Source organism: Gossypium hirsutum, chromosome D01, assembly GCF_007990345.1.
Source record: "Gossypium hirsutum isolate 1008001.06 chromosome D01, Gossypium_hirsutum_v2.1, whole genome shotgun sequence".
Taxonomy (NCBI): Eukaryota; Viridiplantae; Streptophyta; class Magnoliopsida; order Malvales; family Malvaceae; genus Gossypium; species Gossypium hirsutum.
Window position 1 is genome coordinate 18,863,196 of NC_053437.1, and position 72,089 is coordinate 18,935,284.

The 72,089-nt window shown below is 32.5% G+C and overlaps 1 protein-coding gene, 1 long non-coding RNA gene and 1 other non-coding gene across 3 annotated transcripts; all 3 read right to left on the bottom strand.

The window, feature by feature from the left end:
- Positions 1–3,026: 3,026 nt before the first annotated feature.
- LOC107934247 (uncharacterized) lies at positions 3,027–4,081 on the bottom strand. Its single transcript, XR_001693846.2, has 2 exons — positions 3,400–4,081; positions 3,027–3,267 (listed from the first exon to the last, which is right to left on the bottom strand). It is a non-coding gene; the product is annotated as an uncharacterized lncRNA (long non-coding RNA).
- A 21,427-nt stretch (positions 4,082–25,508) lies between these two features.
- LOC107934255 (bZIP transcription factor 44) lies at positions 25,509–26,641 on the bottom strand. Its single transcript, XM_016866630.2, has one exon. The coding sequence runs from the start codon at positions 26,138–26,140 to the stop codon at positions 25,670–25,672; it is 471 nt and encodes a 156-aa protein (XP_016722119.2). The 5' UTR covers positions 26,141–26,641; the 3' UTR covers positions 25,509–25,669.
- Positions 26,642–31,996: 5,355 nt separating this feature from the next.
- LOC121214198 (small nucleolar RNA R71) lies at positions 31,997–32,103 on the bottom strand. Its single transcript, XR_005909784.1, has one exon. It is a non-coding gene; the product is annotated as a small nucleolar RNA R71 (small nucleolar RNA).
- Between the last annotated feature and the right edge of the window lie 39,986 nt (positions 32,104–72,089).

A 72,089-nucleotide genomic window follows, 5' to 3' on the forward strand; every position in this document is an offset into this window, starting at 1 on the left:
ACTGTTGTGGTGATTGACGTTACCTCTTCGACCGAATTTTCTTACTATTTGCCTCCGGTGGTAGTAGATACGACTTGCCAGTAGTTCTGAACCGTGTCAAGTAATCATCAGCTGTCTCCGTGTCCCCCAAGAAAAATTGTTCATAGGAAGTTATGGATTCCATCTTATGATTTCAAGCTTGGATGTATTCCTGGTGCTTCTCAGCCCGATCCTCGTTGTTCTTCCCCTGCATGTCCACCTTGTGCAGTTCATTCATGTCTCGCGATGGCGGTAGAATTTGTTACCTATACTCAAACTACCGTAGAACCCGGTCTGATTCATGCATTTCCACCACCGCATACACTATCAATGAAACCTTCACATCCCACATATCCCGATTGTCCAACACTTTCAGCGGGGTGAAAGATCTGCTCTCGAGGTCGGCATACGGCATCTATTCAAACTGAAAAACATAAATTGTAAATATCATTATGTACTGATATTTTGAACAAATCATTGCGTAATTAATATAAGTTCAAGAAAGATAGAAAATTAACCTCGATTTTTGACCGTTGATCGAACAATAGCCTAACGTTTTCCAACTCATTGAGTAGTCCCACATAACTCAGACCATGGTTCCACCTGTACAAACGATATATTAGGCAAAACATATAATAAATAAAAACGTTTACTACACAAATTATGTATTTATTGATAAATAATGTTTTCCTGACACCAACGGGAACGTATATGTGTCGATGGCTCTAGGACATAGAAACGGTATTCGCCATTAGGCCCATGACTATAGCAACAGCAAGCAACCAATGATCAACATCTTATCCGGTTGCATTACCTGAAAAAGCTCTCGGTATAACGTCGACAACACAACAAATCCCAAACTTAGTTTTGTGCATTCACTGAAATCCATTAAATGTAGAAGCCACCTTACGTGCACTAAATTTCTAGCTTTATCGAGCATTAAAATGCCCCCAATTAACCTCATGATGAATGCTCAGGGGTACTATTGTATAACCTCATCCGTTGCGTCGTTGGGAAGCTTATCGAAATTTTTCTTCAACCAATTGATCAATATCTAACCACCTTCAAGTTCGGGACCTTCCCCAACATTGCCAAGCAGAGGTCCACTTTCCCCCAAACCATCGTTGATCCCATGATGATTGGCCCATCCATCACCAAATTGAGCTGTACCACTACGTCCTCGAGTGTGATTGTACACTCGCTGCATGAAAGGTGGAAATCGTGTATTTCAAGCGTCCATCTTTCCACCAACGCGCTAATTAATGTGGGATCGAGTTTGCAGCCCCTTTGTATGCGAGACGCATGCAAGAATCCAACCTCTTGTAGGTACCTACGAATTTCAGGGATCGGAGGCTCCCTGTATTATGTACGAACGCCTCCAGCACACGATCGTTCGCCTATTAATAACATAAAAAATTATTTAGATTTATAAAAAAAATTTAGCGTAATTAATTAAAAATAAAGAAATTTAAAAATAACGAATTACCATTGCTAATTGGGCAACAGAAATATGGTTGCTTTCAAAGAGGATTAGAGAGGCGTCCATTCTCGAGAAATTGATCTGAATGAATAAAATACGATATAATTAAAAAAATAAATAAATTTTGAATAAAAAGCTTGAGACAATTGAGAGAAGGATGTGAATGAAAAAAATGAAAATTGGGGGGGGTATTTATAGGTTAAAGAAATTACTGTTGGGTTTTAATTTTTTTTACCGTTTGGCGCGGCAACGGTCAAAAAGCCGTTACAATTATCGTTGAGGAAAAGTGTGTCCAGTTGGGTGCACTTTACTGCCATATGTGCAGAAAGTGCACCCCATTGGATGCGCTTTCCGTTTCTCTCTCCTAAAATCGACCTATTTCCCTAATGAAAGTTAAAATTGACCTAAAGGCCTAATTAAAAATTAAAATCGGGCTATACCCCTTATTTAGCTACTAATTTTGTTTTTTTATGCATTATCCCAATGAGTTGTTTAAGGATCTATATAGAAACTGGGTGCAGTTAGATAAATCTTGCTTCACTGTCAAGACTATATCTGGTGGCTTGATGAATCTTCGTGACCACTTTGCTTTTTGTTGTTTATTTGAAATATGTGTGTGTTCGTATTTTCTATAATCTTTTTTTATTTTTTGAGTTTTTAATAATTTTATAATTTTAAAAAGTTCCTTTTATAATTTTGTATACTTTTTAATAAAAATTTTAAAGAAGATAATTTTTTTAAAAAAATACATAAATGCCACAAGACAAAAAGGCCAAAATAAAAATAATCAACCGTTAAAATTAATGGTCAAAGAGACTACTTTAGTGCATTTTTGCAGATCAAATGTTCAATCGGGTGTAAAAAAAAGGGTTTAATTATATTTTTTAAAAAAGTTAGGGTTTTCTAAACCTTTAATCTTTCATAAAATAATCATTTTTATTAATTTAATATTATATCAATTAACTTATTACAGTAAAATTCAAAAAGAAGAAATATATTTTTACTAAATTATCTTTAAATTGTTTTAAATTAAAATTTAAAAAAAATATTCAATTAAACAAAGGTTAAATAATAAAAAAATCAATATCAAGTTAAAGTCTAGTTATAAATTGCTTTTAACTCATAAGTGCAATTAAAAATATTAATCAAAATGACAAAATTCAATTATCACATAAAGTATATCAACTAATTTCTTAAAGATATATTCTTTTATTCTATTTATCTAATTTTTTTAGGATGGTAAGTGTAATCACTGAATTTTGTCTGGTTCGAATCTCATGTTTTAATTTTTATTTCCAAGTTACGGGTATGGATAATTTGAGCTCGAAGTTTTTTTTGATCAATGGATTTAGGGTTTGGGTCTGTCTTATATGGGCCCAATGATTGAACCTGTTGTGATTGGATAATTGGGCTTATAGCAATCTAATTTTGGACTTGTTTGGGCTTTAGCCCATTAGTGTTTTTAGTTTTTTTATAATATTTTAATTTTAAAAAATAATAATAAAAAAATAATAATAAAAAAGGAAAATCAGAAAAATACAAAAATATACTATTTACATTTTGGCCCCTACTTTTTAATATTTACATTTTGGCCTTCAAATTTTTCTAAAATTACATTTTGGCCCTGAGATTTTTGCGTCTTCTACAATCTAGTCCTTCTAGCACATCACGTTAGATTGTCCCCTAGCAGCCGCCAGGCACATTTTGCGCACCTACCCTCAGCTACTTCCGGCGATCGGCCTAAGTTTATGATGGCCCTCAACTGCTACCTGAAAACAGAGAAGAAAGAAGAAAAATCAGCAACAATAAGAAACAAAAAAAGAAGAAATGGGGTTTTTTTCCATCAGCGAAAAAAGAAGGAAAGAATAAAAAAAGAAAAAGCTTCAAAAATAGAAACCAACATCACCACCAATCGGAGGCCTTCAAACCCGAATCCACCCTCACCGACTCGTTGTCTTCCATTGCTGCACAATCGAAACCAACCTCCATTCAGCCACTCCCTCAATCCCTCTTACCCCTCAAACCCGAGACCACCAGCCGGGCCCCTCATCACTCCCATGGCCCTTCCACCTTCCTCATCACTACCGAGACCCAAAAAAAACCAAAATCAAGCACAACAATCACAAAGGTAGTAGCTAAACCGAAACCCAAACAACAATAGTAACCAAAAAAATAAAATGGATAGAAAGAAGACTTATCTTCAAGAGAGAACGCCGGCGACAGCCAAATCGCTGGGCAGAAGAATCGACGGCAGCAAGGGGTAGAAGAAAAGGCTAAGGCTAGAGAGAAAAAAAAAAGAAAGAAAAAAGAAAGAAAAAGAAAAAATAAAAATAAACTAGAACAGCTGGGTCCGACCCGACCCGTTCCACTGAACCCGTACTACCGACCCAATACCAGCAGACCTAGTAGGCCCAATACCATCAGCAACAGACCCAACACCAAAGGCAGCCCAAAGCGAAAAAAGAAAAGAGGCCCATTTCGCCTTGGATCAAACCCATAACTTTGGGGCTTTTGGTAAATTTTTAATCCACTTTTAATGTAGTCCATGTATTTTGATGACATCTCTTTTTTAATTGAACTGACATTTTTAAATAGTTTTTTTTAGAAATATCATTATGTTCACTTTATTTGCAATTTTAAATTTAAAATCATTTAAGTACATAAGGCAACGAATCGGTTTAACATTAAACCATTTATTTCACTGCTACTTGGGTGGATATCATAGATTTTTGTTAAAGACGAGACGCCTTTCTAAAAATTAAAAAATTCTCGCATTTTCAAATCAAATCTCTATTTTTGTAATTATTCATAAATTATCAAATCATTTTAAATATATATAATATAATAATATGTAATTTATCAAATTTTTTAATCGGATCACAATTAAATATTGAATTGAACTTGTATTTTTCAAAAATTAAGACAATACGCGCTGAACGAGATACCAATTTTGGGCGTCACGAGGGTGCTAATACTTTCTTCGTGCGTAACCGATACCCAAACTCTAATTTTCTCTAGATTTTGACGTAGACCTAAAATTGACTCTTTGTAAAAGAATTTTAAAAATGAATTTTCTTTTCAAAAGAGAATTTAATGGGTGTCCGATCACACCTAGAAAAAGGATCGGTGGTGGCTTCTCTTTTTTAAGTAAAATTGAGACTTTTATCAAAATTTTCAATAACCGTCAAGATAAAATTTCCTTTCGTAATGACCTCGACTAGCGCTCGCAAAAATTTAGGTCATTACAGTTGGCGACTCCATTGGGGACCAAGTAGAGAGTCGAGTCTGATATTAAACGCGTGTTGTCAAAATTTTTAAATTCCTTGTTCAAATTAACATTTAATTGTGGTCCCTAAGTTTCGTTTTTGAAAAATCATGCATATGCGTCATGTTGTAAGTATTTTCTAACTTATTTTACCCTTTTTGCTTTTCAGCTCTAAATCTTACGATTTTAGTTTTTTAGTAAAAAAATAAAAAGAAAAAAAGGTTTGTGAGTTTCTCCCTACACACCGTGCACTTGCATTCTTGCATAACATGAGCTCTCCACCCGAGCTCCGTCCGTTTAAGTGGAAGTAAACGCTACGCCTTCGTGAGTTAACTTGTCCCTCCGCATAGGCATAAGTAAATCCCTCGAATTGAGCTCGCGAACCTGTGATGGGTGATGATCGAGGCTCCGTACTAGCCTTAGTATGTGACAGTATGGACAGTTCGAGTACCTTTCTAGAACCAAAACTACATATAGTGAACCGTACGAGCCACCCAATTAGAGCCATACCGAACCTCCGTCCGTTAAATAGTCACCAAATAAGTACATGAGAGAAATGTCTTCTACCTTTTATTTCTTTCATATTTACACTTTTTACAAGGGAATCAGGTCCGTTTAATAAATTTGGATCGGATAGATTATCTGATGAGTATGTGGGGTAAGTTTATTTCGTAAAGCATGATGGGGCGAAAACGTGGGTCAGTTTCTCCAAAATGCATGATTAAATAGTTTAATTTGTTAGATTTACCATAGTTTTTCCCCCGTTTATATTTGTCGTGATTACTAACTAAGTTTATTTGTCTTCATTTTATTTCCCATCGCACATCATAGGTATCTTATTAGGAAAGTGTTGATTAGAGATTGGTTACCAAAAAAGGATTTCTAATAGAGGAGTCAATTATGCAAGTAACCGAGAAGAATGTTGTAGTTCGAGACTGGTCTTTGAGGACCTAGAAAGCAAAATGTGATAGTTTAAATAAAGGATATATCTCCAATCTTCTCGAGCATGTGATTTCGAATGCTCGTCAGAATGACCTCGAAAACTTGACTAGGATCTGAAATCTGTGGGACTCAGACACTAGAGGCATCTTCACTAAAAAGTATGAGGATATAGCTCACTTGATAACAATCAATATGGACGAGCAGTTGATTCAAGCCATGGTTCGATTTTAGGACCCAGCCTACCAGTGTTTCATTTTCAATCAGGAAGACGTGACTCCAACCATAGAGAAGTATGCCGCCCTACTTTGCATTGATAATGTTCAACTCAACAAGATATATGTGAAAGAGTCTAAACCGATGACCTTCAAGAAAAAAACTAATAAAGTTGACAGGGATGACTGATACATGGGCTGAAAAACAGATAAGGAAGAAGAATGAATTCAGTTGTGTTTCGTGGTTTTCTCTTCGAGATTTAGTTCAAAATCATCCAGATATTTTGAAGAGAGTGGATCTGTTTGCTTTGGCCATTTATGGACTAATCGTCTTCCCAAAGGTTCTTGGGCACAAAGAAGTTGTGGTAGTGGTTTTCTTCGAAAAGTTGAGGCAAGAAATCAACCATGTCCCGACCATCTTGGCCGAGACTTTTAGATCTCTAAATAGTTGTAGGAAGAAAGGGGGAGGACGTTTTATCGGATGCGCTCAGTTACTTAATGATTGGATTTTTAGCCACTTTTGGAAAGTGAAGAACATACCTTTCCATATGTTTTCAATGACATTCGATCTATTAGCAGCATACCTTGAAAAATATTGGTCAAAGGATGTCACTGAACAGCACTGAATTTTAATTTTTCAGAACCTTTGTGCCAAGGATATAACTTGGATAGCACCTTGGATTCATCTTTCTGTCCTGTTATACAAGTGTGGAAACCAAGATTGGGTGTCTTTACTAGGATTATGGGGAGGAGTTAGATATGCTCCGTTGATGGTTCAAAGATAGTTCGCTTCGTGACAATTCATACCAGCTACCGGTGGATTGGCACAACCTGAGTTTGCCTTTTCGGGTGAGGGTTACATGAAAAAGGTCCAAGATACTGTAAATTCTTGGAGGGAAATCTACCTAATGGATTTAGCTCTTTATGCTGATACTTTCACTCTAGCTTATGACATATAGAGACAACGACAAGTGGAGAATAAACTAACCTCGTCGATTGATTATGCTTTCAAGAATCTGTTCTCAAAAGAAGCACCGTCCGAGCTGGAGATGGCAATACATGAACTTGAACGTGAAAAAGCCAAGCTATTACGAGATATTAGTTCTTTTCAGGAGGAAAACTACAAGCTGAAGATTGATGTTCAAATTGAAAAATCCAGAACCGAGAAAGTCCAAAAAGAAGCTGGGATCACGAAAAAAGATTTAAGGGATCTTCATTTGGAAAATAAGAAATTACGATGCACTATAAGAAATAGTGGACCATCTGCAGAATAGAAGGAAGAAATAAGCAACATCAAAGGTGGGATGGAGTTCTAGAGAGGGAAAGCAAAGAAGGAAGAAGAAAAAGCTACACGTGTTATGATAGAGACAAGGAAGAAGAATGTTGAATACGAAACCATGTCTGTAGAATTAATGACTAGCCAGCCTGGGCGTCATGAGCTAAAAGGAAAGATACGAGATTTAGAAAATACGCTGTAAGCTCATCAGCAACATTTGGATGACCTCCTAAAAGAAGAGAAGAATGGTCAGCATAATAGAAACATTTATGCCTACAAAATAGCCTTCCAAGAAAATGATATGCATATTGGTAGTTTGGTCAATGAAATTCGCAAAGTGGCTGTGCAAATAATGTAATTATTGGATGAAGCAGAAGTTCTCAGTTGCCAATTCCCTCCAAGTCAAATATCGAGCATGTCGAAGATCCTAGAACGTGTAAGGAAACAAGGCGATATGGATAGGAAATTTGTGTAACTGTTAAATCAGAGATGGAAAAATATTTTGTAATGGACTCTTTTGATTAATGAAACACCCAATTATGGGGCTATCTTGAAATCAACACCTATTTTTTACATATTTACGCATGACTAACATTCATTAGTCATTTATTCATTCATTCATTGTATGTACATATCACCCTAATCATTCACTAAGGCTAAAATCGTATACTCCACAATTACGACATTACAAGTCTGGAATCACGTCATTCTTATCGGACGCGTCTAAAAGCTAGAGCTATGGATGCTGAACTCAACGAAAGAATTGAAAGGATGGAAATGACCCAAAGAGAATTGCAAGAGCGTCTGGCTAAGTCATAACAAGAGGCGAGAGACCTGATGGTAAGATCTCGAGAGGAATCACTCGAGCAAAAAGATCAAATGGCCAAAATGATGGAGATGATGACAGCCTTGGTCAAAAGAAAGGGACCTATGTAGAACTCTGATATCATAGAGCCCTAGTCAAGAGCTAATAATAATTAGGATCCACTCTATCCCCCAGGATTCACTCCACCTCACACCCATAGAACACAAAGAGGATACCCCAAGGGGAACCTACAGTCTTGGAGCAACATCCTACACCACCTACTCATCTAGGGCAAGGGATATTCGTATCGAATCCCGGGGCTAATCTTTCAGATCCAATTGTTCCATATCTGAATGATCCTATAGAAATAGCAAGGTTGAAAATTGATGATCATAACGCTCAAGATAAGTATAGGATCCTGGAAGAGAGGCTCAAGGTAATAGGTGCTCAAGTCTTCTCTGCGTTGAGTGCCAAAGAGCTCAGTTTGGTGCCCGATCTGGTTCTACCCCCGAAATTCAAGGAGCCAGATTTTGAAAAATATGATGAGACGAGATGTCCAAAGGTGCATCTTATCATGTTTTACCGGAAGATGACTAGCTACGTGAATGAGGATAAATTGTTGATACACTACTTCCAAGATAGCTTGGTCAGATCGGCTCTTTGATGTTATAATCAACTTAGTAGAGAAAGGCTCCGATCATAGAAGGATTTAGCATCAGCATTTTGTGAGCAATACAAGCATGTATCAGATATAGTACCTGATCAACTAACTTTGCAAATGATGGAAAAGAAGCTGATGGAGACTTTTAAACAATATGCGCAAAGATGGAGGGATATCTCGGCTCAAGGAAAACCCCCATTAACTAAAACTGAGATAATAGTCCTCTTCATCAACACTCTAAAAGCACCGTTTTATGATAAGTTGGTAGAAAGTGCCACTAAGGACTTCGCAAATATTGTAATATTGGGGAGCTTATAGAAAACATCATCAAGAGTGGGAGAATGGAAGGCCCAGTGATTTTAAAAAGGGCAGTACTCGTAAGGAAAAGGAGGCAAAAACCCATATGGTTAGAACCGAGAGCCATTATAACTCCAATACGTACCCAGCCTAATCACGACCTAATTATCGCCCACCTTCAAACTTCTACTTTTCTCTCCAAGGTCCTTACTGTCAAGTACCTCCTCCTTACCCCGTCTACACCATGAATAACTAATGATCGTTCACCATGTTCCCATGGAACACCATGCCTATACGAAGCCAACCCAAAAATGAACAAAGACCAGCAAAACCCAGTTCTGAAAAACCTCAGTTCACTCTAATTCCCGTATCATACGGAGAATTATACCCGAAACTATTGGAGAAGCAATTAATATCCCCACATTATATGACACCCCTGAAGCCCCCATACCAAAACAGTATGATCCTAACGCTAGTTGCATGTATCACACTGGAAATAAAGGGCATTTTACAGAAAATTGTCTTGCCGTTAAAAGGAGGGTTCAAGGTCTCATCGATGCTGGCATTATGCGATTTGATGGTGTTAGTAATATGGCTGGAAACCTTCTTCTTAACCATACCGATGGGAATGTGAATGTGCTGACAAATGAAGACAAATGGCGAGCCAAAAGCTGTGTTGCCAAAGTAAGGACGCCTTTGCGAAAGGTATGGGAGATGATGGTTGAAAAGAGTTTGTTCTGTCCATCCAACAGAATTTTCAAAGAAGAAAATAAAAAAGGTCAAAGTTTTTGTGACTTCGATGGTGTCGAAGGGCACGACATCCAATCTTGTGAGAAATTCAAAAAACTACTTCAGGACATAATGGATAATAAGGAGGTCAAGATCTTTGACAGAATGGAGGAGTCCGAGGAAGGGGAAATATGTGTCTCTTGTAATCAACCATTAGTTATCCCTTATAGTGTCGATCGGCCTTTGGTGATTTATTACGAGGCAAATAAGGAGGAAGTTAAACCAAAGGTGATAATCGGAGTGCCATCTCCTTTCCCTTGCAAGGACAATAAGGCGGTACCATGGAAATATGATGTCAATATTGTTGCACTTGAAGGTGAAAAGTAAAAGGCTACAAATGAAGGCGTTAGCGGAGTAGGACACTTTACCCGCAGCGGGAGGTGTTATTCCCTCGAGATGGTTGAACGAAGGAAGAAAGTCGCTGACTCGAACCAGAAAGGAAAAGCACCGATGCATGAGGTTGAGGTCGATGTTGAAATGCCATCTAAGTAGGAAGTTAAAAGACCTGTGAATGAGGAAGAAGCACATGAATTCTTGAAGGTTATTAAGTACAGTGAATATAACGTTGTTGAGTAATTAAACAAGCAGTCGGCGAGAATCTCGGTATTATCTCTATTGCTGAACTTAGAGCCACATCGAAACGTATTGCTAAAAGTGTTAAATCAAGCTTATGTGGCAAGCAATGTATCTGTAGAAAAGCTCGATAGGTAGGTAAATAACCTGAATGCGGATAATTTTATCTGTTTTAGTGATGAGGAAATACCGCCGAATGGTAGGGGCTCTATAAAAACATTACACATCACAACCAGTTGCAAGGGTTACATAGTACCGAATGTGCTAGTACAGTGAATATAGCATTGTGGAGTAATTAAACAAGTAGTGGCGCGAATCTCGATATTATCTCTATTGTTGAACTTAGAGCCACATCGAAACGTATTGCTAAAAGTGTTAAATCAAGCTTATGTGGCGAGCAATGTATCTGTAGAAAAGCTCGATAGGTGGGTAAATAACCTGAATGCGGATAATTTCATATGTTTTAGTGATGAGGAAATATCGCCGAATGGTAGGGGCTCTATAAAAACATTACACATCACAACCAGTTACAAGGGTTACATAGTACCGAATGTGCTAGCACAGTGAATATAGCGTTGTGGAGTAATTAAACAAGTAGTTGGCGCGAATCTCGATATTATCTCTATTGTTGAACTTAGAGCCACATCGAAACGTATTGCTAAAAGTGTTAAATCAAGCTTATGTGACGAGTAATGTATCTGTACAAAAGCTCGATAAGTGGGTAAATAACCTGAATGTGGATAATTTCATCTTTTTTAGTGATGACGAAATACCGCCGAATGGTAGGGGCTCTGTAAAAACATTACACATCACAACCAGTTACAAGGGTTACATAGTACCGAATGTGCTCATCGATAACGGGTCTGCACTCAATGTCACGCCTTTGGCCACACTTTCTAGGATGCCAATTGATATGTCTTATCTAAGGCCTTGTCACTCCACAGTAAGGGCATTTGATTGGACACGACGAGAGGTTATGGGAAAGATCTAAATTCCTCTAGAGGTGGGCCCATGTGTATCTGACATCGAGTTTCAAGTTATGGACATCACGCCTTTATACAATTGCCTTTTAGGGAGGCCTTGGATTCATTCTGCTAGGGCAGTTCCTTCATCTCTCCATCAAAAAGTGAAGTTTATCATGGATAGTGATTTGATTACTGTTACTGGTGAGGAAGACATTGTCGCATCTATCTCTGTTGATGCACCCTACATCGAAGTAAGCAAGGATACTGTGGAATGTTCTTTTCGTTCCTTTAAATTTATCAATTTCACATTTATTTTCGAAGGGAACAAGATCCCCACACCCAAGTTGTTAAGGAACACCAAAATAGGAATTAAGTTAACTGTGGGAAAAAAAGCTCGAGCGAAGAAAATTTTGGGAAGATATCAACAAAGGATAGCTAGAGCTTTGAAACCAGTACACCACAAGGTTTGATGCGATTTAGGGTTCGAGCCGGACGTATGTTAGAAGAGAAAACAATTGCAGAAAAATCAAAAAAGAAGAATTGCAAGAACCTCAGGTCGAGAATTGGAATAGGAGCCAATGACGTATCCTCCTTTGTCAGAAACCTTCACATCTGTGGGAATGATGTACCCGGGACAATACAATCTACAAAGTGCATTGTTATTGATTGAAAAGGGTCTTCAGAGTATCAATATAGAAGTTGTTGACAATGAGGGTGGTACAATTGAGGATGTTTCAATGATACACCTGTATCCCCAAGGATATGTTTTGAACAATTGGACTGCTGTGGATCTCCTTGTAGTATTTAAGTCCTCTCCAGAGTAATGCTCAATGTTAATTCTCTATTTTGTGTATGTCCCTAAGTAGTAGGGTTCCTTTTGTAAGAGCTTATGTTTGCTCTTTATCAATTCAATGAACATTAATGAAGATGCATATTGTCATGATCTTTGCATTTCCATTAGCTTCGTAATTATCCCCTCTTTTCATAGCCTTTCCCTACATGTACCTCATATCTTTTCATAACATTGTGTTTGTTGATTCCAATACTTTGATGCTTCTCTATAGTTCTCTTGTTCCATTCACCTTTCAGGTGCTTGGATATCAATGGCATGAAAAATCCCGTTACAGATCCTGAAATCGATTTTGAGAAGGCTATTTGTTTAGGAGAATTTGAAGTCGAGGAAAATATTGAAGATTGTGTCTCGTATCTTAACTTACTAAGAATGGTAGAATAGAAACAGATCGTACCCCATCAAGAATCTATTGAGATAGTAAACTTGGGAAATAAAGAAAAGAAACAATAAGTGAAGATTGAGACTTCCATTTTAGATAACACCAAACGAAATTTGATTACCTCACTTCATGAGTACAAGGATGTATTTGCCTGGTCTTATCAAGACATGCCAAGGTTGAACGCAGATATTGTGGTCCATAGGCTCCCATTGAAACCAGAATGCAAAACCGTTCAATAGAAGCTAAGAAGGATGAGACTTGAAATGCTGTTAAAGATAAAAAACAAGTCAAGAAACAATTTGATGTTGGCTTCCTACAAGTCTCTAAATATCTAGAATGAGTAGCTAACATAGTCCTAGTACCGAAGAAAGACAGCAAGGTGCGAATGTGCGTGGATTATCATGATCTGAATCGAGCAAGCCTTAAGGATAATTTTCCTTTGCCACACATCGATACATTGATGGATAATACGATAAAAACATTCATTTTTTCTTTCATGGATGGTTTCTCGGGTTATAATCAGATAAAAATGGCTCTCGAGGATATGGAGAAAACCACATTCGTAACGTGTAAGGAATGTTTTGCTATAAGGTGATGCCATTCCGATTAAAGAATGCTGGGGCAACATATTAGAGAGCCATGGTGATGTTGTTCCATGACATGATGCACAAAGAAATAGAAGTTTATGTCGATAATATAATTGCCAAACCCTAGGAAGAAAAAGAACATGTTGGGAATCTCAAGAAGCTGTTCGAAAGATTAAGAAAGTTCCAGTTGAAGCTTAACCCAGCCAAGTGTACGTTTGGGGCTACCTCGAGAAAACTGTTAGGTTTCATTGTCAGTGAGAGAGGTATTGAGGTTGATCTATATAAGATAAAAGTCATACAAGAACTGCCACCTCCGCATACACAAAAAGAAGTCAGAGGATTTTTAGGAAGGTTGAATTACATTGCTCGATTTATTGCTCAACTTACCAACAAGTGTGACCCAATTTTTCGACTCCTTTGAAAACATAATCCGGGAGAATGGAATGAGGAGTGCCAAATGGCATTCGACAAGATAAAATAGTATTTGTCTAGTCCCTCAGTGCTAGTACCGCCGACCTCCGAAAAATCTTTAATATTGTATCTGACCGTGTTTGAAAACTCAATGGGTTGCATAATGGAGCAACATGATGAGTCAGGGAAAAGAGAAAAGACGATTGACTACATCAGCAAAAAATTCACAGAGTATGAGGCAAAGTACGCATCAATTGAAAAATTCTGTTGTGGATTAGTTTGGGTAGTTCGGAGGTTCAGACAATACATGTTGTATCATACAACATGGCTAATTTCAAAACTGGATCCAATAAAGTACATGATGGAATCACTTACACTCTTAGGGAGAATGGCACGATGGTAGATCCTATTATCTGAATATGACATCGCGTATGTGAGCCAAAAGTCGATAAAGGGAAGCGCAATAGCTGGCTTCTTGGCAAGTCGAGCAATGAGAGAATACGAGCCTTTGAGATTCGATTTTCTAGATGAAGACTTGATGTGCATTTCCAAAAAAGGAGGGTGAGCCATCAAAAGAGAAATCATGGAAGATGAGATTTGATGGTGCATCGAATGCATTGGGGCAACAGTATTAGTGTCACCGGAATGGAACCATTATCCGCTCAGTGCCAGATTAAATTTTTTCTGTACCAATAACTTAGCGGAATATGAAGCTTGCATCATGGGACTTTGTACAGCTATCGAACAAAAAATTGAAATTTTAGAGGTGTACGGGGACTCAGCATTAGTGATTTATCAAATCCGTGGAGATTGGGAAGCGAGGGATTCGAAATTAGTCAAATATCGTGATCTCGTTACGGAACTGGTCAAAAAAATTCAAAGGAGTGACTTTTAACTACCCACAAGAAGAAAACCAATTGGCTGACACCCTTGCCACCTTGGCTTCAATGTTCAAAGCGAACAGAGAAACTGAAATAATGCCTCTTCGAATGAGAAAATATGAGGTCTCCGTACATTGTTTGAGCATTGAGAAAGAGTTAGATAGACGACCATGGTTCCATGATATCTTGGAGTATATCAAGAATTAAAGGTATCCCGAGCAAGCAAACGAGAATGACAAAAGAACAATTAGGAGAATGGCGATTGAATTTGTTTTTGATAGGGATGTTCTATACAAAAGAGGAAAAGATCAAATGCTCCTGAGATGCATGGACGCTGTTGAAGCCATAAGAATACTTGAAGATGTCCATGAAGGAATTTATGGAACGAATGCCAATGGTTTCATTATGGCTAGGTAGATTATGAGACTTGGTTATTATTGGCTGACGTTGGAAATGGACTACATTAATTACGCATGAAAGTGTCACAAGTGTCAAATTTACGGCGATAAAATTCATGTAGCTCATTCTCCCCTTCATGTCATGACTTCTTCGTGGCATTTTTCTGTGTGGGGCATGGATGTTATAGGGCCAATTTCCCCGAAAGCTTCTAATGGGCATCGATTTATCTTTATTGTTATAGATTATTTCACAAAATTGGTAGAAGCCACTTTGTTTGCTAATATGACGAAGACCGCAGTCTGCAAGTTCCTAAAAAAGAGATCATATGCCGATATGGTTTGCCTGAGAGAATCATTTTAGATAATGTTTTTTATTTGAACAAAAAGATGATTAAAGAAGTGTGTGAGCAATTTTAGATAAAGCATCATAATTCCTCACCATATCGCTTAAAAATGAATGGAGCAGTGGAAGCAGCTAACAAAAACATTAAGAGAATTATCTGGAAGATAACTGAGATATATAAAGATTGGTGCGCCCCAAGGGGAGAAACTCAGTCGCGCGAAACCCTTATTTGTCAATTCTTGCAACTGAGCTTTCAATTCCTTTAATTCTGTAGGTGCCATTCTATATGGAGCTATGGATATCGGAGTCGTCCCTGGTACTAACACAATCCCAAAATCTACCTCTCTAATTGGCGGGAACCCTGACAACTCTTCTGGAAACACATCCGGATATTCACACACAACTGGTACTGATTCAGTCTTCTTGTCAGTCACTTTACTATCAATCATATACAACGCAAGCTTGGAAACCCTTTCTCACATAGTTCTGAGCTAACATCGAAGATATCACTGCTAATAAACCATTCAAATCATTTAATTCAACCCAAATAATCTTATTATTCTGACATCTCAAATCAATAGTCTTCCTTTTACAATTTACCACAGCATTATGTAAAGTTAACCAGTCCATTCCCAAAATAATATCAAACTCGTTGAATGGCAACAACATCAAATCATCCGAAAAACATGAATCTCGAATCATCAACGGACAATTCTTACACACTTTGTCAACCAAAACACACCGACCTAGGGGGTTTGATACTCTAATGACAAACTCAGTAGACTCAACAGGCAGAGTCTTATTGGATACTAAAGTCTCACACACATATGAATGAGTTGAACTAGGATCAATCAATGCAATAACATTAGTATCATAAAGAGTGAAAGTACCAGTAATAACATCAGGGGAAGAAGCCTCCTCTCAAGCACAAATGGCATATGCTCTAGAAGGTGTACGAGCCTCAGATTGAACTGTCGTGTCCTTTGTCCCTCTCTGACTACCACTTACATTACCTGTATGCCTGGGTGGTCTACCTAGTACTGACACATTACTCGATCTGGTATTCTGTACTGTTTTTTTCTCGGCCACCATCGGACACTCTCGAATAAAATGATCATTTGATCCACACTTAAAGCGAGAATGATCATGCAATCTCCAATCTCCTAGATGCCATTTACCACAATGCTTGCACTCAGATCTATTTTGTTGGACATTACCAACAATAGCAACTGAAGTAGCTCGTAAACTCATAGGAGGTCGATCTCGATCTCGTCTAGAAAATCCTGTAGTAGCTTTAGATCGGCTGTGATCTTCTCTCAATTTCTTTGAAGTGGACTGAAATAATTTACTGAATGTTCTTTTACGAAAATCTCTAGCTTCAAAGTCAGCCTTTGTCTTCTCTCTCCCGAGTTCTTCGGCTTTGCAAGCTCGTTCAAAAAGTACCACAAACTCTTTTATTTCAAGTACACCAACTAACAGTTTAATATATTCATTCAGCCCATCTTCAAATCTCTTACACATAACAGCTTCAGTCGCCACACACTCTCAGACATATCTACTAAGTCGCACAAATTCTCGCTCATATTCAGTAACAGTCATACAACCCTGTTTAAGTTCAAGAAATTCTTTACGTTTCTAACCAATGAATCTCTGACTGATATATTTCTTGCGAAACTCGGTCTGAATGAATTCCCAAGTGACCCGCTCTTTCAGTACAACAGACACTAGAGTATTCCACCAATGGTAGGCAGAGTCATGTAACAAGGATATGTCACATTTCAAACACTCGTCGGACGTACATGACAATTATTCGAATACACGGATAGTGTTATCGAGCCAAAATTTAGCCCGCTCAGCATCATCATTAATTGTGGCCCTGAATTTTTCGGCCCCGTATTTTCTAATATTATCAACAGGGAGCATACTTAACCTCATCGGATCAATCATCAGAGGTATCACAAGTATCGGAGACGGATTATTCTGAGGTGGGGGTTGTTGCACAACTGGATTAGTTCGAATATATTGTGTAAACCAATCATTCGTCATCTGGTAGAAGGCTTGCTTTGCCTCTCCCTCTTGGCTACGAGAGGTAGGCCAGGAGTTAACTAGTACTACCTCATGGGTAGGAGCAGGTGCTATACTTTCAACGTCATTAGCTACAGCTCGATTGGGATCCATTACTATACGAAAACATATTTTTAGATGTCAGAAGTCATCACACTATCGGAATATAAAATATGACATGTACAACTAGACTTACACACGCTATGTTAGTCCTAGAACCGACTAAATCGTAGCTCTGATACCAATAAAATATAACACCCCTAACCCGTATCCGTCGCCGAATTAGGGTTAAAAGGCATTACTAATCAAAATACAACTCAAAACAGACATTCATTAAAGTTCAATAATTATAGTAGTTACATCAGATAAGCTAGGTTTAATATTAAACATGCGAAATTTTAAGCTTTTCTTTTAGTCATTTAAAACAAAACGAAAACATTACAATCCAACTAGACTTTAAGGAAATAAGCCATTTTTGCTGGCTATGAAACTCATTTACAAAACATTAAAGTACGCTCTTATAACATTATCTAGCCTGTACATGCCCTAAGTTAAAATTCAAACATTTTAATACCGAGACAGTAGATAGAGTGATGATCTTTGCTGACAATCCCCGAGCTTGAAGCTTGATCTTTAAATCTATAAAATAGAGAGACGTAAAAGAACAAGGTAAGCTTATTTAGCTCAGTAAGTCTATGGCATAACTAAAATAACACATAAATATCTTATAATTTCCTGATTACATTCATAGATGTCACAAATACCACATATTTTACTAATTGAATATTTAAAATACATAGTCATCTTATTTATATAAAATATATATAATCGTAGAATGCTTACCAATGAGTATATATATACTCTATATACATACAACCAATTGTATGTTTAAATACTCATCAGGAACTTACAACCAAATACATGAACTTATCACTTACTTAAAATCAATTACATACATTACTATTAATACTTAGAGTCGAATACACCTACACTTCAAATGCATATAATCGAACGCGTATTTATACATATTTACTCAACAATTATTATAACCGAATATACATATGTATATTTGTACATCAAACTAATATAATAGAGCACATTTATACTTACCCAAAATGCATATCACCAATCATATAGATGCTTAATAAAAGCATATACATAATGCAAATATAAATTTATCACATGCATATATGTGAATGTGCATATATCTATCAAGTGCTTAAAATTGTATATACATATATACATACTCATCAGATACGTATAAACGAATGTTTGTATGTTCATCAAATATGAAGACCGAATATGTATCATATTCTTGAATTTCATACCACCAAATCCATATACACATTCAGTACATGTATATACATAATATAAACAATATCACCGGCAGTTAGCCTGCTAGACATAAAGTCTGATATGTTTCACCGGCATCAAGCCTGCTAGACATAAAGTCTGGTATGTTTCACCAGCATCAAGCCTGCTAGACGTAATGTCTAGTATGTTTCAACAACATCAAGCCTGCTAGACATAATGTCTAGTATGTTTCACCGGCATCAAGCCTGCTAGACATAATGTCTGGTTTACTTCACTCTCAATAAACCTGTTAGGCTCGGAGCCTAAAATTTCAATTTCACATATACAAATAATTCCTCATATCATTCATAATAACAATCACATGTTCATTATATACCATATTCAAATCGTAACAGAGTTTACCAATCATACCTTCAATTCAACTCAAGTGCTTATAAATTCATAAACTTATATATATACACGTATATATATAAAGTCGAACCTCAATCATAAAAAGATAAATTTTATACCTTTAATTCTATCCAAGAACCAATACATAAATATACATATATATATTCGAATCCCATGAATATATTTAACATTTATACCATTAACTAAAATCAACAACCCATACATGTATATACATTTATATTCGAACATAAATGTATTTATTTACACAATTTTTACCTTTAACTAGGTCCAAAACTTATTCATATATATATATAATTAAATCTATCACATACGTATATATAATTGCATACATAAGTTCAATATAAAAACATATACATATATATAATCTCATACATATTTAAAACTTACATATGAATATATATTCGAAACTACTTAAACAATTATAAAATGCATACCTTTAATCAACCCAAAAGCTTATACATGTATATTCTTATATATATATTCGAATCTTATATATATATAATATACATATCTTTGATTAAACCTAGAATATATAAATATATATACTCATATTTGTTCGAACCTTGTGCACACATATAACTCTCATACATTCAATTAAATTCATCACAAATATATATAGATTCATATATAAATATTCGAACATTGTATATATATACCTATATACCCTTTCTTACTTTAACTAAATTCAAAGATCTATATAAGTATATACCTATATATTCGAATATTTTATATACACATATATACCATTTATACTTCAAATTTATTCAATCGAATTACTTTTAATTATAGCTCAACAAAAAATAAAATAGATATACATACATATATACTGATATAATAACATTAAATAACTAATAGACTTATCTCGGACAGTGAAAAATGAAACCGGATGATTAGTCGACGACTTTAGCTTTTCCCCGATCCAACTCCGATTTCTTTGGTTCTTACTCTAAATATATTAAAAATGAACTAGTATAAATATTATTTCATTCAATTTAGTCCAAAAATACATAAATGAAAAATTACCATTTTGCCCCTAACATTTACACTTTTTGCAATTTAGTCCCTATTGCATAAAACGCAAAATACACAAAAATTGCCCACACTATAGAAGGGCTGAGTATCCCTAGTGCTCATACAAGTTCACATATTTCATTTATTTCACATTTTAGTCCCTCAAAAATTTAATTTCACAATTTAGCCCTAATTACTCAATTTCACCAAAAATTCAAATACAAAACATGTTAATCTTTCACATATCTTTCATATTTCATCATTAACTAACAAAAATCTCAAGCATTCATCAATGGCATATCACAAAATTAACAACAAATTCTAAAATTAAGGTATGGGTCTTGTAGTACCCAAAGCAACGATCTCAAAAACATAAAAATTTTCAAAAACCGAACAAAAAAGAACCTTTAATTATGCAAAGACATGGCCGAACCTTCTTCAAGCTTTAATGGCTTTTCTTTCATCTAAATTTCGGCTAGGAAGATGATATATGCTATAAAATTATGTTTTTAACTATTATGTATTATAATAATTAATAATTTACTAATTTAACCTTATTAAAATAATTATAACATATATATATTAAGGTTAGTTTTGACCTTAGCCACCCACTATCTAAATAGTGGTCAAATTGTAGCTTTAAACCTCCTAATTTAAAAGACAACAACAATTAGATGCTTTTAAATTAAATCCCTAAGTTTTCATTTTATGCGATTAAGCCCTTTTTATCAAATTGAGCACACAAATGATCAAATTTTTATACGAAATTTTCACACATATTAATTCACATACTGCAAATACCAAAAATAATTTTAAAATATTTTTTGACTCAAATTTGTGGTCCCGAAACAACTTTATCCAATTAGGGTCAAAATTAGGCTGTTACAATGACATACTATAAACAAAAGGAATGTTGAGCATTACTCGGATGAGAATTTAATAAGTACAGGGGCCTCGAAGTAAGGACAAAGTTCAATGGGGGGCAAGACGGCGATATACAAAGAAATGTGGGTTAATCACAAGAACTTGAGGAAGGGTACAAAATCTAAAAGAAAAGTCAAGGGTTGAGGAAATAATAGAGAAGAATGTGAGCCCTCACGAAAACCATGACCAAAAAAAATAAGAACAAAAAAAAAGAGAAAAAAAATTGGGGCATATGACAAACAGCCCAAGTGCACGACATGATCATGTAGGCATAAAATCAGTTAGGACAAACACGTGCATATCATAATAACATCATACATGACATATATAGGTATTCCAATAGAGCAAGAGATTTTGGTGGCAGCTGCACTGAATCAATGAAAAAGAAGGCTTTCGAGTTTCACCTAATAATCTTTTTCGAAATTCTGATTCTCTCAAGAATCATTTCTTTTTCTATTTTTTAAAAAATCAACTCATAATCCGATAGGTGAGTGGAGCATCGGGTCGCACGCCGAGGTATTTTCAATTTCTGTTTTTCAAATATCACCTCATAATCCGAGAGGTGAGTTGAGCCTCGAGTCGCACGCTGAGGTGTTTTTCAATTTCTATTTTTCAAAGATCAAATCATAATTTGAGAGGTGAGTGGAGCCTCGGGTCGCACGCCGAGGTATTTTTCAATTTCTGTTTTTCAAAGATCAACTCATAATCCGAGAGGTGAGTTGAGCCTCGGGTCGCACACCGAGGTATTTTTCAATTTCTATTTTTCAAATATCAACTCATAATCCGAGAGGCGAGTTAAGCCTTGCGTCGCACGCCGAGGTATTTTTTAATTTCTATTTTTCAAAGATCAACTCATAATCCGAGAGGTGAGTTGAGCCTCGAGTCGCACGCCGAGGTATTTTTCAATTTCTATTTTTCAAAGATTAACTCATAATCTGAGAGGTGATATGAGCTTTAGGCCGCACACCGAGGTATTTTAAATTTCAGTCATTTATTTGTTTTCAAAATTTTAGCTCTACCCAAATCCATTTCAGTTTTTTTATTGCTCGCTGATGTATTTTAATGTCCAGTTTGTTGTCAAGTGGATGTTTTTTCGAAGTAATCGTTACTTTCAAAAATTGCATCGTGAGTCAAGTTCTTTTTACAAAATAAAAGAGAGAAAAATCAGACAATTGAACAAAATTCAGTGCTTTTAAGTCTTTACTCTATCCTTGTTTCATAACGATGAGCAAAGAATGGTAGCTGTAATCACTGAATTTTGTCCGGTTCGGATCTCGTGTTTTAATTTTTATTTCCAAGTTACAGGTTTGGATAATTTGAGCTTGTTATCTATGGATTTAGGGTTTGGGACTATCTCATATGGGCCCAATGATTAGGCCTGTTGTGATTGGATAATTGGGCTTATACTAATCTAATTTTGGACTTGTTTGAGCTTTAGCCCATTAGTGTTTTTAGTTTTTTATGTTATATTAATTTTAAAAAGGAATAATAATAAAATAACAATAAAAAAGGAAAATCAGAAAAATACAAAAATATACTAATTACATTTTGGCCCCTAATTTTTACTATTTACATTTTAGCCCCTAACTTTTTCTAAAATTACATTTTAGCCCCGAGATTTTTGCGTCTTCTAAAATCCAGTCCTTCTGGCACATCATGTCAGATTGTCCTCTAGCAGCCGCCTGGCGCATTTCACGCACCTACCCTCAGCTATTTCTGGCGGCTGGCCTAGGTTCCTGATGGCCCTCAACTGCTACCTAAAACAGAGAAGAAAGAAGAAAAATCAGCAACAATAAAAAGCAAAAAAAAAAAAAAGAAAGGGGGTTTTTTCCATCAGCGAAAAAATAAGAAAAAAAAACGAAAAAGCTTCAAAAACAGAAGCCAACATCACCACCGATTGGAGGCCCTTAAACCCAAATCCACCCTCACCGACTCGTTGTCTTCCATTGCTGCACAACGTTAACCAACCTCCATTTAGCCTCTCCCTCAATCCCTTGCACCCCTCAAACTCGAGACCACCAGCCGAGCCCCTCATCACTCCCACGGCTTTTCTACCTTCCTCACCCACCATCACCGAGACCAAAAAAAAACCCAAATCAAGCACAACAATCACAAAGGCCGTAGCTAAACCGAAACCCAAACAAAAATAGTAACCAAAAAAATAAAATAGATAGAAAGAAGACTTATCTTCAAGAGAGAACGCACGCAACAGCCAAATCGTCGGGCAAAGGAATCGATGGCTGCAAGGGGTAGAAGAAAAGGCTAGGGCTAGAGAAAAAATAGAAGAAGAAGAAAAAAAAAGAAAGAAAAAGAAAAAATAAAATAAAAAAGAACAGTCGGGTTCGACCCGACCCGTTTCACTGAACCTGTACTACCGACCCAATACCAGCAAACCAACGACCTAGCAGGCTCAGCAGGCCCAATACCAGCAGACCTAGTAGGCCCAGCAGCCCAGATCCAACAATAGCAGGCCCAATACCGCCAATAGCAGACCAAACACCAAAGGCAGTCCAAAGCGAAAAAAGAAAAGAGGCCCATTTTGCCTCGGATCAAGCCCATAAATTTGGGGATTTTGGTAAATTTTTAATCCACTTTTAATTTAGTCCATGTATTTTGATGACATTTTTAAATAGTTGTTTTTAGAAATATCATTATGTTCACTTTATTTGCAATTTTAAAATTAAAATCGTTTTAATATATAAGGCAACGAATCGGTTTAACATTAAACCATTGATTTCATTGTTACGTTGGGTGGATATAATGGATTTTTGTTAAATACGGGATGCCTTCTAAAAATTGAGAAATTAAAAAATTCTCGCATTTTCAAATCAAATCTTTATTTTTGTAATTATTCATTAATTATCAACTCATTTTAAAAAATATATAATATAATAATATGTAATTTATCAAAATTCTTAATCGGATCACAATTAAATATTAAATTGAACTTGTATTTTTCAAAAATTAAGACAACACGCGCTTAACGAGATATCAATTTTGAGCGTCATGAGGGTGCTAATACTTTCCTCGTGCGTAACCGACTCTCGAAATCTAATTTTTCTCTGGATTTTGACGTAGACCTAAAGCCAGCTCTTTGTAAATGAATTTTAAAAATGATTGTTCTTTTAAAAAGAGAATTTAATGGGTGTCTGATCACACCTAGAAAAATTATCAGTGGGGGCTCCTCTTTTTTAAGTAAAATTGAGACTTTTATCCAAATTTTTAATAACCGTCAAGATAAAATTTCCTTTCGTAATGACTTCGACTAACGCTTGCAAAAATTTTAGGTCATTACAGTAAGAGGTTAATATTTTCTTTTTATTAATATTGGTATTTACATAACATTTTTAAATTTAAATTTATTTATATTTTTATAAAAAGATTCAACTATTATTATTTGAATTCAAATTTTTAAAAAATATTTGTAGATATTCAAATACAAATTAAGAAGTCAAGTTCATTTTATAGAATTCTTACTCATATAAATAAATGGATAATGAATTTAAATACAAAAATTTTAATCCATTATTTAAAAAATGAACTAAAATATGTATTTTAAAATTAGTTACTGATTAATTAATTATAAAAATAATGATTAATTGGAGGTATTGAATTTAGCTAAATATATATTTTTTAGTTTTGGATTTGAATAATTTCATTTCAGTTACCTTAATTTTAAAATATAAACGAATATGAGGAGGAATTTTAGGATTTTTATTTATTTATTTTCAAAATAGAATTGTAAAATTATTTGATAAAATGTGTGTTTAGGGTTTAAGTTTTTATGTAAATATCTTTTATTAAAACTCGATATCCTTACATATCAATGTTAAATTTATTTTTTAAAAATTCTTAATTATAAGACATTACTTTCTAAGTTGCAAGATGAAATCTAGTACAAATTAATCAAAAATTGGGTCAAGGCCAAATTTTATTAAAATAATATAAAATTTTAATTACGAAAATGATATTGTTATAGATTATTTATGAAAATATGATGTTTTTTACGTTGTTTTTAGGTGCGATCAATATGTTAAGTGGCACCACTTTAAATTCTATACACTCATTTGCCAATAATTAGGAGATATTTTTTCAAAGTGGTGCCGCCAATGTGTTGGGAAGTACCTTCACACATTGGTGGCAGATGAGTGTAGGGAATTTAGGGTAGTGCCGCTTGACAAGTTTATGACACACAATTACACGGTAAAAAAATCCATTTTTATAATTAATCTATAATTTATATCATTTTCGTAATTATTTTAATAAAAAAACCCTCTGAAAGAGCTTCAATGGGTACGGTGAAATGTGATATGACTAGAAATTCGGATGGTAGATTTTAAGAATTACAGCTTTCATTGTTTGCACACAATATCGGCATAATTACAGCTGGGTTCCCTGGAGATTATGGAGCCTTGTCATGTTATAGGAACTATGGATTTAATACTTTACGTAACAAACTGCTGGCTTCTGATTAAGATAGAAAGAATGTCCCAAGCTTCTTATATTGTCAAAACTATAGAATCTTAATCAATGCAGTTATTTGCCATTTTATTACCCAAAACAGAGGGAAAAGAAAGCACAAGTAATAAGACACCAAAATTATGAAGATTGGAAGGAAGAAGAGAGAAAACAAGTTAAGGAGCTTAATATATGCTAATAAACACTTCACACCATATCATATATCAGACCAGAAGAATACCATTTACAAAAAAAGAGATAATTTTATCTTTAGCAAGCAGTTCATACTTTCTAGTTCCAAATTCCATAGATTTTGACTCTTTTTGGTTTCAGCCCTTCAGTAATGGGTGGATCAGTACTGAAAGATATCTGCAGAGGCCACAATTGGTTGGTTAAGAGTAAAATTGGTGAAACTATCAGCACTTGTTTCAAAGGGTTCAGTTTCATAAACCCAAATCCCATTGTTTAGTGTGGGATCATTAAGATAATTGAGGATATGATTTAGAGAATCCAATCTTTGGCTTAGTTCCATAAACTGGGCCCTCAAAACAGAGTTCTCAGCTTCAATGTTGAAGTAATGATGGGTGATGAAATTGATGCTTGTTAAGATTTGATTATTATCTTTCCTTAGGAGTGTGAGTTGAGCCATTAAATCATCCAGATACTTCTGTTTTCTCATCCTGGATCTTCTTGCTGATTCCCTGTTTGATTCCATCCTCTTTCTTTTCCTTTCTTCCATCAACTGATGCAGATCCTCTTCGGAGCCTGAAATCTGAAGCAGAGTCGAACCTGAAGAATTGGAATTCCCACTGGACGATGCCATGTTGATGTATGTACACTAAAATCACTGATAGAAAGACGACGACAGGACCCAGATACTAACTACGTGTAGCTAATGCAACGTTTTCTTATATATTGGGTTTATTATGTAAAGGAAATGAAAGTCAAGCAATTACAGAGAATTTATTTATGAAAAACATAGAACCAGTGGAGGAAGACAACTGAGAAAGATTGAACAAGATGGGTCCTGCGTCTGAGTGAGGAATTTATCATAAACCCCGATCGGAGGATTTCACTCACAACTGGAGACATGAATCTCAAAACGATTTGAAAAACATATCAAAACGATTTGAAAGAAACACAGCTGAAAAAATTAGTGAACCGAAACCAGCAGAACGTTAGCTCTACAAGGGAAAATGAAAAACAGGAAGAGAGCAGAAATTGACTAAACTCTATAAGGGGGGAAGAGAGTAAAACTGGAAGAGGTTTTTGAGAGATTTGGCAAGGCAATTTATAGCCCAAAAGCATGCCAATCTATTGTAGCAACCTAGTCTAATATTACACCTTCTAGTTATTTAAACTCATAATTGCTATAAAAAGACACATAATTGAACAAGATTAAAAAAAATGATAAAAAGATAATTTTTTTGAATAATCTCATTATAAGTTCTGCTTATATATATGCTCTTTTTAAGATAATGTCTAAAACTTCTCATAATCTCTCTCCAACCCATAAATAGGAGGATAACGTGCTTCAGTGCACTCAACCCTATATCTTACTGCATTAACAACAATACACATGCCAGTCGAGATAAGACTCAATCGACTTTTTTAATAATTTTATATTAGCTAAATAGAGATGTTGTTGGATCTATGGAGCTGTGATCAAATTTTGTGTGAGACAAGTTCAAATCCTGTAACTCCTCAACTTTTAATATTATATAAAAATGTTATTCTATTTATAGATAATTTTTATTTTTTATGTTATGAAAATAAATATTTTATATTAAAAATAGAGAAAATAAATTAAAATTACTCTATAATTAATTATTTTTTAAGAAATTATATAAAAATTATCGATTATTTTTATTTATTTGAAAAATTAGTTATGAAAAATTTCATAAAAAATATTGAAAAAGATCATTTTATCAAAATAAAAATTAAAACTTCATAACCCAAAATTCATATGCAAAACCAAAAATTGCACTGAATTATCACCGACGACTTAAAAAAATCAAAAAATGTAACCGGACCTTCAGCCCTAAAACATGTAACTATTGTTATGAGAAGAGAGTAAAAACAAGTCAATTTGGTCCCCCCTAATCTTTGCTGTAGTATATGAATTGATAAAAACATAAAATTTTCCATGTAAATGCTATCACATATAGTTAAAATATTTTAATTCATGTTGTTTAAATATATAGTTCAAAAATCTAAATTTTGTTTAATTATTTTCTATTTAATAAGAATGAATAGTGCGTCATAAAAATATAAAATTTTATACTCAAATTTCAGTCGTGCAACTTGTTATACCCTTAACTCGATTTAAACACGTGGCAACATGAGAAGCGGTCAGAAAGACACATACTGATGCCCCCACCTTATATCATTCGGATGATTATTGAGTGATCAACCACCCATTATCCGTATGGTTGGACCCTTCATTATGTCTTCCACTAATAGCGAGTGTGTTCTCCTCAAAAGGGAACCATTGAATAATGTAATTGAATAGGAACCCTCTATAAATACCTCAAAGAACAACATAGAAAGGGGTCTCTTCTTTCTTCTCAACAAACCCTAACAACCCAAGCTCTCATCCCCTTCCTCTTTAGTCTCCTATTTTTTTTTGACTCTCAATCCAACAAGAGTGAACCACTTTTCTTGTGCCACCTCCTTCTCTTTCTTTATTGATATTTGTATCAACACAACTATTTTTCTTATCTTAAATTATGGGTTAGCAAAAGAAATAAAAATGATGGTTAAACAAGAATAGGTTAGGAATATTCCATCTCATAAATAAAACTACTTTGGGGTCTAATTGATCAACCATGTTTTCCCTTTGTGCTAGTAAAGTTGAGGGAGTCTATGTCATTGAAAATGACACCAACCAGTCACATATGCTTTGCTTTATAGCTCCATAAAAGAATTCAACAAATCAAAGTTAATTTATCTGTTCCAAATGTTTACCCTAATAAAGTCATGAAATGGGAAGGAAGCATGAAAGTTGTCCATATGCTTACCTTGTTTTCAACCCATGATAATGCCAACCCCACTAACCCAACCCAAATCCACACAATCTCCCTCCTCTCCCCTCTCTCTCTATAAAACTTGGGTGAATTTAGATTTTTTTTAAAAAAAATTTAGGTTGATTTTATTTTTCATGTTCGACGATTTTTATGTCTTTCTCAATAATGTTATTTTCAAAATTTGAATTTGTATTTTTTTGGAGTGCAATACATCTTATCACTATACCCAACATTTATATTAGAACGTTGAAATAAAAATAAAAATTCTAATCAAAACATACATGCATTACAAACTTTAATAAAATTATAGTTTTTTTTCTTTAAAAAGATTAAAAGAGTAATTTAACCATATGAACTAAAAAGATAAAATCCTTACAAATTATAAATAGAATTAAAAAATATCATTATGACTACATGTTTGTATATTAGATAAAAAATTATTATAAAAACCAATTATGAAAAACGTCCGAAACTAATTTATAAATCATGATTATTTCCAAAGAGATTTTGGATATAAAGATATGTTTTTTTATTGTTAGTTAAAAGTAACGATAATAAAGAAGCAAAAATGATGAAACTTTGTGTGAAAGAGTGAAAGGTTTTGTGGAGTTTTGTCTGACCTAATACCTTGTTTGGAGGAGGATGAGTGAGACATGACCTTTTCATACTACCATCCATTTACCGACAACTCTCTGAATTTTGACGAAACATGTGCTTCTACACCCTATTTGCTGATCAAATATTGTTTGTTATACAAGTTGTGAACGTCATATCATTTTAAAATTATAATATTTATTTTCACTCTATTTTATTTAAAGGAAATTTTGTAGAGTAATAGTGTTTTTATTTTAATCCCACAATTATTTTATAATGGTTATAAAATAAAGAGAGATAGAGAGAATAAAGAACAAAAAAAATATGAAAGTAATAGAGAATGTACTTTATTGATCAAAGGGATGATTACAATGCTTCATTAGAGTCTCTATTTATAGGCATAAGAAGTATAAAAGAAATAGAGATCTAATTATCAAAACTTTATCTTGATCATGATGAATATCCACTTAATAATATATTTATAACACTCCCTTCGGATGTCCATTAGTAGATAATGTGCCTCGTTAAAACCTTATTAGGAAAAACCCTGTGGGATAAAAACCTAATGAATGAAAAAGAGTACACAATCTTCTATTACAAGCTACATCGTTAAAAACCTTTACCAGGAAAACCCAATGGGACAAAACCTTGGTTAAAGGAAAAGAGTACAAATTATTTTTAGACTCCCCCTGATGGCAACATTACATTACATCTTTGAGTCGACACATTCCAATCTTGTGTAGTAGTCTTTCAAATGTTGAAGTTGGCAATGCCTTAGTAAAAAGATCTGCTAAATTCTCATTAGAACGAATTTGTTGAACATTAATGTAACCTATTTTCTCAAGATCATGGGTGAAGAATAATTTTGGTGAAATATGTTTCGTTCTGTCACCTTTGATATAACCAACCCTTCAATTAAGCTATACATGTTGCATTATCTTCGTATAAGATAGTTGGCATCTTTTCCTGTAAAGGTAAATTACTTATCTTTTGGATATGCTGGGTCAATAACCTTAGTCAAACACATTCTCAACTTGCCTCATGCATTCTAATTATTTCTGCATGATTTGAAGAAGTGATAAGCTGTAAAAATAACATATTTTAATCACATTATTAATGCATTTTTGGATGATTAATGATGTAAATTCGTGAATTTGATGCTCCTAATCCTTTAAATTCATGTTCCTATACTTAGGTGAGCATAGGTGAGCGAAAGGAGCGAAAAATAAGCCAAAATCGGGTAAAAAGAGTTGTTTTCAGCATCCACATGACCTGAGTATTTCCACATGGGCTAGCCACACACCCGTGTGCCAGCTCGTGTCGATTTCATACCCTAATTCCCAAAAACGAGAAAAAAACTCAATTTTTAGGCTTTTTGAGCATTCTAAAGTCTATAAATATCAATTAAAAGAAGATCTAAGGGGGCACGCAGAGAAGATTGAAGAAATTACTCGAAGAACACCATCAGAGCCAACTCAGAAGCGGATCTCCTTCAAGATTGAAGATCTCCTTTTAACTTCATTCGAAGTTTATTTGAATTTCTTTATGTCTTGTAGTTTTTCTGACTTTGAGATGTTTTCTTTTCAGATTATGAACTAAATCCCCTATATACCTAGAGAAGATGAAACATATGATGAATCTTATTATTTGATTTCTGAATTACATGATAATACTTGATTCTTGTTCTCAATTATGTATATTTATTTCGTGCTTTAATATTTTAGGGATATTAATTCATGTTTAATGTTCTTATTTCAGTGGAGCAAAAGTCCTTGTTTAAGAGTAGATCTAGCATAATTGGGTGGAGTTGCATGCAATCCTAGAAATATGATGATATAAATCTACCGGATTAGAGTCAAATCTAATAGGGGAATCCATAGATCGAGTTAATGCGACAATAAGGGTTTTAATTAGAAAGAGATTTCGATTAATCAAACTAGAGTCAGTTGTTTTTACTCTCGAAAGAGATATTAACATAATTTAGGGATTTCTACGGATCAAGACACAAGTTAATAAATTATTTAATACAGATTCGGAATAATAAGTGAAGTCTAGGTGGATTCTTTCCTGGGTATTGTCTTTTTCTTAGGCTATCTTCAAATATTTTCCTAATTCATTCCCTGTCGCGTTCTTAGTTAATTTAGATTAGTAAATTTAGATTAGAACAATCATCCCAAATTATTGGCTAAATAATAGAAAAATAATAATTACTAGTACTTTTACTCCTCGTGGGTATGATATTCCCTACTTACCATAGTTATACTATTGCTCGATAGGTGCACTTGCCTTTGTCGTAATTATAGTTAGTTTAGTGACCATCAAGTTTTTTGGCACCGTTGCTGGGGACTAAAATATTAGGAGCACTTGATTTTTATTAATTTAGTCATTTTTATTTCTATTGCATTTTATTTTTGTTTTTAGTTTATTTTTTTTGTTTTCTAATTTTTATTTTATTTGTTTCTGGTAGGTTCATTTAGTTTATGACTAGAAGAAATCTGTCAAGACCATTAGTATTTGATAGTGAAATTGAAAGTACAACTCATAGAAACCATAGAGAAGCAAGGCAGAGTTGACAAAATATAGTGGAAGAGCAAGAGGACGTTATTATTGTTACTAAGGAGATGATTGATAATCAAAATAATTAGCTACCTCTTGTGGTTGCTGCGAATCCTGCAAATTCGAATCCTACTCATTGTACTATGTACGATTATGCCAAGCCCACTCTAACTGGGGCTGAATCGAGTATTGTGAGACCCACCATTGTTGCGAATAATTTCAAACTGAAGCCGAACACTATTCAGATTATACAATAATTTGTTCAGTTCGATGGTTTGCAAGATGAGGATCCAAATACTCACTTGGCTAATTTTCTGGAAGTCTGTGATACTTTCAAGATAAATGGCGTTTCTGATGATGCCAATCGCCTACGTTTGTTTCCCTTCTCGTTGAGGAATAAAGCAAAACAATGGTTGAATTCTTTACCACGAGTTTCCATCACTACATAGGATCAAATGACTGAGAAATTTCTATTGAAGTACTTCCCACCGGCTAAGACAACTAAGTTGAGGAATGATATCTCTTTCTTCGTGCAGATGGACTTAGAGACCCTATATGATGCATGTGAGATGTATAAGGATTTATTGAGAAGGTACCCTCACCATGGGTTACCTCTATGGCTATAGGTTTAAACATTCTATAACGGTTTGAATCCTTCAACTAGGCAGTTAATCGATGCAGTAGCCAGTGGTACCCTGAAAAATAAGACACCTGAAGTGTAATACCCCCTACTCGTATTCGCCGCCGAAATAGGGTATGAGGCACTACCAAATTTTACCAAATAAAAATTTCAAAAAATCCCAAAGTTTTTTTTAAATTCAATATAACCCCTTTTACAAGTATCTAAGCTTCGCTGCAATTTTAAACCGAGACCAATCCAACACAACCAATCAATTTCAACATATTTTCAAGATAGATTTAACGTATTCATAAGATAACCTCATCACATACCAAAACCAAAATTTGTTAGCCGTACCAATGGTTAACCATACATTCATCTCACATTAACATTTACATTACTAGCTTATACATGCCATTGATTTCCAAAATAAAGTTTCTTTATATACCGAGATCTTGAGGTTGATAGTGTGATACGTCTCTAACCGAATCCGACCTCCGAGCTCTTAACACTACAAAACAGGGGAAAAAGAAACAGGGTAAGCACTTTTTGCTTAGTAAGTTCATGTAACAAGAATTATACTTACCTAATATTTTCAATACAATGCAATAAACATTCATACACCCATTCCATACGTTATTCCCCTATCATACACAAACTCAACATTCAAATTAGTCCAATAATTTCCATGTATCAATAATTTATACCATGATTGATGAGCTCATCAATTCCATAATTTCCATTCCCTTGTTATTTTTCCATATTTATCCCGTTGAACTACTTGGAATTTTGATGGATTTTCAGTGGTACACTTTAGTGTACAAATCCGGGTCCGTCAATTCATATTCATGTGCGCACATTTCCATTTCAGATAGCACACTCTCGCGAACTTCATCCTTACAGCGGGATTACCAGTCCAGGCTAAATCCCCTGCAACGACAATTACTCTAATGAGCTTGGATCTGAATTACCAGTACAGGCTAAATTCAGACCCTAATTCGGATTACCCGTCCGGACTAAATCCATTTTCCACATATTCTTCGGGAGGGCTATATCAGGATAGGATCACCCGTCCGAGCTAGATCCTTTTTACCGTCAATTCCTTTTTAAATATCCATTTAATTTTCCTTCCATTCAACCGGGATTTCTTCCCTTTTTTTATCAAATATATCAATGTTTTATCAATTTACATACAGTGAACATTCAAATCATATTCACATGAATAACATACATGTCAAGCATTTAAGAATATAATTCAAGTTACACGAACTTACCTCGATACTTGTTCGTAAACAAAAAATCTACTAATCTCGAACTTTTTCTTTTCCTCGATCTATCTTCTTATTTGAATTTTCTAGATCTAAATAAATAAATTTAATCATTAATCTACTACATTTCATGTTCATAATATCTCCTTTTAGGCTTATTTACAATTTATGTCCCTCCTCATTTAACAATTGAGCTATTTAATCCTTCTAGTAACTTTTACACATTTTTCAATTTAGTCCTTTTACTTAATTGACTACCCAAACATTAAATTTTCTAACGAAATTTTAATACCATATTACTAACATTTCATAAATATTTATAAAAATATTTTTGACTCGGTTTTACAAGATCGAGGTCTCGATACCTTGTTTTTACCCAATTTCTTCAATAATTTCTTTTTCTAACTAACCACTAAATCGATAAAATTTTTCTATCGATATTTTCATATGATTTTCCTATCATATCAATATTCATGCAAAAATATTAAAATAAATTTCTCTTTAAATCAGATTTGTGGTTACGAAACCACTATTCCGATAACTTTGAATTTGGGTCATTACATGAAGCGGCTTATGAGTTTATAGAAGAGATGTCACTAAATAATTATCAGTGGTAAGTCATGAGGATGAAGCCTAATAGAGCAGCCAGTGTTTTAAATCTAGATGCAGTCACACTGTTATCAAATCAGGTAGAACAATTAAATAAGAAAATTGATGGTTTATGTGTTTTCTACGCAGGTACATTCGGTGATGGAATGCGATGCAAATGGAGGAGGAATAAAAAATCTATAATATTTACCCTACGGTCCTAGCACAGAGAACGAAAAAATCAACTATATGAGTAATAATTCTAGACCTCAGAATAATCCTTACAGTAACACTTATAATGTAGGTTGGAGGAACCATCCCAATTTCTCTTGGGGTGGTCAAGGAAACCAAGGACCACAACCCCATCCAGGCTTTCAACCACCTTACCAACAAGAGAAAAAGCTGAACCTTGAGGAGATGTTGACGAAGTTTATTTCGGTGTTAAAAACCCGATTCTAAAACATTGAAACAACACTTAAAAATTAACAAGTGTCAATTTAAGGGCTCGAGAACCAAATCGGTCCACTTGCGAAGTTGATTTCAGAACGACCACAAGGTAGCTTGCCTAGCAACACCGAAACTAACCCAAGAGAGCAGCTTCATGCAATTACTGTTCGAGATGAAGAAGGGTTAGTTGAATCTGAGCTAGAACCGAGGCAAGAAAGTGTGGTAAGTAAAGGTAAGGTTGAGGTAAGCCAAAATGAACAAAAATCGGTTAGTAAAGATTATAAACCTAAAGTGCTATATCCTAAGGCGATAAAGAAAGACCACACAAACGAACAATTTGGTAAATTTCTTAAAATTTTGAAAAAATTACATATTAACTTATGGTTTATTGAAGCTCTTTCGCAGATGTCCAATTCTGTTAAATTTTTAAAGGAGCTTTTGGCAAAAAAATGGAAGTCAGATGTTTAATCGCACGCCGAGCTAAACGCAGTTTGCTCAGCTATTTTGCAAGATAAACTGCCCAAAAAATTGAAAGATCTAGGGAGTTTTACTATTCCTTATTTAATTGGTAGTTTAAAGGTTAATAATGTTTTGGCTGGTTTAGGGGTGAGTATTAATGTCATGCCCTATAAAATGTTTAAATAATTAGGTCTTGGGAAACCCAAACAAACTAGGATGAGTATTCAATTAGCCGATAGAACCATTAGATTTCCTAGGGGTATTATTGAAGATGTACTTGTAAAAATTGATAAATTCATATTCCCAGTTGATTTCATTATTTTAGACATGGATGAGGATAGCGACGTACCTTTGATTCTAGGTCGGCCCTTTTTAGCAACTGCCAGAACTATTATAGATGTCGGTACAGGTGAATTAATACTTCGTGTAGGTGACGAAATGATTACACTCCAAGCTCGTGATTTTGTTAAGACATCTAGTGATTGAGATGATTATTCGAGTTCTATTAATATTAGTAACCTTGTGGCTCAAATTTCTTTGCAAGAAATCCCTAGGAAAAATGTGATGGAGCCACATTCCAGTCCATGCGACAAAAACAGAACGACTCATGAAGAACGAATGCTACAGATCGATAAATTAGACGAATGGCGGACACATGTCAAGGAGAAACCGAGAATACATGATGCAGAACCAAAGCTACACCATAATGAGCATGTGGATGGAACACACCAAATTAAGGTTGGAGACAAGGTACTATTAGATAAAACGGATCCTTGAATTGCCACTTAAAATCTTAATACAAACGGAGCAACTCCTTTTATGGTACTAAATTCCTTCCCATACAGTACAGTCGAGGTAAATCATTCTGAATTTGACATTTTTCAGGTAAATATTACTCGACTCAAACCTTATTTTGATAATAGAATTGACAGCGAGAAAAGGAGTTTCAACTCCACGAAACACTGTGATCGTGCGAATACGAGATAAGTCGAGCTTAAAATTTAAATAAACGCTTCTCGGGAGGCAACCCGAGTGTTAACACTACTAATTTTCTTAATTTTATCTCATGTTATTTTAAATTAATTAATTTTGAAAAAAAAGTTTTTAACCCACACGGGCATGTCCCAGGCCGTGTGCACTAAAAAGGGTTCGACAGTAAGTTACACGGCCTGGACACACTGGACACACGGGCGTGTCCTTGGTCGTGTGGATCTTAAGACTTAGTTTTAAAATTTTAAGGAAATCGATAGTGAGTTACACGGCCTAGACACAAAGGCGTGTCCTAGGCTGTGTGAAACCTAGAGCTATTTTTTTCATTTAAAAATCAAGTTAGAGAGTTGCACAGGCAAGACACACGGGCGTGTGGGAGTTCACACGGGTGTGAGAGAAGTGAAGGAGGTTGCACATGACCGTGCGATACGGTCGTGTGTTCTACACGGCCTGAACACACAGCATGTCCAAGGCCTTGTGAAGACTGGGTCTACATTTTTAAAAACGCACACGGGCTAGAAAAAGTGTCACACGGGCGTGCGACACGGCCGTGTCGCCCAACACGGGCCTCACACGATCGTGTCACCATTAAAAACCCTAATTCCCTTTTCATTTTCTCTATTTTTTCATCTTTCCCAAATCCCTTAGCCCTAGCCGCCGCCGACCAATTCTCTCCATCTTTCCGGCCACCGTCGCCTTCGAACCACCCCACGCCCCTAAATCATTCGCCCTTCCTTTCCATTTATTTTCCTTTCTCCCATTCTTATCCAGTTCTAGACCAGCCCAACCGACCTCCACCCTCTCGCCGACCAAGCCAGACCCTTCCCCTCCTCCTTTCCTCCCTTCGGCCCCCACCACCGCTGCCGTTAGTCTTATTTTCTTCTCCCTTGTTCTTTTTATTTTCTTATTGTTATTATATTATTATATTATTATTTCTTTATTTATTCTAATTATTTTATTTTTTATTAGTTTTACTGATTTTATCTATTTCTTTATTTATTCTTGTTTATTTAATTTCTTTACTGTTAATTTTGTGTTTCTTCTTGAGTTCTGAACATTTTTACTTTTTTTTATTTGATTTGATTTGATTTGATTTTTCATTAAGGAGTATTATGCATTTAATTTGTTTTAGTTGATTTTATTTTGTTCTATTTTTCTTCTTGCTAGTCTTGCTTCTTTATTTTTATTATTGATCATTATTACTTTTATTTATTCTTACTAGGTTTTTGTTTGGTAGTAACTTTCTAATTATTAGTTTTATTATGTTCCAAGCCAATATCTCTCTTAGTCTAATTGTTGAACTCCACTTAGATTTTTCTTTCTTATTCACATGCATCTATTATGTTGATTTGTTCATTTAATTTATTTGATTACTTTATTGTAGATTCATTATGACGAACACACATGGCAAGTCTACGGTCGCCGTCCCCACTTTGAAAAAGTGCAAGACCCCTGGTGCGACCTCCTCCTTGAGTGCCTCTGCCGAGGCCTATCACCTTTATCTCCTATTTTCGGCAATCCCCTAAGAGGATTTATTTCAACTCCTTCGAGTGCGACCACTCTGCCTAGGCTGATGTATTGATTAGGCCATGTTGGAGCAAGTCTATCTAGCTGATCATGTGTGTGCCTTTATTACTATAGCTCCATGAGATCTATTTTTCTCCATTATCGAGCCCACATACATGGAGCTGACGTTGGAGTTTTGCTCGACGTTTACTCTTCAGCACGCGATGGTGACTCATGACGCGTTAGACACCATCACTTTCTGACTCTGTGGCTTGGTACACCATATGAGTGTCCCCAAGTTTGGTGCTGCTATGGGACTCTACATTGGGGAGTTTATGAGTACCGAGAACTTCTTCTGCCTATATCGAAACATCCACCACTTGCCAACTAGTTGTTGGACAGATCTTATAGAGAGTAGGACACTTTATGATGCGAGTCGCTCAAAGGCGACTTCTCTCTCTCCGGTCTTACGGTATCTTCATGCCCTTTTAGCTCACACTTTGATTGGTAGGAGAGAAAGCACCGAAGTCGTCAATACTACTGATGCTTATTTTCTATAGAGCATGGCCACCAGACATATCTTTGATTTGGCATATTTCATCGCCTTAGCCTTCTTCCATCAGACTGATCACCACAGGAAGGGTCCTATCTGTTTAGGCCCTTTTGTGACTGGACTTGCTCGACACTTCGGTCTCCTAGACACACCGGAGCCGTCCTCTACACTTACACTCGTCAGCCACATGTCCCCACAGGGAATCTCGAGCATGATCCATATGAGGATGATCGAGCGGCGTCGTGGAGTAGATCCTTATCAGCATAGATTAGTTCATTCTGACTCTTAGAATAAACTCGAGGACTTCACTGATAATGTCCCATTCCATCACGAGGACCCACCTCAGTCTCCACCTTCGAGTCATCGTCTTGTGTCTTCTGCTGCTACTTTAGTGGACCTCTCTGAGCAATTCACTCGCTTCGAGCAGCACTGCTTTCAGAGGTTCGACAGTATTGATGCGACATTACAGCAGATCTGTCAGCATCTCCATATCTCTTCCTCAACGCCGATGACTCATGACACCGACGCGTCTGATGATGAGGACCATTGAGTCCATTTGTTTTATTTTATTTTTATTTTTATGTTTATTTTTATTTTCTTAGACTTATTTCGTTTTTATATGTTGAACTATATTTTTATTTTCATGGTTGTTCCTAATCGAGTTTTAATCCCTTAATCTTCTTTACTTGTGTTTATTTTCTTAGTAGTGTGCTCGGAATCATGCATTACATTTAGATTTCACTACGATTCCGCTTTTCACTATTCTAGGGATTTCATCCAAAATTCAGGGCAGTTTTAGTTTTCTCCCTCTTTTATACTATTTTGTTTATATTGTGATTATATATGTTTGTACATTAAGGACAATGTACATCCTAAGTGTGGGAAGGTTATTTGTATAATTATTAGAAAATTCCTGAATTATGTCTCGTGTTTAAGTAATTTTCTCATACTTCTATTAGAATTCTTTTTATCAATTTGGGGTTTTTATTGATGTGCTTTGGATTAAATTCATAGGTATTTGTGCATTGATTGTTTAAAATTTAAGACATGAGAGAATCAAACATGATAAGTTTATTTTCAAAATTAAAAATTTTAGGTTGTTTCCCTAAATTGAGGTATTATGTTGAAGTTTTAAATTTACAATTTTGACATCAAAACCATAATTTTTTGTGAGATTTTGAGCCTTTAAAGCATACATTTTTCTTGCTCATTTTATTATTGGTTATGAGTGTGTCAATTTGGTTTGTTATTCTAGAACTTGCTTCGATTATGTATGCCGAGACCACACCTTTGAGTTGATATATTGAGATGATAGAGGCACTTAGGTTTTAACCCACTTATTCCATAAAAGCCTACTTACATAATTAACCCTTAGAGAACCCCTTTGAGCCTAACACGACATTTTTTTATTTACCCATTAATGTTAACCCATAACTCATTTTTTTGATTCGATGAGAATTTTTCCCGTTTTATTGACTCCCTTTTTGTCGAGATTTGATTTGGTTAGTTGCCTAACTATGCTCATTTGTTTCATTTGCTGAGTTATTTCTTATTGTTCTCAAATATATATAAAATATAATAAATAATAAATACATATATATTGATTATTACTTAGTTCTATGTTAATTGAGCTTGAACAGTTAAATTCATATTTTGAGAAGAAGCTCGTGTTATTCTTGAATAGTTTTCGATTGATGTAATTGTTTTTAATTCAGCATTTGTGTTTTTTTTAGTTTGGTAATTTATCAATTCAATCTCAATTTTAACCAATTTTTTCAGCCTTTCTCCATAGCCTTTAACCTAAGCCCCATTACAACCTCTTAAAGGCCTTTTGATTTGTGTATCATCTCATTTTATAGTGGTGGAGATTTGATTTTTATGCAAGCCTATGGTAATGACTTTTCAGGTTTGACTATTGAGTGCTTATTTTTGGACCTTAAACACTTTGAGTGATTTGAGTAAATCTTTAGTGGGGATGTTGATTCTTGTCAATTTTGAATTAAAGGTAATTACTTAGATAAGGGGAAATACCTATGTTTTCATGCTTTAAAAATGTACGACTTGAACTATTTGAATCTTTAGTTCTCGTTTAGTTGAATTATCAATGTATGATTATTTGTGAATTATGACAAAACATTATTGATGAGAATTATAAGTTGAGAAAGATTAATTTTAATTGTGAGTTGAGGATTTTGCTTCAGGATAAGCAAACGCTTAAGTGTGGGGATATTTGAGAAGCTATAAAAGTAACATATTTTAATCCCATTCTTAATGCATTTTTGGATGATTAATGATGTAAATTAGTGAATTTGATGCTCCTAATCCTTTAAATTCATATTTCTACACTTAGGTGAGCATAGGGGAGCGAAAGGAACAAAAGAACAAGCCAAAATTGAGTAAAAAGAGCTATTTTCAGCATCCACATGACCTAAGCATTTCCAAACGGGCTGGCCACACGCTCGTGTGAGCCACAAGAGTTGGTTACACACCCATGTATCAGCCCGTGTCGATTCCACACCCTGCTTCCAGAACACGCGGAAATACCCAATTTTTAGGCTTTTTGACCATTCTAAAGTATATATATATCAATTAGAAAAATATATAAGGGGGCACACAAAGAAGATTGAAGAAATTACTCGAAGAACACCATCAGAGCCAACTCAGAAGCGGATCTCCTTCAAGATTGAAGATCTCCTTTTAACTTCATCCGAAGTTTATTTGAATTTCTTTATGTCTTGTAGTTTTTCTGACTTCGAAATGTTTTCTTTTCAGATTATGAAATAAATCCCCTAGATACCTAGGGAAGATGAAACCTATGATGAATCTTATTATTTGATTTCTGAATTACACGATAAATACTTGATTCTTGTTCTCAACTATGTATACTTATTTCGTGCTTTAATATTTTAGGGATATTAATTCATGTTTAATGTTCTTATTTCAGTGGAGCAAAAGTCTCTGTTTAAGAGTAGATCTAGCATAATTGGGTGGAGTTGCATGCAATCCTAGAAATATGATGACATAAATCTACCGGGTTAGAGTCAAATCTAATAGGGGAATCCATAGATCGAGTTAATGCGACAATAGGGGTTTAATTAGAAAGAGATTTCAATTAATTAACCTAGACTCAATTGTTCTTACTCTCGAAAGAGACATTAACATAATTTAGGGATTTTTACGGATCAAGACACAAGTGAATAAATTATTTAACTCAGATTTGAAATAATAAGTGAAGTCTAGGTGGATTCTTTCCTAGGTATTTTCTTTCTCTTTGGCTATCTTCAAATATTTTCCTAATTTATTCTCCGTCGCGTTCTTAGTTAATTTAGATTAGTAAATTTAGATTAGAACAATCATCCCAATTTATCGGCTAAATAATAGAAAAATAGTAATTACTAGTACTTTTAGTCCTCTTGGATACGATATTCCCTACTCACGAACTGTACTATTGTTCAATAGGTGCACTTGCCTTTGTCGTAATTATAGTTTGTTTAGTGACCATCAAGAAGCAGTAGTTAATGTTTGCTTTGATGAACGCCATGATATGGCAGTACCCCCACATGTGAATAAATAACCTGTTTGAGATCAATCTTTATGTGGATATGATAAGTATCCAGCACCAGCATAGCCGGCTAATAAGGATTTTGAATCATTTGAATAAAATAACCCCATATCAATAGTCTCTTTGAAATATTTAATTATTTGTTTAATTCCATTCTAATGTCTACGTGTTGGAGAAGAACTAAATCTTGTTAACAAGTTTATAGCGAAAGCAATATCAAGTCTTGTGTTATTTGCAAGATATATCAATACCCCTATAACACTTAAATATAGTACTTTAGGACCAAGAAACTCTTCGCCATCCTCACAAGGACGAAATTGACCTTTATTCACATCTAATAATCGTACAACCATCGGAGTGCTTAATGAGTGTGTTTTATCCATGTGAAATTTCTTTAATATCTTTTCCGTATAAGTTGATTAATGAACATGAATTTCATCTTTTAAATGCTCGATTTTTAAGTCAAGATAAAACTTTATTTTTTCAAAATCTTTCGTCTCAAATTCTTTCTTTAAACAATTTATTATATTTTGAAGCTCTTTAGGAGTTCCAATAATATTTAGATTATCAACATAAACACAATTATTACAAAATCCAATCCAAAGCTTTTTATAAAGACACATGGACAAATTGGATCATTTTTGTAACCTTCTTTGAACAATTATTCACTAAGACAATTGTACCACGTATGCCCAGATTGTTTTAATCCATATAAACTTTACTTTAATCTGATTGAACAAATTTTGTGAGAAACTCTATATCCATTTGGGATTTAAAATCCTTCAGGGATTTTCATATAAATTTCACTATCAAGTGTTCCATATAAATAGGATGTAACGACATCCATTAGATGGATGTCAAGTTTTTCATGTACTGTCAGACTAATAATATATCTAAACGTGATTGTATCCACCATAAGAGAATATGTCTCTTCATAATTAATGTCGGGCCTTTGCAAAAATCCTTGTGCTACAAGGCGAGATTTATATCTTACGACTTCATCAATTTCATTTCGTTTTCACACAAATACCCATTTATATCCTACTGGCTTTACACCTTCATGCGTTTGGACTACAGGTCTAAAAACTTCATGTTTAGAAAGTGAATTCAATTTTGCTTGAATTGCATCTATCTATTTTTTCCTATCTTTTCTATTTTTACATTCCTCGGTAGATTTAGGCTCAAGATCCTCATTTTCTTTTGTTATTTCAATAACAACATTATAAGCAAAATTGTTGTTGACAACTATATTTTTTTTTGGTTTCATCTTTTTCTCGTATTGACATAACTTATTGAGATCTCTTTATTTTCATCATTTTCTTTTTCACTTTTAGGTACCTAAATCTCTTCTTGAGTTTTATAATTAGTTATGTCATAGGTCTCTTTAGGAACCCTTGCCTCTACTATATGACCATCTTAAATGTTTACTATTTTTCTTTTATAAGGATTTTTATCTTTTTGAACCGAGCGGTCTTCCATGCTTCAGGCACGGATTATTTTCTTTTGCACTAACAGTTTGCCTTATTAGGACATTAATTCGTATTGGAGCATTTTCAGTTGGTATGTGAGATTTAATGAATTTGGCAGTTGATTTGTAAAATGAATTATCTGTTGAACTTCAGGTTCACATTGCTTTGTATGAGGATCTTAGACATTGATAATTCATTTCAAGTACTTTATTAATCCAGCTTTTTATCCTCTCCCCCTAATGTTGGGAAAATTGACAACTCATGTCATAATTAAATCATGAATTAATAGCTCAAAAATATTATAAAGAGACTCATATAAATATATATTTCCAATTTCTTATTATGACCTATCTTTGTGCGTTGTGGTGGAGCAGTTGGAACACATACCGCACATCCAAAAATTGTAAGATGGGAAATATTTGGCTCTTAACTAAAAATCAATTGTAATTGGTAGTATTTATAATTTATTGGCTTGATGCGTACAACATGTAAATCAATACAATCTCATGCTGAAATAGGAAGTATTGTTCTCATAAGTAACGGTTTAGATATTAACCAGAGGCGTTCAATCAATAATTTCTCTAAATCATTATACGCATGAATAACAAACTTTTACAAAAGTTTTTCAAACTCAATCAATAAAAGATTGAGATATAAACTCATAAGTATTAGCAAGACGAATTGTCTTAATTGCATGGTATGAAATTAATTATTTAAACAAGCAATCTTGCAAACAATAGGTTGCAAGTTGATAACACATACGTGATTATTTTGTAGATGCATCTACCATAATCATATAATATCAAAACCATCCACATGGTGGATGAATGAGCCCATATTTATTTCAAAAATGTAAGACATTAAATCTCAACTTTAGCTACTGAGTTTCTAAGAATCAATTTTCATTGAGAACAAACAACAAATGAGAATTCTTTAAATTAAAGAATCTTCTGGTTCTTTAATGAATATTCATATGAGTTCTCAATTAATTTTCGCATCATATATGATCCAAGATGGTCTAACTGGTCACGCCAAGTAGTAAATGTATTTGTATTAGTAAACTTCTTGTTTACTTTAACATGTTTTTCAATTGTACTAATAATGTAAATATAAATTTTGACAATTGATAATTTTATTATCATTCTTTTTAATTTGTATCCACATATAAATACTATTGAGACATCTACAACTGAAAATGTCTAAATCAATGTGAAGTCTATAGTGCCACTAAATTAATAAATAAATATAATTTTCAAACAATTTTATGTAATTTTCGCTTTAGGAAATATGTCAAAATATTCAAATATATAGCATTTGGTCTAATGGTATGATTCTCGCTTAGAGTGTGAGAGGTCCCGAGTTTAATTCAAAATATAAATAACTCAATCCTCTTTTGATTCATATGAAATATAATATTTTTCCTCATTCACAATCTCAATATGAGATCCATTATGAATATATTTTAAAACTAATGCATTAACCATCACAAACTTGGTGCTTTTTAGATATTTATATATTAGCTCTTTTGAAGTTTTCAACTAATTTTGTACTATCAAATATTAGAATATATTTGTTTATTTCAGTACCAAATAAGATAAATATTTTCTATCAGTAATGATAAAATTCATTGCTATATTCTCATATCCTTCCTTAAAGAATATTAACAGAAATAAAATATTTGTGCATACACCACATATGTGACTAATAATCTTTCATATCACATTGATAACATAAGTTACCTTACCCTTTAAAAAGTTATATTGAGAACTCTCATTGTTTTCTTATTTATTACTATGTTCCCAGTTTTAGTTGTCCATAAGTATATCTTTTATTTTATTTATGTTTATATTCACTTCGGGGAATGCAACAAATCTAGCAAAATAGACTTATAAACATCTCAATAGATTCTTTATTTCATAATCACCATCGCAAACATTTGTGAGATTTCAAATCAAAATCTATCTATTCATGTTGTCATGATTAGTCTCCAATTATAAAAAAAACATGATATAATAAATAAAACATAGTAAAATATACCTGAAGATTTTTAACATCATCGTCATCACATTGACTATTATCACGAGCACTATTACAAGTAGTAAAACAATTTTGTTTTCGTAATAACATTTATAATCTAATAGTAAAATTCATTTAATAAATAATCAAAATTTTCATGTACGATGCTTGAAAATTATTCGATACACATTATACCAAATTTCAATATCACATATATGTTATAAAATCTTATCTTGCTCTAATAAAATATTTATAAGTTCAATTTAAAAGATATGATACAATCATTTAACATTAGCAAGTTAATAAGACTCAATAGATCCTATCAAATTTCCCTTTAATCAACAATGGTAGGTTAATAACACTTTCCATCTAAATTATGCATAATATAACTTAATTAAAAATAACTTCAAAAAAATGATTTACCAAAAAAAATGATAGAGAAAACATACTATATATTAATAGTAAATATATCTAATCAACAATTATGTCTTTTACATAAAAAAAATTAAACCTAGAAAGGCAAAAATCAAATACCATCAGAATGTAAAATTTATGTCAAATAAAAATTAATAGTAGTTATACCTTAATTCAAAAATAAAATATGGTCGAAATATAAAAGTTTCTTACCAAATCTATACTTTACCCATGCTTGTACAATAAATCAAAGATCGTGAATAAGAATCATAATCCATTCTGAGATTAAATCTTTTAACATCCCGAAGATGAAGTTGTAAGGGTGAAAGTTTAAGGTGAAAAGAATTTGATCTGTGGGATGACTTCGAAAGATTTTGAAAAAAATAGAGAATCATTGTGCTGATAACGTGTTATAAAATAAGGAGAGATGGAGAGAATAAAAAACAAAGAAAATATGAAAGTAATAGAGAATGTACTTTATTGATCAAAAGGATGATTACAATACTTCATCAGAGTCTCTATTTATAGGCATAAGAAGTATAAAAGAAGTAGAGATCTAATTTAATAACTATTAGAATTTAAAGTAGATCAAACTTTATCCTGATCATGATGGACATCCACTTAATAAGATATTCATAACAATAATAAATCATTTTGAAATTTAATTTTTTGGTCAATTTAATAACAACTTATTAAAAAAATAAATTTTCAATACAAAATTTAAAAAGTTTAAACAAATATAAGAATTTATAATAAATATGCTTGAAACCCTTTTTTATAATTTTTGTTATATGTGTTAATTGAATTTGATGTCATTAATCGATCAGATCAGTTTATTTGTTTGTTTTAAATAGCTTTAACAACAGCAAAATTAATTTATGATTTATGGTTTCAAATCCTAATATGTGACCTCATTCCTAGTTGCTTTTACCAAACTCCCATTCAAAGTCAAATACGTTAATCATATCTTACATATATTATTAGAATAACCATTACATATATTTAAAATTAAGATTATAAACATGTATATGTTTTTAATTTTTTTTATGTATTTTTAAAATTTTAAATTTTTTATTGAAATATTATTTTTAATGATTTTCTAATTTCTAATTTGTTATTCTTTTGATTTTTTTTTTTAAGAATTAAGACTAAATTGTCAGTATGTGTAAATGTTGAGGGTAAACTTATTAATTTTTTTATCATCAAGTCCAAATTGATAGCAAGTGTAAATATTGAAGGGCTAAATTTGTTATTATGATAGTAAAAACGTTACATCAACCTTTCGTTAGCAGGTAGAGTAAAAAAATCAAATTTTGAGAGCATTAGAGACTAAATCAATATTTTTTTTAATAGCTGAGTGACTAAATAGAAAAACTCTTACAGGTAACTATCCTAGTTGTTTGCCTAATTCTGAACTGTGTTAGTGATTTCAACTAAGATATTGTTTGATAAACTGTATTTAAGTATAGAAAAAATAATCATTGAATTTTATAACTACTGAATTTTTATTATAAAATTGTTTGATTTATAATTTTTTATTAATATAAAATTTTATATTACTTTTGAATACTTCTGGATAAACTTAAAAATATAATAATTTAGAATATTTTATTATTTAGAAAAAATGAAGAGGTAATTTATTTCAAATATATATTTTAAAATAAATTAACTTAACATCTTCAACATTAAGTGATAAATAACTATTTATCTAAATTCAACACGTTTTTTTATTGAAAATTTTATATTAAGTTAAAATTTAATATAGTTATCAAACAGAATTAAAAAAAATAAATGTAAATTTTCTTTTGAATAGAATGAAAAAGATGAATACTTTATTACACATCCTAACTCATAATATGACAAAATAAAAGTGCTAAATTATTGTAAAATAAAGTATACAGACTAGCTTCTCATAATATATGGATGGAAAGCAGAATTTGAAAGAAAACAAATGTAACTCTAAATAGACGTGTTGCCAAGAAAATAAAAAATAAAGTTAATAAAGGGAAATTTGTTTGATTTCACCATGAACTTTCTTAGTATTTACATACACATAGTTTAGGGTAATTAATCCTTCAAATGAAAGACAATGAAAAGTGGGTTAAAAATAGAAATGACTTGCTAAAAGTAATCACGTTTACCACAATTATTGCCTCAGATATTAAAGTTTGTTAATGCGTATATATATATAAAACCTTCGAGTGCTGGGTTGGTGATTTTATGGGGTGATACATGGGGTCCCTCCAACTCCAAGATAGTGACTATTACACATAAAAGAAGAGCAAAGATCCACAAGCCTAAAAGTAAAATCACAATATATATAGGTAACAAATATTTGTGGTGAATTAAAAGAAAGTTGTTTGTCAAAGAGAGCAGACATGGATGTTGGGATAAAGTTTGCTGGTTTGGGGGCTTTGGTGATGAGCTTTAGTTGGCTTTTGACAGCTTCTTCTCTTGTGTCTTTGTAATAAAAATGCTTGCTTGGGTAGGCCGGCTTTCAAAAGTTGATTTGTTTGTTTTTTATTTAAGAGATTTGAAATTAATAGAAAGATTCCCAAGCCCCACTTAATTTGCTTAGTCTATATAGGTATATACCAGCTGCTGTTTTCAATGGCGATGGCAAAGTCTTTTGTATCTTATATTAATTGTTGAAGGATGATTGATCTTTTAATTTTCCCACTTTCATATGAGGAAAAAATTTATTTATTACATATGTATTATAATAGTTAGATACAAAATAATACAAATCTAAACTTGAAATTAGAAAAAATGAGTAATAATTCTTGTAAAAAATAAGACCCCTTCAAAATAAGCAAAAGTATTTTCTTTCTATTTGCTAAAAATAAGTCATGAGAGTGATTAAATATTACCAGTTGAGTTAGTTTATTGCTAACCCATATACTAAAACTAGTGTAAAAAATAATACTCGTACCAAACGTAGTATAAGAGTTCAATACTTTCCTTACCGACTAAATTGTTGTTTAAGTTTTTCTTGTTTTCTTTAGTGAAACCTTTTCTTCATTTTTCCTATCATAAAAATCACATTGGTTTGCTTTTGTTAGAATTTTTTTTTGAAATAGATGTTCTGATATATCTTTTGACACAATTATTATACAAACTAAGGGAGTTAAGAAAAGTGAGAGGCCGAATTTCCTAATGCGGTTCAGATTAAACAATCTTACCTCTATAAAGCTTAATTTAGAGAATGAACTCACTAAACAATATTCCTAATACAACACTTTATATAAGCTCAATATACCCAACACCCACAAGCTGATTTCATTTAAAATGTTATCCAATTATTTACATTCATCCTCCCAAAATACCTCACTGGAAAATGAAAATCGCTCCAAGTAATGCCTAAATAAAAGAAGCATGTAAGGGCCACAAATATTCTCAAGTAATCACAAAATAAATAATCCAGAAAAGTACCGCCTAATAATTTACAATAACATATTTAAAGCTACATTTATTTAGTTTGTAATGCCTAAAATTTTTTTGTCATCAGAAAGTTTGGGGAGTGTTAGAAATTGAGTTGGAAAAGTCGATTTTGAGTTGAAATGATGGATTAAGCTATTATGGGAATTCAAACCAAAAAGTTTCAAAGAATGAGCTTCGGGTTGAGTTTTCAGTTGTTCAGTAGTGAATAATTAGTGTGATTATTGTGTTAGTATCTTTTTGTATTAATTAGTGGGGAGTGAGGTAAGGACTTAATTGTAAGAGTAGTAAAATTCTTGGAGTTAATGTCTAAATAGGTAAAAGTTAGATTTTAAGTATTATAAAGGGTTTATGTGGTAATTTAGCCAAGGATGTAACACCCCCTACCCGTATTCGTCGCCGAAATAGAGTATGAGGCATTACCAGATTTTACCGAACAAATATTTATTTTTATTTTTATTTAAAAAAAAACACAATATAACCCCTTTGTAAAAATCTAATCTTCCCTGCAAATTTTTAAACTGAGACCAATCCAACACAACCAATCCATTTCAATATTTTTTCAAGATAGATTTATAATATTCATAAAGATAATCTCATCACATACCAAAACCAAAGTTTGTTAGCCATACCAATGGCTAACTATACATTCATTTCACATTAACATCTACTTTTCTAGCTTATACATGCCATTGATTTTCAAAATAAAGTTTCTTTATATACCGAAATCTTGAGGTTGATAGTGTGATACGTCTCCGACCAAATCCGACCTCTGAGCTCTTAACACTACAAAACAGGGGAAAATGAACAAGGGGTAAGCACTTTGTGCTTAGTAAGTTCATGCAACAAGAATTATATTTACCATATTATACACCTATCATTTAATAACACAAGCACACATCCAATTTACATAAACATATACCTATCACATACAAACTCAACTTTTGCATTAGTTAAGTAAACATCATATAAATTCATTACAAAGACAAATGATTGATGAGCTCATCAATTCCATATTTTTCATTCCCTTGTTATTTTTCCATATTTATCCCGTTGAATTTCTCGGAATTTCGATGGATTTTCAGAGGTACACTTTAGTGTACAAATCCAGATCCGTCAATTCATATTCATGTGCGCACATTTCCATTTCAGAGAGCACACTCCCGCGAACCTCATCCTTACAGCGGGATTACCAGTCCAGGCTAAATCCCCTGTAATGTAAACTCATAGAGTATTGTTGGGATTACCAGTCCAGGCTAAATCCCTTGCAACGACAATTACTCTAATGAGCTTGGATCTGAATTACCAGTCCAGGCTAAATTCAGACCCCAATTCGGATTACCCGTCCGGGCTAAATCCATTTTCCACATATTCTTCGGGAGGGCTATATCAGGATAGGATCACCCGTCCGGGCTAGATCCTTTTTACCTTCAATTCCTTTTCAGAGATCCATAGAATTTTCCTTCCATTCAACCGGGATTTATTTTCTCTTTTCATCAAGAATATCAATACTTCATCAATTATCATACAATAAACATCCAACTCATTTTCACATCAATAACAAACATTTCAAGCATTTAAGAATATAATTCAAGTTACACGAACTTACCTCGATACTTGTTCGTAACCAAAAATCTACTAATCCCAAACTTTTTCTTTCCCTTGATCTTGCTTCGTATTTGAATTTTCCGGATCTAAATAAATAAATTTAATCATTAATCTAATACTTTTCATGTTCATATGTAACATTCTCTATAATTCCATTATTATTTATAATGCATTCAAAGCTGTCTCATTGAGTCACAGTCACTAAATTATTTATATCTTGAGCTACGGAACTCCAAATTAAGATACGTTAATTTTCCCTGAAACTAGACTCACATATCTTCTTACCATAAAATTTTCAGAATTTTTGGTGTAGCCAAAAATTACAGTTTATTCTTTAAAGTTCCCCTGTTTCACTATTTGACAGTTCTGACCCTTCTTCACTAAAAATTAATTATCTCATTGTACAGAATTTGGATGATGTTTCCATTTGTTTCTTCTGAAAATATATTCATTAAGGATTCTAACCATATAAATTATAACTTATAATCATTTTTTTTACAATTTTTAATGATTTTCCAAAGTCAGAACAGGGGAACCCGAATTCATTCTGACCTTGTCTCACAAAACCTATTATATCTCATGATTTACAACTCCAATGCTTACACCGTTTCTTCTATATGAAACTAGACTCAATAAGCTTTAATTCCATATTTCTTTCATTCTCTAATTCGATTTCTAAAATTTATGGTGATTTTTCAAAGTTAGAGTACTGCTGCTGTGCAAAACTGTTTTAGTGTATGATGTTAATTATCATTTTTCCCTAAACTTTCAATAAATGATAATTTCATCCCTGCTCAATTAACCTCTCAATTGAGCTGATTCTTCTCAATTAACACTTTATACCATCACTTTAAACTACTTTATAATCTTTGGAAATCAGAGTTTCAGTACTAGACTTTAATTCCAAACTTTTTCACAATTAGGTCCTACAAATCAATTTCTATTGAAATTACCTAATAAAATCATCTCATAAATAGATTAAAGCTTCAATTTCATCCTATTTCATCATAAAATTCCAGCACATATTCATAGAAACTTTCAAATTCATTCATAAAATCAAAAACTAATGAATTTAGTAATAGGACCTAGTTGTAAAAGTCTTAGAAACACAAAAATTACAAGAAAAAGGAAAGGATTAACTCACTTGGTGCAAAAATTATGGAAAACCAGCTTGAAGAAACCCTTAGGACATTTTTGGATGATGAGAATTCAGAAAATGTGAAGAGAATTGTAGATATTCCAATTTGGTCCTATTTTTATGTTATTAAATTTTGTTATTTTCCCATTTTACCCTTATTTCTTCAATTCTTCTGATTTTTCTCAGCGTATGCCGCCCAAAATATCTTCTTTTGGGATTATTTTCAATTTATGTCCCTCCTCATTTAAAAATTAAGCTATTTAATTCTTCTAGTAACTTTTACACCTTTTTCAATTTAGTCCTTTTCACTTAATTGACTGCCCAAACATTAAAATTTTCCAACGAAATTTTAATACCATATTACTAACACTTCATAAATATTTATAAATATATTTTTGACTCGGTTTTACGAGATTGAGGTCTTGATACCTTATTTTTACCTAATTTCTTCAATAATTTCTTTTTCTAACTAACCACTAAATCAGTAAAATTCTTTTATCTATATTTTCATCCGATTTTCCTATCATGTCAATATTCATGCAAAAATAATAAAATAAATTTCTCTTTAAATTGGATTTGTGGTTACAAAACCACTATTCCGATAACCTAAAATTTGGGCCATTACAAAGGATGAGCTAGCAAATAGACCACTTGTCTAGGATGGATGGAGGGAGTAGTTACTCCTATCTCATTTTTCACCATTCAAGATATTTTGTCTTCAAATTCTCTCAAACTTCTCTCTATTTTCTCACCCAGTTTTCCAAAATTTTGATTTCTAATCCTTCAATCTTGAAAGGTGAATTCATTTTTCTTATTAGATTTCTTGAATATTTCAAACAATAGATTTCAATTTCTCATTTTCTCTATTTTTGAAAGAGCAAGTAAGATGATGGGAGATTGATTTCTTGAATCTTCTTGGCATTAATCTTTTGAAAAATGTTACCACCTAAAGTCGTTAATTTCTAGAACTGTCAAAGTTGAATGGAAGTGTCTGACGCAGTGGCCACTACGGCTTGACACTACAAAATTCGTGTAAACAATATATCAAATAAAAAAAAAAGTTTGTTTACACAATTCGATTTCCCTACATTTGCAGAGCCCATATTAGTGAGTAATTCCACTATCTTTAATCCAAAATACAACAAGTGAATCATACTCTATCACTCCTTAAGTATAGAAATGTCAACTTTGTACGTAAAGACTAGAATGCTCACCTCTAAATTCTCTGCTTGAGAATTTAGGCGGTAAACTCTAATGGTTTAAAATTCAATTGCACTCTCTCAAAACGTTTCCACTATGAACAAAGCAAAGTTCTATCAATAAAGCTCTCTTCTAAACCTAGACAAGCCTCAAACCATATATAGGTTTCAACTTGCTAACATAGAAATTAAATGAATACAAAGCAACCCTTAAAAATATCAATTGCATAATATACTAATAAAAGCCTAATCTAATGAAGATATGGTCTTTTAAAATTGACAACACGATCTCAATTAAATCTCCACGTAACACAAGTTGAATTGATTCACTCAAATCCAATCTAATCTTTAGTAGCCACAGATTAATTTCCATAGATAGACCATAATATCTTCAACATATCAACACATTCACTATTCCCAATATTTTGCTTCATTAAATTGCCGACTCAATTTTGGCAAGTAATTTCACTGCCTTAGTGGCAGCTTGTAGTTGGCACTATCGAGTGCCACTCAACTCATTTAGCACAACTTGCCTCAATATTCAAAGCTTTATCAATTTTGATCAAGCTTTCCATATTTAAAACACATATCCATCTTTACAAGGTAAGCTTTAATCCATCTTAATATGCCTAAATCACATCAAATCAATTAATCTTAATATAATGATAGAAAAGATCATAAAGTTAGCCCATATCTTCTTAGATAACATATCTTCTAATGGCAAACACGAGATTGGCTTAAAAAATCCTCAAAAAGAGACAAGAAAGTCATAAGAATATTTTGGTCAAACATGCCAACAAATAGGGTAAGTTGTATGTCTAGCTCAGTGATTAACCAAAATGGGCACTTCTATCAGCCACTTCTAAAACTTTCCTAAAAAAAACACGATAATGATGATTTTTAACTTTATTTATTGATTTCAAATTCTTGAGAATGGATTTTAATGATTTTCTCTTTCTTAAAGTTGTGTTCATGTTTCTTTGGATTAGAAATAGTAATTATTCTTGTATTTCTTGTTCTTTCCAGACTATATATATAATGTTAGTTAGTTTAGTATACTATTAGATTACTAGATTTTGAATTTAACTTAAGTTCTAGCTTAGTTCTTTGAAGTTGCCACTGTTGAGTGCTTAAGAGATGATGAGGTAGATTTGAGTTTTTAGCAAAGATTTTAGTGTTATAAGCTTATTTTTGAGTTTCTGAGTATGAATCTGAGGTTAGATTTTGGTTTCGATAAGTTTTATATGAAGTTATTGAATAAGGGTGTAGAAGTGAAAAAAGAGTTCTACTTGATCGTATTGCATGGATTTGTTAAATTTTAGAGGTTTTGATTGTTGTTTACTACTATGGTAACTTGTTTTAATATTTTGATAATGATTTTGAAGCAAATGAGGTCAATGAAAGTTTAAAATTGAAGGGAAATGATAAGTTATGGAAGCCTGAGTGGTTTCAGTTTGTGCAATTTGATTTCTTATATTGTATGTTATTATCTAAATTGAGATGCTTAGAATTGTTTGTTGGTTGTATTTATGTTAATGGTAACTTGATGGTATGTTTAAGACCTTAATCAAAATTAAAGCATGACTTGTGCTAGTGGTATTCAGTTTGGTACTTATGGTTAATTGTTACTTAGAAATTATTTTGCAGATGAATTGTTCCTTTAAAGACAATAAATGAAAGATGAATTATGTTTGGATAGTTTTTAAGTATAGTTGGCATGCTATAGGATATATATTTAAGCTTCTTTTTGTTGTGCTTTGGGTTAGCCTTTGTGCATCTAGGAGATTCATTTTTTAGTGCTATGTGCAACCTCGAAGATTTCATTGGTAAGTCATGTTATACATGCATCAGAGATTTGTTTTGTGTACCTTTTATATGTGCATGTGCACTTTCTTGTCGGATAATTGGTTAGATATTCGTGTATCCATTTACGAGTTCAATTTCGATTAATTGAACACTAAAATATAAATGATAATTGGAAATAAGAACAAGTTATTTAGTAATATGTTTCTGGATATGTTTAGGCAAGCTATCTTGTGGTGTATTTTTTTAACATTTTTATGTGAGTTATATTAAGGAGATTTAAATTTGTACATTGATACTTGGTGGATGTTCTATACATACTATGATGCTAATTTGAATTCTTGCTAGTAATGTGATTATTTGTGCTTAATCTTATATTATATGCTATTGGGATTTAATTCTAATATTGTTATCTAGAATGCCTTTTCAATTTAGCAGTAACATATGGTATGTTTGGAGACTTATTTTGCAACACTTAGCTTTGTTAGCTCAACTTGTGAATTTGCTGTCTAAGCATGATCTTTTGGCTTGTGATTTGTGTTTGGGGTTCAACCAACCTCAATCAAAGGGGAATTCAACAAAATCTTGTCTTGTAATAAGTTTTTAGACCCTTTAATACTTAGTTCAGGCATGTACTAGGTCCCTAGTGGTGAATTTTGGTATTTGGTTATCATATATTGATACTTTATGTTGGTTTTGGTTACTTGACAGAACTAGGAGTTTTCCAAATGGCGGATCACACAAGGTCTTTACTTATCCAAAACAAATACTTCACTTACACAATTCTATCATTAACTTTACCATATATATGCTAAACAGTAACAGGATACTGAGTCTTCACCGGGCGGGTTGTTACAGGAAATAGACATGATTAGATTACATTGCAAATCAAGGATGAAGTTAGTTAAATAGGTGTAGCAAAAGTCACATTGGTTCCATGTCAACATAACTTATGGATTAGATTGTTCAAAAATACTTTTGATTATGATAGTGAAGATTTTGAGCTCGTAAGTTTATGTTGTGACATCAACAGGCTGTCAAGACCTTCAAAAATAAAACTTGCCTTAAAATATGATATTAGTAGAAAGCAACAAGTACAGTCGTATCCAAAGAGATTGGTGATAATTCTATTCCTCAAATAAAAACAAGTGAAATGAATAAAATAGGGGTTTATAAAATCGAAAACTAACATTAAATTAAAAGGCAAATTTAAAATAAAAACTTAAAACAAAGAAAGCATTAATAAAAAATTTTAGAACAATAAATGATAAAAAAAAACTCTACCCAAAGGTAAAATCTCCATTTGATTCATAGATTCAATCATCGATGCAAGGATGTCTTCAATGATCTTAGTAAATTAGTTCCAATTATTGACTCAATACCGAGCAACCAATCTCTCCTTACTTATTTGGTAACCAGGAGGCAACTTGTTTGAAATTACTTCCCTAACCAATAAATAACCTTCTAACTTAACGCCCAAGATTTAAATTACCGACGGTATTAAAAACTAGAGAGGCCTAACTCTAACCAACAAACTCACCTCAATGGAGTTCATTTAAGCTAGATCACACATCTACACCACATAATCGTAAACTACGACATAAGCGAGTTATACAATTCGTCACTAGTATTAGAATGAATTAAACAATTAAATATTTAATTATTCTAATTAACAAGGTAATTGTTCTAAGCTATCAAATATCAGTCGTAAATTTAATAATCCTGAGCAATTGTAATTACAATAGAAGATGCATGGATGTCAAAGAACAAAGAAGAATTAAAGCACAATTAAGCCTCACAAGTGTATTGATTCAAACTTGTATTAACATTTAATTATAAAAGGGAGTTTAGAAAGCCACAAAGTTGAAAGAACTCAATAAACAAAAAAGTAACTATCAAGTCAAAAAATAGCCAAAAGGTCCTAACTATCTCTAAAAATATAGTATTTATATTGTCTATTCGACCTAAACTAGGTTACAAAAACTTACTTTAAGTCGTAAAACTACAAAAGGACCAAAATATCCTCAAAACTCGGTTGAAATGTGAAGGACTTCATCAAATCGACAAAACTAGCGTTGGGGCACCAAGGTGCAACACAGGGGTACGCAAATGATGAGGCAAGGGCGTCGAGAAGTGTTGGGGTGTGGACAAGGTATGGGCTGACCATGCAATGGGGCGTGCTAGTGGCACCGGGGCACTGATTCTCACGCAAAAAGGCGTCGGTGCATGGCGCTAAGGCATCGTACTGTCCAATTTTCTCGGTTTTGGTTGTGCCTTGTCTTGATCACCTTGGTTTCTCGTTCAGCCTGCAATAGACTTCAAGCTCATGTTTCAAGCTTCCATAAATTTAGTTTAAATTTGAGAACACCCAATTAAATGTCAATTATTAAAATCTCATAGAAATAAAGCTTAATACACTAAAAAGGCAATTAAGCACAAATAAACCATGAAACATGCAAAGCAAGTTAAAATGTGATATTTCACTTAAAAACCGAGCAGAATGCTAAAACGTATAGGTCTAAAATATATGAAATACAGATACTTATCATATATACAATTATAAATTGGGGTCAATATTTGGTACATTGGCAGAGTACTTTTTTTTTATTCCACAAGCAACCTTAAAATTTGACATGTCTTTTTTTTTAAATATATATTTTTTATAATTTACTATACCTCTATAGGACACTTGTCAACCCCTAACCTTACTTGTAGAGTTTAAAAACTCCACTGATAGTTTACCAAATATATATAAGCTTATATATATATATATATTTTTTTTTTTGAAAAAGTGCAGGTGTACTTCAAGTGGGAGATTACTAGATTATGGACATTTAAATATATATGATAAGAAAAATTGTATACTTTGCTAACATAAAATGTTTGATCCACGTTAAAATTGATCCAATAGGGCTAAAGCTAAATAACGATGTTTGCCCTTTTTGGTGCCTCTATGTGCGCCCCTCAATGAAAAATGCATATTAGAATAACTCATTTAACATTAATGATTGTTAGTTGTTTTATGTAATATTAGTATCTAACATTATAAATGGAAATGAAAGACGTTAATATCTAACTAATGTCCAACACGTTAAACAAAAAAATGACACTACTCATTTTTTATTGAAAAATAAATTCTAAAAAAAACACGTAACACGGCTCATCTCTCTTCGTATTGGTGTCATACGTGTGTCTGACACAGACATTCGTCGGATATGTCTGGATACGTATGGGACACGATTGAATACGTAAAAAAAAAAAAGAGGTCAGACATAGACCCAATATGGTCACGACATAAGTGTCTAAAAACGGATACAATCCCGACACGGTCACGATGGATAGAGGCCTTAAATTGAAAAATCACAATTGAGAGTGAAAGGGGAAGCATAGTTTTAGATTTTTTCCCCTGAAAGTTTTTTTTTTCATGAAAGGAAATAAAAAGTTTTTTGAAGCTTGGAAGTTTTAGGGTTTTTGTGAAATGAAAAGAAATATTTTTTTTATTTCTCAAATAAATTTGAAGCAATCCAAGTTCTTGTCTTGAGCTATTTGTTATTAAATTAAAATATTAGGCTGAATTTAATTCCCATTTATTATTGTGGGTATCCAAGATCCTGTTTTGGACTATTTGTAAATTTATTTGACAAGCTTTGCTGCACATCTCCATTTTTTACCTTTTAATTTCGATTTCAAATTTCAGCTTTCTGCTTGCTTTTCTTATTTCCATTTTCTTACTTTCAATACTTTCATTTACATTAAATATTTTAACATAAAACTATATATAAATATTAAAAATATTTTTTTATTGTCATATCCTGTTGTGTCTTCATTTTTAAAAAGTTACTATTGTTATGTCCGTATCGTATTGTACCAATATTGCATGTCTGTGATCATGCTTCATAGTCAAAATTTGAACACTAAACCCAAAAAAGTTAATAATATTTGATTCCAATCTTTAGCCATATTGTTGAATTTGAAACCCAAATCCATGAGTTTGATGATAAACCATTTTTGTTGGTATCAGTAAATTTGAACCAAAAGAATCCATACGTCTGTTAAGGTAAACCACATCAATCTAAAAACTTTCATCCATTATGTCAACTTTCTCAATGTTCAGATAAACTGAGACAACATGCATATAACTCTCTTCAATGTTTTATTATCTCAAGCTTGTCTTCTAAATGCAGTTTCGTGTTTCTAATTTCATGGGCATGGGCATGTGTACTTAAAATTTCTCAGTCCATTGAATACCCTTCTCATTTATTGCATTCAGAATAAATAATATTGATCTTGTATTTCTATACCTAGTGTTGGTTTTATGGGTTTGTTGTTGTCTTGTTTTAAGGAAGCAAACTATATGGATGCTTTGATCCTCCCCCATCGCATGGTGGTGATTTGGAGTTCCTTACTGGCTTAGGATCCCTAGTTTGTTAAACTTATGGCCATTGATAGTGTCTTGTTTTCTTCTTGTTCTATTTTGACTTTACTTTGACGATGCAGAGCTGTTTTATCTAAGCGAATTGTGCGCTGTTATGCGAAACGAAACCTGGGTTTATATCTATATGAAATTTTATTAACCATAGGCTCAGTATGGTCTAAATCTTTATTTATATCTATAGTTTCAAATTCATTATCAATAATATATGTGTTTGCAAGATTAACTGTAACTGTGCTCATATGTTGTAGGTTCAATGCCCATTCTCTGTGTCTATTTCTTCTTTCAATTATTTGTCATTTTCCTTCTACTTCTAATTTGTAATGGCTGCCACAGTTGTATTGTTTCGTTGTAAGCAGAAACCTGGAAAAAGACTCATCATTGGTAGTCAGTTTTTGCTGCATACAAAATTCATCACATTTATTTATGAATGTATTATTTCTATCTACCTTTTTATGCCTCTCCTTTTGTACTCGATTTTGTTTAAACTTATAATATACCAGCTCCATTTTTAAAATAATAATAATAATAATAAACCTTACCGAATTTTTATCCAGCTTTTTCTGAAGTATTACATAATTTTTTATATTATATTAAATGAATACATTATAGCTTATCATATGTTTTCAATCCTCAATATTTTTATTTTGCTTTTATTCTTTTCTTTTACACTAGTTATTATTATGATTGTAGTGTATTTGATATATTATCTTTTTTAAATTTATTTTATATAACAAATTATATATATTTTTTAAATTAATATGGGCCGATTCAGGTCTGGGCTCGGCATCTATATTCTAGGCCGAGTTTAAGTAGAAATTTAAGCTCATTTTTCAGGTCGAGCTTAAAATTGTTTCAAGGCTCGACCTACTCGCAAGTTGATGAAGAAGTTAATGTCTTTTTCTAATCCCAATCCTTTATCAAAAATTTAAAAACACAAAAATCACTAAATTATAAGAATATTTGCATTAAAGATGAATAGATTAGGTTTCTTTGATAGAAGATTTCTCCTTATATTTTTTCTACTTCTTGATTAGATTTCTTTGGTAGAAGATTTGCATCAGTGATTATTTTTTCTATCGGTACCTTCTTCAGATTTAGTTTAACATGTTTTGGATACTAATTAACGACAAACACTCATTAATGTTAAATGAGACATTTTAATGACATGTTAATTTTTTTATTGAAGGGGCACACATAGTGGCACCAGGATGTTGATTTGAATACAAGGGTTATGGTTAATGATAGGTTAAGAAAATCTACAAAAGTGCCTAAGATGAATCCAAAGTATTTGGATTAACAAGCCACAACACGTAGAAGTCATGCAGAGAAGACGTCCAAGTTGTTAACATTGGATCCACTAGCCGCTGAAGAAATAGGACATGTTTTAATTTTCTGTTATCAATAGTAGGTGGTTATCATTATCCTATTTTTGGGAGATGTGGTTGGAGAATTAGGAAAGATTATTATTTAAATTGCTTCAAGTGAAGAATAAAGGGAGAGGAATTCCAATTTAGATTTCTGCGGTTTGTTCTTACCCAAACTACAGCTTTGATTGTCACCTATGTTTATTTAATTATCTCTTTATTTTTGTCATCTAACTATAAAAAGTTATAAGATGATGAATCAATTATTAGCAAATATTCTATTTTTTGTCATCCAACTTTACTCAATTATGAAAAGTTCTAAAATAATCATTCAACTGTTCAATTTTATCCTTTTTAATCACGTTTTGGATGTTTTCATTCTTTCATTAATGAGTTGGTGGCTAAAAAAAATGTGAATAATTAAATAACTAAAAAAAACAATCCCATCAAGGGAAGTATTCTTCTCTTGAAAAGTAAATGTTGTAATTTGTAAAATGAAAAGCTGCAAGACAAAGGTTTTACATATAATTATTTTTGTTGATTGGACAAGTATTTATTTGGTTCAAACGTCCTTTCGCAGATCAACTGACAATGGTTTCTTTTCCCTTGAAAGCAGACAGCAGACGATATCGAGAGTTATTCAAAGCAAATTGTCCAAATCTCAGAAACAGAAACTTGAAAAGGTAGAAAACAACTAAGATTTGAGGTCGATAGATCGATTGTAATGGAAAAGATTTCTAGGCCGCTTTCTTTTTCTCTTCTTAAGATCATGAGATTTTAAACAAGTTGCTTATTCCTTTACTGCTTACAACCACGTGCAACTTTAAGCAGCCATTAAAGAAGAAATGAATCCTCTATCGCCTTGTCCCAAAATATCAACAGTGTAATAGGAGATTTATACAGTACAAGGTGAAGGTAGTATAGACCTGTCCTGTTGGCGAATATGTTCAATATTTTAAGATTTAATTTATTTTTAAATATTAAAAAAGATATGAAGAGTTGGATCCAGTTTGGTAACAAAGTCACATCCACTTTGGAAACTGCCTTCATCGTGAAGGCATGCATGAGATTGGTTTCTTTTTTCTTTTCCCCCCTTTGCAACAATTCTCCGTATTTATCAAAACCATTTTTTGCCTTATTTTTTAAGGGAAATTTAATCACCCTATTATTATCGTATTTTTTTATTTTGGTCACTCAAGTTTAAAATTTTCTATTTTAGTCAATGTTATTGAAATTTAATATTTTGGTTACTAATGGAAGTCTTTTTTATTTGCATAATAACAAATTTAGCCCTCCAAAATCTACAAATTCTATCAATTTGGTCCTAATTCTAAGAAATTCAACAAATTTAACCGTCAACTCTAAAATTTATCATTTTAATCTTGATTCTTAAAAATTAAAAAACTATACAAAAAATAATTAAGTATTTAAAACTTCATTTTTTTGATAAAATTACATAAAATTTTATAAAAATAGATACAAAATTATAAATTAATGAATACCTATTTTTTTCTAAAATGAAATTTATTTATTAAATATTATTTTATAAATAAAATAATTTTTTTAAAAAAACCACAAACAAATTTAAACAAAATTCAAAGTTTTCCCTTTTTTAGTTTTATTTTATAAATAATAATTTATCTATTATATGTCTAGTATTATTCCTTAGTCCTTGCCAAATCTGCTTAATTAGCACTGGGCACCACCACCTTCGCCCAAAACCACCGGCACCAATGACCCTTACTTTAAATTCCTCGATTTCCACATCCTTTGTCATTGTGCCATCCAAAAATGAATCAATTGCAAAGCTACTGACATGGCCTTCCACCTATTTGGTCTCCAAGATTTCATCCTCACTTGTATATCCCCAATTGTACCCACCCTTAGGCTGGAGTATTTGACCCAACTTGAACATGGGGTTGTTAATGTTGAAAAAAGGGAAAAGCTCAATCAGTTTAGGTCCTCTTCATGGTTTTTCCCTTAAATTATTTGATTTATAAAATTATCATTTTAATAAATAAATTTCATGTTAGAAAAATAGAAAAATGGTATTCATTTATTTATAATTATTTTTATAATTTGTATGCATTTTTATTGGAAAATAAACTTTATAATATATATTTCTTTCTAATTTTTTTTTAATTTTTAAAAGTCGAGACTAAATTAGTAAAATGTGTAAAGTTGAGGGTTAAGTTTTTTGCATTTTTAAAATTAAGATTAAATTGATAAAATTTATAAACATGGAATGGTTAAATATGTTATTATGCCAATAAAAAAGACTCTTGTTTATGGTTTAACATACGAATAACCGAAATATTAAATTTTAATAATATTAGTGAATAAAATCAAAAATTTTAATTAAATGATTAAAACGGGTGACTATCATTCTACGAATTTATTCACTAATAATGCCTCAAAGTATAAAACAACTAATCCAATTAATTTTTTAATTTTTTTAATGCAATGCAATTAATTTGAAATATAGTCTTAATGTCTACAATCCCCCCCCCCTTTTTTTTTACTAAATGGGGTTGGACGCATAAATTCAATCAACTATAAAATATTACATATATAGAAGGATAACGTTAAATTATATATATATATATATATATATATGTACTTTTATAAAATGTTGAATAAAATATATGTACTTTGAAAATGTTTAATGTGATATCTGGACTATTAATATGTATTTTATTATGGTACATATATACATTCATAAAATATCTAACGTGATACTTGTACTTTTAAAATGTTCAATGTAATACATAAACTATTAATATGTTTTTTATTATGGTATCTAGTGTTAACACCATTGGTGAACAACTAAATCAACCAATGAAAATTCAACATATAGATTTTTTTTAAAAAAAATCATCAAGTCCACATGGATAATATAACATCATGTGAAAAAATAAATAAAAAATAAAGTAAATTAAAAAACAAATAACTAAACATATAGTTGATAAAAAAGAAGTAAATACTAAACTTAGTAAGTAAAAACATCATCTTCTCCATTTAAGTACAAGGTAGAGGTGCTCATAGGTCAGCCCGGGCCCAACCAAAAATTTAGGCCCATTTGCTAGGCTCGGGCTCGACCCAAAAAATGGGCCTAAAATTTTGCCCCAAGCTCAGCCCAGTTAGAAATGCTAAAACCCGGGTCCGACCCGACCAGCCTGTATTAATTTTTTATATAATTTATAAATATATAAAATATATCAAAAATACTAAAAACATTAAAATAAATATTTCTCAACAAATTGAAAATAAATTTTAAAAAATATGTATACTTTAATAACACTAAGATAGATGCAACTTAACAAGAAAATGTCTCTAAAATAATAACAAAATTAACAATAAAACAAGTGTTATACAATATCCAAACAATAACAACAAAATAGTAGTAACATAATAGTGAAATGGTAGCAAAAGAGGGAGAAAATAACAAGAAAATAGCATTAAAACAATAAAAAAAATAGCAATTTTTTTGTCCTATTGTGAAATCGGGCCAGGCCAAAAATGCCTTACCCGAGGCCTAGCCTGTTTTTAAAATGGACCTTATTTTTTTACCCAAGCCCATTTTTCAAGCCTATATTTTTTCCTAAACCCTCCCACTTTTTGATGGGCCTTCGGGCTGGGTGGCCCGACCCATGAATAGGTCTAGTACAAGGTCACCTTCTCCAAAAAACATTTTATTTGAAATAATATTTTTAATTGATTTTTAAATATACTTTCATGTAATTTTATAATTTACTTCTATTTTATTAACCATATGTTTAATTATTTGCTTTTAATTTAATTTAATTTTTTTTGTTCTATTTAGTTTTCCACATAATATTATATTATCCATGTGGATTTAATGGTTTGGAAAAAAAATTTACATGTCAACTTTTCATTGATTGGTTTAGCAATTCATTAATAATGTTAACACTAGGTACCATAATAAAAACACATATTGATTTTTCAGGTACGACATTGAATATTTTCAAAATGCATGTACCATATCAAACATTTAACGGAAGTACAAAAACCATAATAAAACATATATTAATAGCTCAAGTACCACATTGAAATTTTTTATGAAAGTACAAATACCAAACGTGACATTATCCGATACATAAATCATTGTATTTCATGTGCAAGATTATGAAGATTAATACCCTTTTCTTAATTTAATGGTAAAAATAAGTTTTGGCAATTTTGAAATTCTAAATTTAAATCTCTTTAATAAGTTGCTAATATATATTCTACTAATTGTATATACAAGTGTAACTTAACAAAAAGGATGGCTAAGTTATATGTTTCCGAGATCGTTAGACTTCATGGAGTTTCGGTCTCGATTATTTCTGATAGAGATTCTCGCTTCACCTCTCAATTTTTGAATAAGCTTCATGAGGCTCTAAGTACTCGTTTAGACTTTAGTATTGCGTTCCATCCTCTGTCAGATGGATAGTCTGAGAAGGAGATTCAGATAATGAAGGATATGTTACAAAGTTGCGTGATTCAGATGGATAGGAGAAGCCAGTTCAAATTCTAGATCAAGACTTCAAGGTCTTCAGAAGGAAGTCTATTCCATTAGTTAAGGTTCTGTGGCAGAATCATAGCATTTGGGGAAGCCATTTGGGAACCAGAGGACTCGATTCAATAGTAATATTTGCATTTGTTTCAATCAAGTAAATTTCGAGGCCGAAATTTCTTTTATAGGGGGAGAGTTGTAGTGCCCCAATTTTTGAAGATATATTTTGTTTTGTTAAATTTTGTTAAAGTAAGTGATCTGCTCTAGTGGGTAAGTGTTTTGGTATGTGTTTGAGGTTGCTAGTTCGTATCCCTGTGAGAGCATTTTGGCTAATTTCATTTTTGTGCTGATTAATGAGTAGAAGTTGAGTTAAAATTTAACTCTATAGAATCTGTTGGATATGGATGGGATTTAGAGGATAGTGGGTAGTTGGATTTTAGTTAAATTCTTATCATGTCTTATTTTCTTTTCTTTTCTTTTTGAATTAATTAGTTTTACCAAAATATTTTCTAGACCTAACTGACGTGCAACATACCCACTATTGTTCCATTCATTTTTGCCATTTTAGTTTTTTTGTTTTTTCTTCTTGGTCTTTCGTGTGACACCCTAAACCCGACCAGGACGGATTGGCCCGAATTCGAAGAGTTACATTAGCCACCTAAGTGACTCTCTGGTTAACGACCACCCAAGACACACCCTGACCTTATAACACCTTAATCTTATCTAAATATTAGTTATCTATTAACGCGGAAGAAAATTATAAGCCAATTTTAACCTTTTCCTAGGTAATTTAACCTGAAGGTAATTTTGTCATTTTACCACCTATGGTAAAACTAATTTGATTTTAGATCTTAATGTTTACTGACCTTCTTTTAGTCAAAATTTTGCAATCTTAAAAATTTCAGCTTAAACTGAGTTCGTTTGCTATGTTTAATTTAAGTTGTACTATTATGGACTAAATTGTAACAAATACAATCTATCAAAATATATTCCAAATTACAAATTAAATGTGTTTCTAATGAATTTTACCCATTATGAGACTAATCCCAAAATTTTACCAAGTTTCCTTATCACTTAGGGCTCTAATTAGACTAATCAATTTTTAAGACTAAATAGTAACTTTAACAAATTAGAATACCAATTCAAAAAGATAAAAATTCAAACCTCCAAAAGCCCACACAGCCGTGTCCCCCAGCCCGTGTGTCATTAAATGCCCGTGTTCATGTCGTGAAAAACTTTTTGGCAGATCGCACACGCCCGTATATGATAGCTTTAGTTTCTACACACCTGTGTCACCTACCCACACTCTCGTGTGCAACCTCTCACACGCCCGTATGGATAGGCACACGCCCGTGTAAAAACCACTGCACCTATTTTTGCGAAAAACTCATTTTAAAACTTGATTTTACATATTTTAATGGCCAATTAAACCCGATTTAACTACGATTAATTAACATATATACACACAAGTTCAATTGGATTTATTGACATCAATTAAGCCTTAATTAAATAGAATTAAGCAATTAATTTCATGCACATCAAAAATCGAATAAATCAAACAAGTGGCATACCTTAGTCGTTAGTAAATCACTCCATGGAAGCCTCATTTAAACAATCGATAGTATAAATATCATGCTTCACACATCGTGTTATTAATCACCGTGTTATCAAGCAACAATACACTGTAAATCAATCAATAATAAAAAATCAAACATGCCTCAAAATTATTATAAAACCATTTAAAATAAATGTCCAATGTCCAAAGTCTATTTACAACAAAAAATCAAACTAATTTCCGAGAGTTCTACAATGCCTGACTATAGTCTCTAAAATGTGTAATAAAGTCTCTACCAAGCCTAAATCTCTTGGAACTCTCTTGCTCGGCTCATCAGCTCCTCAATCCTGACGAATATATTCACGAATGTGAGGGTGTGAGCTTTAAAAAGCTCAGTGAATGTTAATAAAAACAACAAGTAAATTAACATCCAATTCATGCTTAATTCACAACCAATCATTCACCAATTGTCAGCCAAAAAAAATTAAACATGTCAATTAAATTTCCATAAGCATTTTCAATACCAAAAATCAATCATTCATAACTTTCAATCATCAATTGATATAGCAACAATCATACATAAATATATTGACATTCATTTCTCATGGCTTAATCGGGTGATCATACATGGGATAAACGGATCTCTAAACTCCCACAAATATCAAATACAATCCACCGAGTTGAGCGAGCCAAAGCACGTGCTCCCTTTTAGCGCCTCAAATAACCCATTGAGTGGAGACTCATGCTCAATACTCCCTTATCTACTCCAACAAATCAGTCCACCTAGAGCCATATGCTCACAATGTCACAAATAAAGGTGAGTACCCAGAAATCCTATAACATGCCAACTATATCCAATGGATCCATCATGCATGTTGCTTATATATTCAATCAAACATAGCATATAAATCAATCATTAGTGTGCTCAATTTAATGTGACAAGATGCTTAAGTGTAACATGTAACATAGCATTTAATATCCAATTAAATCAAGAAATTCATTTGCCAATTTTCCATTATCAATTACCAATTGAAATATCAACATATCATGATAAAAAAATTTACTACATATGCTTAAAATCATCCTTAAAATTAATCTAATTAAATAGCACAACACCACCCAAAAATTCACTTCCCATTTTTTTTCAATACAAATTCAATTTTTTGCACATTTAATACCAATCTTGCAAAATCAATCATTCATCCATAATTAATTAATTTTTAATCATTATTTAAGGTACTACTTAAACACTCAACACACAATTTTATTCTATCACAACAAGTGATCAACTAGGCAATTTCGAGCTTCAATTCCGGTTATCTTGGTCCTCTTCAAGATTTAGAGCTTCAACAGAGGTAAAGTAGGCATTACCACATTTCCAAAGCTATATTAAACATAATTTTAATTAACTATGCTAATCAAAATTCACTCTCAAAGATACCTTATCGGATTTGTAACATCAAGTCGAAAACTCAATTCCTCACAAAATCGATCTCTCCAGCCCTCCTAATCACTTCCAAAAATCAATACTAAACGAATTGCACATAAACTAAGCTTCAATTTCACATTTAAATCAATTTCACAAAAATTCGAAAAATTAATTTAAGAAGATGATGAAAATCAAATTTCTTCAAATTACCTCACAAATCATGTTTAATCTTGACAAATAAAACCAAAAACCTTTTAATAGATCCACTTTGAGTTGGAACATCCATTGATTTGTAGATTTCTTCTCAAAATTCAAGATCCACCATTAAAACACATTAAGCTTTTGAAGAAGATGACATTGATAAAAAAATCCTTTAATTGATTCTCAAATCATGTAAAAATATTTCTAATCTTCATAAAAATAAGTTTAGAAATAATAATTACCTTTGATTGGCACTAAATCCTTTGATTGAAAATCTTGATTCAAGAATCTTGAGAAATTTTAGAATATTTTTGGCTACTTTTAAAAATAATTTCGGGTGAATTGAGAGAGTATTTTGAAAAGGAAAATGGTTGGATCTATTCTCTTACAATAGATCTTTAAAACCATGAAAAGAAAATGAAATTTATAGCTCTCTAATATGATGTAAATGGTGTGAAAATTAGGCTAGATGCATTGTTTTTAAAGCTGAAACAACCCACCAGAATTTAAAAATTGGGGAATTTGCCTAATGGTCACTCCCACATTTCCCTTGTTTTACCATTTAATCCTTTCCCTCAAAAATTCCGAATTTTAAGGTTTATTTTTCAAATATATACTCTAAATTTTCCATTTTTTTACAATTAAACCTAATTTAATTAATAATTAAATTTATCTCAAATTAACCCCTAATAAAAATTATTTTAAAATTCTTTTTCGACCTAAATTAATTATTTTCACTAATAATTATTTAATTACTTTAAAATTAATTTTCTAAAATTATTTTTATTTTTTCGGATTATTGTTTAATCGATTTTAGATGAAATTAACCTCCTCAATTAAATTAAAAATTACTAGAAACCCCCATAAATTTCTAGTTTCACACTCAGAACCCAAAAAATATACCCAAACTACTAGATCCAGTTTAGGGATATTACATTTCGCGTATGTTCTTCTTTTTTTTTCTTTCCTTTCTTCCTTTTTGTGCTTTTAATTCTTGTGTCCCACCTTAATTTTCGCAATTGTTTTCAAGTTGTTCTTGGCTCTTTCGCTTTGGTTTTCAATCTGTGAAGGTAAGGTTGCATTTGTTCTTTTCTGTTCTTGTACTGAAATTGTTCGTTGGGCGTTGTAGATGTTTGGGATTTTAAGATTGTAGTGAAAAGTTCGTATTGTATGCTATTTAATTAATTCAAATCGTTTTAGGAGAAGATCGTAAGGCCATTGGTGTTAATCTTTGTTGTGTTATTGTTTGTTTAGTGGTAAGGGTTCAATTGTGTTTTTGGATAGTTTAATTTGGTTCGTTGGTTTTGTTATTCGAAAAAATCGAGGACATGTCCTTCAAATTGTTTGTTTTTGTTATTGGTTTGGTGTTCTAAATTACGCGTTTAGGTTCTGGAAGTCTCATGGGTGGTTTGGCATCAGAATCTATCAAGGTGAGTAATGAAAAACACGAAAAACAGCGAGCGGTAAAAGCTGAAAAACTGCACTGTTGACGCCACATAGCTGTGTGTGACACGACCATGTGACAGGTCGTGTGAGACACACAGTTTGGGTCAATTGGGTCGTGTAGGCCACACAGGCTTGTGCCAGACCGTGTGGGCCTCAAAAATCTGGATTTTTCTTAGGGCCGTAAATAGTGTTTGTTTGAATGTAAGACTTCTGTAGGACCGGTATGTTGTTAATTAAGCATTTAAAAATGAATTATGGCCATCTACTAGTGTAAAATTAAATATTTGTAGCATGTTTGAAATGAAATAATATGTGTAAATTTTGAATTGTGTTGTATATTATGTATCAGTCACTATAAGCATGTACATCATAAATATATATGATATATGTTAGTTCTGTATTTGCATTTGGGATGGGATTTATGTATTGGAGGAAGTGTGGGTAGTTTGATTAACTACCGTAACTGGTGGCACCACCACATTTATTTCTGTACAAGGCGATAAATTGTTTATGGATTCGGCAACTAAGCTGCAAATATTTTGAAAAGTGTCATACTGACACTAAGTGGTATATAGGGTTAGATGGGTGTTTCATACCCATATGGTGTGTTGGGATGGTCAGAGTTGGTGTGTAGCGGATAGGGGTAGGATTATGTTTCTGCAACTGCACTGTTCTAATAAGTTCTATATCTGATATTTTTGTCTAACTAATTCTGATGATATAAATATATGTGTTACACACTGAGTTTCAAATACTCACTTTTTGTTTGTCTATCACTTTCTGATAACCCTCAAAATTAGGCGGGTTGGTGCAATGAGAGCTTGGTCATAATAATATTTTCATAAATTTAATTTATTTAAATTTGACTTTGAGAGTTTTGTAAATTTTGGACTATTTTGGTTTTGGACTTTATTTCTGATTTTTGCATGATATCGTTTAAATGTTTTATAGACAATGTTCATTTTTCTGCAAAATAACAAATTATGTTTTTCCAAAATTTAACTTTCTAAGAATTTCCATTGCAAAGCTATACGTTTTTAGAAAGTGTAAACAAACAACGTTTACTATAAAATAGCTAAGTAAGATATGTTTTCAAATAAGCCAGGTTTTTGTGTAATAAGAGTTTTTAACGTTTTTCAAAATATACAGATTCTTGACTTTCAATCGATTTACAGTAACATCACTAGATTTGGCTATAATGTTTAGGTCGGGTTTGTGGTGTTACATTATATCGATAAGATCCTTTTATTATTAACTGTTAAATGATAAATCAATTCTTATATGGTATAATTTAAAATGAAAAAGTTAAAGAAAACTTTTAAAAGTGGGAACTAAAAATAAAGTAAATCTCATAAAAAGATAATGAACGATAAAATTTTTGTAAAAGTTTTGAAAACCTTATAATTAATATTTTACCGTATTTATTTTTTAAAATTTTTATTTTTAAACATAAGATCTTACGTTTCATTTAACAGTTAAATTAATAATTTTAATAATTAAAGGACATTATTGATATAAATGTAATAGTTTAAAGATGTAATTAAAAATTTTTAAAATTTAAATACCCATTTAAAATTAAAGTTAAAATCTGAAGACATATAGAGAGAGTAAAGCACCAAAGTAATTTGTTTTAATAAGTTGGAAAGGATGAAGGGAAAACAAGCAACATATTCCAAAGTCATTTTCCTATTAAAAATAAATTAAGAAAAAAAAAAGGAAGAATTATATCAAATTAGCTTTCCTACATTCTGATTCGTCAACGAAGTAGACAAATTTCATAGATGATCTCAATTTGCATGTATAGTGAGGGATCCATTGTCGCCATTGAGGAAACCTTTTTGTGTTCTGCCGAGCTAACCACACAACCACGGGCTTATATATTCTATTTTCAATTAAATTAAGCAAGCTTTAATTGATGGACATGTTTCTTTTTACCTAATTAACACAAATAGTGATGGGTTAAGATTTTAAAATGCAGCACAAACCCTATCCTAAAATACTAGCTAGATATGTGTCATCTACACTTTTCTTTTTATTTTTTAAAGTATTTGTATAAAAGACTTATATTATGGTTTGATATGATATTCTAAATATATAAAGACAAAATATATTCTTAGAGAATGCGTATGGTCATCTAAAATTATGACTTATGAGTATTAAAAAAAATTCAATATGTCCAACTTGTTGATTCCATCAGTATCCAAGAGGCATAGTTTATTTTTTAGTTAGTCTCTCAATCTTTGGCATGTTTCCATCATGGGGGTCAGTTTTGATAAGGACCTCATAAACTTATGATTACATTTGAGGGTATATTAATGATTTCAAAAGGTGAAATTAAAATGGTGTTAAGAAGCAAAAAACCTTAAATGTCACCTCATGAGTCTTCTTTGTAGTTCTATCAATATATTTAATTTCTCAAGGAAAAGTTTTAGCTTCATATTTTCTAGGAAGTGCAACCCATTTTTGTTAGAAAATCTCACCTCCTATGCTATTGTATTAGTTGTTTAGCATAATCTTTTCACTTTTTACAGTTCCCTCAAAATAAGTAGTGATGTGATTGTGGGATTTTTTTT

Coding starts and splice junctions, on each gene's coding strand:
- LOC107934255 (XM_016866630.2), bottom strand. CDS start 26,140: ATGGCATCGTCCAGTGGGAATTCCAATTCTTCAGGTTCGACTCTGCTT.